This window comes from Bos grunniens, chromosome 13 (genome assembly GCF_055505025.1).
Source record: "Bos grunniens cultivar Pamir isolate PY7600 chromosome 13, Bosgru_T2T1.0, whole genome shotgun sequence".
NCBI lineage: Eukaryota > Metazoa > Chordata > Mammalia > Artiodactyla > Bovidae > Bos > Bos grunniens.
The window spans coordinates 78,733,477-78,805,565 of record NC_141177.1 but is presented as its reverse complement, the minus strand read 5'-3'; the positions used below and the strand labels follow the sequence as shown (position 1 = coordinate 78,805,565).

Below are 72,089 nucleotides of genomic sequence, written 5' to 3'. Positions count from 1 at the left end.
AGGACAGTTTTGCTTGTTCTTGAATTTCATGTTAACTAGAATCATATAGGAGAAGGAAATGGCAACCCACTCCAGTATTCTTGCCTGGAGAATCCCATGGACAGAGGAGCCTGGTGGGCTGCTGCCCATGGGGTCGCACAGAGTCGGACACGGCTCAAGTGACTTAGCAGCAGCAGCAGCAGAATCATATGGATGCGCTTTTTGGTATCTAGTTTCTTTCATCTTGTGTTTGGTTTTTGAAATTCATCTTTGTAGTTGTGTAAATCAAGTTTGTTTCTTTTTATTGCTGAATAGAGTTCTATTGTATGAATATACAATAAGGTCTTTCTCAAATCTCTTGTTGATGGATATTTGGATTATTTCCAATTTTTGGCTAGTATGAGTAAGGCTGCTATAAATATTCCTATACAAGACTTTTGTGGACATATGTTTTCATTCCTATTGAATAAAACCTCAGAGTGAAATTGCTGGATCATAGAAACGGTCTATGTGTAAATTCACATCATTTTTATGATTTAGGACTTTTCCCTTAAGGTTCCATGATGAAATGTAATAATAAAAGCACTCCTAAAATTTAGAGTGAATTTTACCTATATATAGTATCCCAGCCATTTCTGTCTCTGACCAACATGTTGTTCAGTAACCCGAGGTATATCTTGCTTTTTTGGCACGTGAGGATGTCACCCAGAGGCATTTTAAGGAGTATATTCAGCCTGTGACTTCACCCCAGTAGGATTACACCCTTGGGCAAGACAGGAGCCCAGGACATCAATGAATCCTTATTGTGATGTCTCAATTGCATATTCAGCCTTTTCCCTGGAAGAGGCACTCTTGAGACTGGGTTCTGCATGAGCCAGAAAAAGTGATGACTGCTACGATGGCCCACAAAAGATGTATGTGAAGGGGTGCTGGTCAAAGACCTTGTAAATAGCAAAGGGGAATGTGAAGTCAAAGAATCTTTTGGAGGAGCAACTAAGGATGGAGTCAGGATTGCTTTAGAGACAAGGGTGATAGGATTTTAAAACTAGACATTGTTCATTATTTAATCTGCTGTGGTGCCCCCCCCCCTCTGTTTTCTCTGCAGCAATTTATCAGAGTTAAGCACATAAGCTTCTTGATAGGGTGAGAGTAGGAGTCTTCTGGAGAAACCGCTTTTAATGCTGGGCTGGAAAGACATTCTATGGGGCAGAGTAGATTGTAACAGAAAGGGAACCAGCCTCTGTGACCTTAGGAATTTGATGTCTGTAGGCTGATGGCACCCCACTCCAGTACACTTGCCTGGAAAATCCCATGGATGGAGGATCCTGGTAGGCTGCAGTTCATGGGGTGGCTAAGAGTCGAGCACGACTGAGCAACTTCACTTTCAGTTTTCACTTTCATGCATTGGAGAAGGAAATGGCAAGCCACTCCAGTGTTGTTGCCTGGAGAATCCCAGGGACGGGGGAGCCTGGTGGGCTGCCGTCTATGGGATCACACAGAGTCAGACACGACTGTAGTGACTTAGCAGAAGCAGCAGCAGCAGGCTGATGGAAGGAGGTGTCCTTCAGTGCCTGGAGGCTCCAATACTGTTAAATTTTCATCCATTACTATGAATTGACCAACTTATAGCCTTGTGCTGGTCCAACGAATCTGTGCAGCTGTATTCCGACTAAGGCATTGTGTGACCTTGACAAATCCATGTGACATTGCGTTTTGGCAGATTTCCTTGGGCAGTTGTGCTGGGTGAGGGTAATACTGGAGTTTTCTGCTGCTATCCAGGCAAAGGTGACGTAATTCCTTAATTAAATGGTCGAATTTCATTTAGGCTCCCTTTTAGCCTGTGAATTTCCTGCATAAAGATCACCTAATTTGATGATGTGGGAATTTTGTTTCTTGGCCCATATCCTCGTTGGCAATTCAACATGATTAAAGTGGCTGGAGAGCATCTTCAAGTAGAGCACCTCTGGTGTCCCATTGTCATCTGGTCCTTGAATAGATGTATTTCTCTTGGCCCTCTTACTCAAACTTTTGATCGTTTATAAAACACTGCCAGTTGAGAAGGTAGCCTCTTGGTGGAGATTTTGAGAGATTAATCCACGCTTTAGTTATTTGGAGGCTACAGGGCTATGACTTTCTGCTTTCAGGATCATGGCAGGTTACCCAAGAACAGATCTCCATGTTCTGAGAAAGTATTAGATGTCAAGATGCCCTGAGACTTACCTGGTGGTCCAGTGGTTAAGGCTCTGCTCTTTCACTGCAGGGAGCATGGGTTCAAACCCTGTTCCAAGAACTAAGAGCCTGCATGCCATGTGGCAAGGCTAAAAAGAAAAAAAGAGAAAGACTCTCCCTCCTCCACTGATGGGAATTGCAGTTTAAAAAAATTTGATATTGGATTCTAAGTTTAGTTAACTATTTTTTTGTTTGTTTTTTTTAACCAGGAACTGGACTGAATATATTTGCTCAATCTTTTGTCACCATATGTCCCCAGTCACCTGGTGAGAGTGGAAGCAGCAGGCAATTTAATCTGTTCACAGTATCATCTTGGGTCCCTTTGAATAAGAGCTTTCAGCAGCTCTGCTCCCTAACTGTGGAATTTACTACCAATTTCTAGTCACAGTGCCCTGACTGTCTCTGCTTAAATAAGCTAAGGCTTTCTGCATTCCCAGAAGCATCTGAAACCCTCCAGTGGTGGGAGTGGGGGTGGTGGTGAAAGGGCATCTGAAAGAGCTGGGGAGAAATGAATGTTTATTGTTCAGTGCTCAGGTTTTCCCCTGGAAAGAGGGATGCACAGATTCATACTCACATTACTCTTATTTCTGTTTCAGGAGACTGTGTAAGGAAAATAAGAGTAATGATAGTTAAATCAAGGAAAACAGTAGAGGGGAGGTGTGGAGAAGTGCAAGAGGCAAGAATGGAGAGGTGAGCAGAGCTTTTGGAAGAGCCAAGGAGGGAATGAATCAACCTCTTCTCTTATGTCCTTTCCTCGCACTTCTCTGTAATTGCAGTGAATTTAGTGGCTTTCTTAAATCAGTGACATTCACATATATCATAGGCCTGTTCTTTTTGCTGAAATATTTATTTGCCTTGAGTTGGACTGTATGAAACATTAACCACAGACTTAGTAACTGACACTTAATGTTCTCTTGTTTTGCTGGAAGCCACTGCCCAGGGATTAAAGACCTCTGGAGTGGGTAGAGCCCCTTCTGATGCCTTGAACATTCCCAGAGATGCTGCAGCCAGACCCCAGACTCCGGTGGTGGCTGGCTCAAGTTCCCTTCTACAACTATCACACCCGTAAGCCTCTGAGATGTGCTCTGAGATCCAGCATTTTTCCTTTGTTTCTTCTTCATTTAATTTATTAACTGTAAGATTAAGAGAGCACACTTACAAAAATTCTGGTAAAAGCAGAGTGGTGGAAAGAGTGAGCAGATTTATAAATATGATTTCATCATAAGCTTCCCAGGGGAGCTGGAAATCCTTTGCTATTGCTCTATAAGGAGTCTATAGAAGAGCTCACGGGAAAGATGTCACATCAGAGGGTGCAAGAAATGGTGTGAATCCCAAGGCTCCTAATGACCTGTATTAGGGACATAAAATGACATCGGACAAGTAAAGATTTCAGTTTTCAAATGGTTAAACACACACAGGCACACCATCTGGACCTCAATAAGATAAGTGCTGCCATCTTGGCAGAATGAGAAGAAATGTTACTCAGGAGGCCTAGCAGGGAGCTGGGACTCTGAGACTCCCACCCAGTTTTTAATGGAATCAGATTACTTATGAGACTTTGGGCATTAAGGGCAGCATCTCTTTTCACTGCTGAGCTTGGAGCCCTTTTGTCCCTGTTATGACATGTGAAGAAAATCTGCTACAGGGCTCCCCACTCTGCACAGGGAGCCACAGTGCATCCATGGTGATGGAGTTTCCTCATTTATAATCAGATTCAGGAACCAAAATTATGTTTTCTAAGAGAAAGCAGTGTCCTTTATGCTGGGAAAATGTAACCGTCTGCCTCTGTTATGAGTCAGTGTACTTTCGAAGGAGAGCTGGTCCAGGTCAGGTGGGCAAGGGTCTGAGAACTGGACAGACTTGAAGGATAGGCTGGTCACAGGGGTCATAAAGGTTCCTGTCAGAGGAAGCAGTGAACTGAGTCAAAGCCAGGTAGGACCAGAGGCTGGGAGGAGGGCGGGGATCCCCAGCATCTGTGGTCTGGGCTGGAGGTAGAACTTGAGTTCCTGAGTTAGATGATAACTTCAAGGAGAATGGATGCTTTTACTGTTTTACTCCCTGACACCACCACCAAGCTTAGCCCACAGTCCAGCCCATAGTTGATGCTCAGTATATATTTACTGGGAGGATGAATGAGTAAATGGATGAGGTTCTGCAGGAACTGAACAATAAATTAGGATATGTGTTGGGGGGAGGTTCAGGGAATAAGACAGTGATACTACTAGTAGAGCAGGGACATTATATCCCTTCTGGTTACAGGCATAAGCAAGGAGGTTTTTGGAAGTAGACATGAGTTCTAATCTAATGGGTTGCAATTCTAGGTATTTATCCAGAAGAATTGAAATCAGCACCTCCATGTTCACTGAAACTTAATTTCTACCAGCCAAGATGTGGAGACAACCTAAATGTCCATCAGCAGATGAATGGGTCAAGGAAGCGTGGTGTATACCTACAGTGGAATATTATTCAGCCTGGAAAAGGGAAATCCTGCTATATGCAAAAACGTGGATGAACCTGGAGAACGTTGTGTTAAATGAGAGAAGCCAAACACATAAAAACAAATACCATATGATCTCACTTATAGTAGGAGTCTAAAATAGTCAAAGGCATAGAATCAGAGAGTAACACAGTGGTTGCTAGGGACTGGCATGGGGAATGAGAAGTTGCTGTTCAAATGATATAAAGTTTCAATGATAAAAGATGAATAAGTTCTATGTGTCAATAGTTCACAATACTCTATTGTGCACATCAAATTTTGTTAAGAGGATAGATCTCTTGTTAAGTGTTCTTACAATAATAATAATAAAGAATTTGCTGCAAGGATGGTTTGATATGAAATGGTCCATCTTCAGGCCCATGGGCTTTACTTTCCTGCTGGGCAGACAGAGGGCAGTGATCTGGGACTGGTTTGGAGGTAGTCGTGAAAGGTCTTAGCTACGTAGATCTGAAAGGTATAGAAGCCACTTTCCTTGATTCAACTGACTCTGGAAAACTCCCATTTCAGGGCCATGTTTAAGGATGCAGACAGAAAAGGAGCACTGGTGTGGAAGTTTGTGCCTCCAAATCTTAGGTGGTATGTGCATGCGTGCGTGTGTGTGTGTGTGTCGCCTTTAAAAGAGAATTTGAGGTTGAGTACACAAAAGGAGGCATCAGAGAAACACTTACACCCAGAGATACACAGAGATATCGAGAGAGAGCGTGAAACAGAGATACCGAGATATATGGACACAGAAAGGGAGCAGGAGAAACAAAGGTAATAGAAAGAGTCACCAGTAGGCCTGTTGGAATTTCTTTCCCCCCATTATTTACAACAGTTGGCATGATTGAGGATGACGTGGTTCTTATCATTAATGAAAAGTCTTTAGGTCTGTTTTCTGTTAGATCTTAGAAGGTTTAGAAAAGTTAAGATTAAAAAAGAAGACCATCATCTTCAAAATAGAGAAGAGGAACTGTAAAAAAGAGTCATGTCATTATGAAATAATAAAATTATTTAAGTTCAAAAACACAGAAAATGCATCGTGATGGAGCCCAGTTCCCCAGGATCCCAGTTCCCCACCTGCTGGGTGCAGGTGATGGGACTCACCAGCAAGCCATCGTGTGGGGTGTTTTGGTTGCGAGCTCTCCCCTGAGAGTCCCTCCTATGTCTGTATCCACGTAGATGCCTGGCAGTGTGGTGACTAAAAAATATTTATGGATCAAAACATTAAGGAGCAGTGCTCTTTTCTTTGCTCTTACTCACATTCAGGTGAGCTCCAGGCCAGTTTTCCTCTTGGCATCTCTGCCCCACCTCGTGTGTAAACAGAAATAATTATAAATTATACTGCAGGTTAGTCAATAGGAAGTCTTCCAAACCCGGGCTCTAATTCTTCGCGGGTGATAGTTCATTTCACACGGCCCTGCCAGACAGGAATAACTTATTTTAATTGGCCATCATTCGTGAACTGCAGCGTGGTCTACTTTCGAAATGACATAGGCACTTTATTGTGACTGTATTTCTCTGACTCACGGTGCTCTAACTGAAGGGAGTGGGTCAGTGTTTCATCAATCATAAAAGTAGAAAAGTAAAGTGGATTTCTTTCCCCAGCCCTTTCTAGCCCTCTACACAATATCACCAGAGAATAGGTCATCACATTCAATGACCATCCAGCTATTTTTGTAATCCCCCCAGTGGAAATAGCTTAGGAGGTAAAAGCCAGAGAGACAATGATTAGGAAAGGGAAGAAGGTGAGCTCTTTTCCAAGTTTCTTTGGCCTTTTGTTAACTGCAATGGCTCAATCAAGATTCTCACAGAGTCTTGGTTCTTAATCAGAGAACATTTTGTTTTGGGGGGCTGGGATGATCATTTACCTAATGGCATTCAGACTCCTAGACCCTTCAGATGCCAGGAAGGTAGCAAAGATATGACCGAGTGTGGGCAGATGGAGCACGGGGGTGGGAAGTCCATGTGTTCCCACCGGAAGCCTCTACAGCCACATCACCACGTGGACAGGAGACCTTGCCCTGAACCCCAGTGTCATTCTCTTTCTCTCCTTCAACCAAAGTCCTTTGGTTGGGAGGGGGTGGAAGGCACTCCCACTCTGCTGTTAAGAATTGCCACCTTAATAAAGACAACCTGGATGGTCAGGTGAATCCAAGTAGAGGCAGTGGAATCGTGTGAATTCCTCCCACGATCACTCTGGATGCCCCCAAGATGGGTGAGGTCTTCCCTCTGGGGTTCCTATGCTACCCTTTTCCTGAGTCTTTCTGCAAATAGCTCTGTGCCACACCTTCTCTCCATAGAAGGCAGCCATATTCTCTTCTTGGACAATATGGTTTCCAAGAAGGAGGAGTAAAATTGTAAAGGAGATGTAGATATGTTTGTGGGTATAGATGTGTGTGGTTCTATTCTATCCAGAATATAAGTTATGAATATTTCAAAGATAAAATTTTAAACAATGCCCAAGAACCATTAAGGATCTAACACATAATGTAGTTAAGTGTATCTGGAGGTCCTAAGTCACTTCTCAGAGGCACCTGGTCTCCTCTTCCCTTTCCTGCAGCTTTTCTGAGCGATCAAAACCTCCACTCCCTCCCTAGCCAACCCACAGTTCTCACTACCTTAGCTGATACATTAGGGAATAAATGGAGGCTCTCAGGTAAGTCTAAGGTTGGTGCCAAAATTGGTTGTATTTTGAGGCACCTTTTCATATATTTGCATAAAACAGACTCCTGTATGTGTATGTACATGTATATCATTACACATGTATGCATTTTGTGACTGTAGATAAACAGTATAGCTGTTATTTATAAATGTCCATGAATAATCATTCTTATGTAAAACTGATGTACTTTTATTTGACGTACTTTAGCAGGCAAATTTTCTTACAGATTATCATAAGACTTGGAAATATTGCCTGAAGTAATTCAGTGATGTATTTCAAGTATGTTTGCTTGTCCCATATTCCTCCTGATAAATGTTACAGTTTGGTAATGAATAATTGATTCATTGAAGCATATGGAGTGGGGGCTTCTTCATTCTAGTTTTGTAAAAAGTTGTTTGGGCTATTTGCCCAAGTCTCACAGATCTAGAACTGCTGGTTTAGTATTTTGGAATCATTGCTTTGGTGGCTTTCCCTGCTAGTATACCTCTGGGTGATGTCTGTAAATAAAATAACTCTGAGTCACTTTTGTAACGTCTGTCTTCCAGGGTTTGAATTTAGCTTTTAAATGCTGCTCTGTGAGCATACCTTTAAAAAATGAGTTGCCCATAGACAGACATAATACAAAGACAGAATTACCCAGTAAGAAATGCCAGGAGACATCTCTGAGCAGTTATGGAGATGAAGATGTCTGGAAAGTTTATTGCCCTTAATTTGATGGCATTTCCTCCCCTGCCCCTTCCCTCATCTGTAGGTGTTAGATCTTTAAGGGAGCTTGACATTTAGCTTGGAAATGAATATACTTTTTTTGGGTTCTTCTTAACAACCAGGGTAAGTTTTCATAGGTAATTTAGCAAATGTCAAACTTTTCTAATAATGTAGGTTTGATTTATACAGCTAAGCTTGTTAATCTCACTACCTAAAGGCCTCAGAGCTTGGGCAGCTTTCAAACCAAGTTTCAGCACTGGCCTCAGATGCCCACAGCCTCCTAAAGAGACATGTGTCTTCCTCCCTTTTAGCAGTTCAGCCTCTGCCTCTTTCTTGCCTACTCTGATTTTTAACTCCATTGGTCAGGATGCCAGTAGTTACAACTGCTTCTTTTTCTTCCTGATTCCTCCTTAACACAAGAGAACACATTAAAAAAAAAAATCACTTCTTTTGATAATCACACAATTTCCTGTCTTTCAATGATGAGACCAGGTGAACAATTTTGGTTTGTGACCAATCAGTCAAGACTTACTTGTTGAATGACATTGCATGCAGCAAACTCTATACACAGAATTCTCATTTGCTTACTGATCATCCTTTTCCGTTTTTTCCGGTAACCCTTCTTTGTTTGTGTTTTGTGTAACTTGGTTCAGGTCAGCTCCTCCCCAGGTATAAGTGATTCTGCCCTCCCTCCCTTGTCAAGTGGGCCTGCCTGGCCTGTTGGAACTGAACCTCCCCCTGCCCCTGTGATTGGCGAAAGATTGGCATGTGGTCTGATGAAAACCAACCGGAGCTGAGAATGACCATGAATAAGAACCTCTTTTCCCACCGGGGCTGCTGAAGAAAGAATTGCCAAGTCTGAAACCGCACGTGTCCATCTGTGGACTGAGAATGAAGCTCCCTCAGGGAAAATCGGAGTCAGGAGACGGAGAGAGAGGCACACTTTGAGCCCTTGGATTGCTGTACCTCAAGGCAGAGTCTGCTCTTAGCCGATTCTTCACTTTCTTTAAACCGTTTTGAGTTGATTTATTTGTTGTTTACTACTGAATGAGACATGAGACATGTCCCTCTCCTGCAAGAGCTGGTGTGGGAGCTAACACTGCCAGGCTAGGCTTGACACGTGGGGAGGGAGACCTCCCTGTGAGTGCGGGGGGTCGGTGAAGGCTTCACATTTAGGAGGATTCAGCCCTTCAGCCAGACCTTGAAGGGTGGGGAGGATTTGGAGTTCCAGAAAGGGTCCTGGTGTAAGTATATTTTCCTTCTTCAACTGCACATCCCTCGTCTCTGCTAAATGTCTTCTCTCTCCATAGACACTGTAAACAAATGTGTTTTATTTACTTATTCTTGGCTGTGCTGGTCTTTGTTGCCACACGTGGGCAGTTTCTCTCTGTTGCATTTCGCCTGCTTCTCATTGCTGTGACTTCTCTTGTCTTGAAGCACGGACTTAGGGCACACGGGCTTCAGTGGCTGAGGCACTCCTGTTTAGTTGCTCCATGGCGTGTAGGACCTTCCTAGACCTGGGACCAAGCCTATGTCCCCTGATTGGCTGGACCACTGGACCTCAGGGAAGTTCCCACTGACTGATCCGTTAATACTCCTTTTCCTCAGGATTCTGTGCTTGGATGACTTTTCATCATGCTTGGTAGCTCTCAGTTCAATCAACGCTCAGAGTTTTTGATTACCATCTTTGTATGCAGATGATTCCCAAATGCATTTCTCCTACCAAGATGTGAGTTTTGAATTCTAGCCCACATTTACAACTGGCAACAATTTTCACCTTTTAAGTCCTAGAGGATGCTCATACTTAACATATTGAACTTAAACTCATCACCTTCCTCATTCCCACCTTTTTCCTTTTTTCCAGGTTTTAATCCTAATTTTGGCTAATGTGACGCATCATGACAATAAACTCTGAGTTCAACCCAGACTCCCCCCTCTCTAAACTTAAAATAATCAAAAATTTCTTCTATTCACTCAATATCTGAGAACATTATACCCCTGCCTTTAGTCAAGTATCTGTGCAGATTTTTGCAAGAGTTCTAGATGGGTTACCTTATAACATTTGCCTTTAATGTCAGAAAGATTTGTTTTTCCGAATCTCTTTTTATCATGTACTCAGTCATGTCCGACTCTTTGTGATCCCAGGTACTGTAGCCTGCTAGGCTCCTCTGCCCATGGGGATTTTTCAGGAAAGAATACTGGAGTGGGTTGCCATTGCCTCTCCAGGGGCTCTTCCTGACCCAGCACTCAAAAATCAAATCTGTGTCTCCTGAAATGCTCATGGATTCTTTACCACTGAGCCATTGGGGAAATCTCCACCCCTCCGCTATTTTTAAAATCTTGTTAGACCTGTATCTTGAATTCCTTTTTGCCTGACAAGATTATATTCAAATTCCTTAGCACCGTATATAACACTATTCATGGTCTGGCCACTGAATTCCTTTTCTTGCATTGTCTTTCACAAATACCAGTGTATTCCCAGCTATATCAAACTAACTGTAGTTTTGAAAGAGTCAACTCCTAGGCAGATTGATAAGAAGTCCAGGGTCCCCAAGGAAGGTCTGGGGCTTTTGAAGCGAGATAGGGGTCTAGAATTCTCAAGGAGGAGGAAAGGACAAACATCTTTTTTTCTCTACATTCCTTAGTCTTAGTCACATAAAACGTTTCTTTGTTTAAGCCTGGAATTGATGATCACATAACAAACAACTCATTTTAAACTCTGTACTAAGGATTATATAACAACAATGTATCCAGTTTGAGGATGGGTTTCTCCTTCCTGAAAACCTTCTGGCTAATCCTGTTGTCTTAAAATGTAAATTATGACAGTGGGTCTAGTAAGATCTTTACAACCTTGAGACATTCTTTTGACTTATTGTAGTGACTAATTTAAAAAGTATCTAACTGCCTTGCTAACACTAGCAAGGGGGGCACTCTCTGTCCCCCTCCTGATGTCTGAGTCAGAAGCTTTCTCTGTCCGTTTTCACTTTAATAAAACTCTGCTACACAAAAGCTCTTGAGCGATCAAGGCTGGTCCCTGGTCCCGAAACTCTATCTTCTTCAGAGATCAAGAATCCAGCACCGTTCACTGTAAGCTATCAGTTTCCTAAGCACAGTGTGTTCTCTGCACGATTGGTGAATTGGCAAATTATTTTTTTGGCTTAGATGGGCAGCAAGATCATGCACCTGTACTCTTTTTGGTAAATTGAGGCTATAAAGCAAAGTCAAGCACACTCAGCACTCAAGACAGAGAGATTAGCCATCTTCTCCAAGATGGATGGAAATTCATTTGTGGGCTACACGGTCCTCACCAAGGGGCAGCTCAGCAGAAGACAGTTGTGTATGGATAAGGGGGATCTCAAGGTAGACCTTCAGGAGGATTCACGACTAGTTTTTCCTCTTAGTTGGAAATATGTCAGAATCATCTCACCTGGGCCAGGTGCCCCACATACATCTTAGGGTTACACTGTATCTTGTAAAACAATCAGATGTGAACACAAAATCACTCTCATGAATAGGTTAATGCTGCCTTGCTCAAAATCATTCGTGAACTTGGGTTGACTGTCCAGTCACCTCTGGAGTGGTGTCAGTCGGTCTTTAGACCAGCTATAGAGATCACGCTGCAAAGCACAGTGGTCCCCATCTTTGGGCCTTTGACTGTTCCCTATGTCTGATCTGCTCTTTTTCTCCTTCTTTACCTGGAAACTGCTACTCACCTGTTAAAACTCAGTAGGGATGCCACTGTTAGGGCCCACATGGGGTCTCACTGATAAGATGTCCGCCTTGCAAATGAAGAATAAAATCACAGTGATCTGTGAGACTGAGCAAACTGCCCAAATGGCATCCTGAAGGTAATTCTCAACTGTAAGACCACCAGATTCCAGATCTCCAGTGACATGACCATCCCTTCAGAGAGTTTTTCATTGGTGGGGAATAAGAAGGACTCCATCAGAAAGGGAGGGCGCTGGTTCTCCATAAGGGCCAGTCACCCTCTCTTTTCCCTCTAATAAACTTCCTTTTCTTGCCTGACTGCCCAGCTCGCCCTCTTTTTCTCTGCACTTGCCGTATAGTCACCACCTTTGTAAAGATGCCCCTGTCCTTTCACTGTAATTAGAGAACCAGCTTTTATGTTCTTGACGAATGTTGTCCACCCCCTCTTCTAGAGCTCTCTGTGTCCCTGTGATTGTCTCCCCCACGTTCTGTTTGTCTTGGCATCCTTGGGAGATACGTAATGTCTGGCATGTAGCAGGTGCCCATAAAGAGTTTTTGAATAAATGATCACATGAGGTGAAGGATGGAATGGGCAAGAGTAACAAATGCAGAGAGTCAAATACACACAGCTTGCTTGTGAGATCTTGTTGGGGAGATGGTGGAGAGTAAGTTGCATACATAGATCGAAAAAGTCAGCTTTATTCTTGTAGTTAAATTTCTCTAAATGTACAACACTGTGAATTTGATAGGACAAAATAGCAATTATTTAAACAAGTGTGTGAATAGGTTCCCATTAAAAATGGTGTTGTAGAAATGTGTTTGTTGATAGACATGGTCAACCTCAATTACAAGTATTGATATAGGACAAAATCTCACAGGGTTGATTCTGGGAATGAACTAGATGTATTTGTCAGCATAGCTGTAACAAATACCTCTCAAATCCAATGACTTGACCCAATAAAAGTTTAAGTGTTGTTCATGCTTAATGAAATGAGGACATTCTTGGTTGAGGGGCTTTGCTCTAGGCAGTGAATTAGGGACCAAACTGTTTCTATCTTGTGACTGTACCACCTTGTAGCTTCAAGATTGCTAGCAGCAGGCAGAGGCCAGAGGGCAGGATAGTCCCCACAGGAACTATCTCCGTCTCCTTTTCCTTTTCTGTCTCCTTTTCTGGGGTGTGGCTGATTAGGATTACAAACCATAACTCAGTTTCTTGGCCCTTCTGAAGTTCTAGGGGACTAAGAAATGTGGCCTTCCTTTATGGCTAAGAGGGAAATGATGTGCTTTCATAACCACAGAACATTGTTCTTTCTGCCCTGGAAAATTGGAAAAAGAATATGCATTTAAAATAAGCTATAGCTTAATAGAAATAATATTCACAGCTCTACGTCTACCTTAAAAAGACCTGTAAAAAATTACAAAAGGCATGTGGCATTATTTTTCAACTGTGGAAATAGTTGCTTTGCACTCATTCAAGTGGACAGGATCATTTAGCAGCAGTGATTCTATCAGCATCACCACCACCACCACCATCATCATTATCACATCTTCATTGAAAGCTAATATGATGGATAGGTCACTACACTGGGTAATGGAGTTCTGAGGAGGTATAAAGGCCTTCAAGATCTTATAATCAAGTTGAGAAGTCAGAGTAACTACATCTATAAGGTAAATCATACTGCAAGACTGCATGTGCTTAGTGCTAAATGAATGGCAGTGATATTTTGGAGAAATGGGCCTCCTTGAGATAGATGCAATGGAAGCTGAGAAGTACGTGTATAGAGCATTGTGGGCTGTAAAAACCACAAAGATCTTTAGGGATGTGGGCCACCTCCTTCATTTAATAGGTGAGAGCTTCAAGTCTTCTTTAAAGATGCCCCGCTTTCAGATCTTATAGAATCCTAACCCCACTCTTATGTAAGATCCTCTCTCTCCTTGAGTCTGGGCTGGCCCACTGACCTGGTTTTGGCCCAGAGAAAGTGGCAGATGTCACACTGAGCCAGCGGCAGGGCTAAACCTGGCAGCTTCTGCTTTGGTTTTCTTAGAACACACAGTCTGGGGGAAGCCTCCACCAGGTACGTGGGCAAAGCCCCTGAGGTGCCCATGCTGTGAGGAAGCCCAGGCTAGCCAGGCAGGGAGGCCATATGGAGAGAGAAGTGCCCAGCCAGCCCTTAGCCAGCCTGGTTTACATGCCAGGCTCATGAGCCAAGCAGCCCCAGCCACACAGATGACTTCCACCCACCCGCCACTAAACACCAACAGCACAAGAGACCCCAGGTGAAAAGTCCGGCCAACTCATGGGCTTCCCTGGTAGCTCCGATGGTAAAGAATCCACCTGCAATGCAGGAGATGTGGGTTTGATCCCTGGGTAGGGAAGATCCCCTAGAGAAGGGAAGGACTATCCACTCCAGTATTCTTGCCTGGAGAATTTCATGGACAGAGGAGGCTGGCGGACTGCCGTCGATGGGGTCACAAAGAGTCGGGCACAAATGAGAGACTGGCACTTTCACTTTCCAGCCAACTCACAGAATCATTGTTGCTTTGAGCCTCTAGGTTTTGGAGTGGTGAGTCACACTGCCATTGACAATTAGAACAGCGAGGAAACTGGGATCACAGAGGCTGAGTGAGCTCCCCAAGGGTGAGCACAGTGTGGGACAGAGGCCGGAGGATGGCCACGTTCCTCGACTGACTCACAGTCTAGTGGGTCTGGGACCAGGGCTTGACGGATGATAGTTTGGGAAACTTGCTAAGGCTTAGATTCTGGCGCTTCACCCTCCAGTGTTCTGATTCAGGAGGACTGAGAGTTTGCGCTCTAATGAGCTCCCAGGTGATGTTGATGCTACTGATCAGGATGCCACTTTCAGTAGCCCTGCCGTTGACCCGGCCAGAGCTGATCCCAGCACACGGCTGGCAAACAGCATCTGCTCCTTTCTCATAGAGCTGCTTCACAATTGTCTGCTTGCTGCATTTCCAGGTAAATAATTGGAAAGTGCAAAGTGACAGGCCCTGTTCAGGAAGGCCCTGATCACAGCTGAGCTGGATTTTAGCTTTTCCAGCTGTAGGTTGAAGAAGCCCATATGGTCCGTGAGAGGAGCCCCGTTTCTCTGCACTCTGCTTTCTCTCACTATGATACCCACGTCTCATAACCTTGTTACCCGAAGCAATTAGGGGCATCATCCAGATTTTCAGATCCATTTCCCATGGAGACACATGTTAGGCATCTCCCACAGTGAATTTAATTAGCAGAAACTCAGTTCAGCCAGCGACCTGCAGTGCAGATAACAGTCATGGCTGCCCGGCAATCGCAGCTCCCTTTTCTTGAAAAATGACAAGTTTCCTAAAAGGTGGTGATGAGTCCCAGCCAGACGTCAGGTGGGGCTCTGTGCAGTCTGATTTCCTGTAACCAAGCAACTCACACATCCTGCTTCTATTCAATTTAAAGGACTCACCTAGACAGAGATGCCAGTGAAAGGGAATAATATATTGCAAACGATGGTGTTTCCTTAGCGGACCTGGGCTGAGGTTGGTGGACCTCTGCAGGTGTTTTGGATGTGATATACTGATCATATTTACTTCTGGACTTGTTAGTGGGGATTATCTAATGAGTATTTATATCTTACCTTAGTGATGGGTACACTGTGAATTTGCTTTAGCTATCTGCACAGAAAGTCAGAGGATTCTAGTCTTCTTTCCTCGTGTATTGGAGATGAAAAGTGACCTTGTTAGGCATGAATGAAAGTCATGGGCAAACATTTGTAAGGCATCAGTGGGGGAATAAACCCCTCCTATGCAGAATATTCATGCCATTACAATACCTATTAGGTATGATGTGAAAAATTGATTGAATATGCTCTTGTACTAGAATCCTATATGAGGATTAATGAATATATTAAGTACCAGATGGTGTAATTTGACATTGACTAAAGTTACTGGTAAACTGAGAATTTTTAATGTCCCCAGTATTTCTGATTTGGACTAATTGATTAATGATTAAAATTTAGCCAGGTTTTTTGAACTAATGGGGCCCTATGACTTAGGGTGGGTGTTCATGGCAGTGTGTAACTCCATCATGAGTTAGCTGTAGAGGATTAGTTGTGGAAGGGGAGCTCTTGGCTCAGTTGGTGAGTGCCTCATTTTCAATTGTGTTACCAATTCACACTACCATAAGCAGCCATAGTTGAAGACATCATGCATTTCTCTTCATCATTTCCAAAGTGGAACAGTATTAAAACAAAAAAAACCTCAGTCCATCTCACACGTCTTAAAAATCACAACTATTTATTTTTATTTGCATTTATTTAATCACTGATGAAATATATATTTTTTTCTTCTTATGTTTATGGGTACCCACTTCTTTCTCTCTTTTTATGAATATTAAGTTTTTTTAATCCATTGGTATTTTTGTCATTCTTTCTCATTGATCAGAAAGATTTTATACAAGCGTATTGAGCCTTGAACCATGTCAATGGACATGGGCATTGAGGGAACTCAAGACTGCGCACAAACCGTGTGGCCAGACAAGTCAGTTGTATGATGGGGTGATGGGTTTCTGTGAACCCCAACTAGGGGTTCACCCACAGAGCAAGAGAAGAATACTTGTAAAGGTGGGGCTAGCAGGCAGCTGTCTAAAGAAGCTGAAGTTTGGGGTAATGTATTACTTTAATTTACATGTACTTTACAGTCTGCGCACATGAGAATTATTTGGAAGAGGTTTAATTTTACTAGCTGCTGAAAGCAGGAAGGTCACTAGCAACAGCAGAGAGAGCTAAGCATTTTGTTAATGCCCAGGGGCTGGGGCTATTGTAACAATGCAAGGCCGGGCTACCTGCTGGGGGAGACCATCCACGTGCTGTTCTCTGCCTTTGAGGGTTATTTGTTTTACTGCGCCAATATGTTTTTTCTAGTTAACATTTTCTGTAGAGTTCTGTTTTTACCTTAGTTTGAAAGGCTTGTAAATACAGCTTGAATGTGCTATGCAAGGACAAGATATTGCCAAATTCATCCTGGTGGATTAAATGTGCTACATTCACTTCTTCTCCCTTGAAACCCAAGCATACTGACCTTGTACGTCTTTTGAAATATGGCAGAACTGAACTTAAAATCTGGACTTTTTCAGGTGAGTGGATCCTCATTTTGAGTAGTCCCCAAAGAACTCTTAAAATAGCCAGAAAATCTAATTTTGCTGCATCACAACCTACCTAACTTTGCCATATTTATTATGTTTGGAGTGACTTGAATGTTTAACCATTTTAATCAGCGGAAAAACTATATTTGGTTGAAATTTTAGTTTGTGACTACTGGGAAATTTGATTTATCTGTTTTAAACAACCATCTGGAGTAAGTTTATTTGTAATACGTGTCATGCATATATTTATGCTGCAAGATCAAAATCCTTAAATTGCATCCTTTTGAAATTATATATATTATATAATGACAATTGCCAACACCACAATGAAGTGATTACATGGCTTTCAAAAATGGAAACCTCATGCAGCAAAAAGATTACCATGTATAACGAACAAGTTCATTTACCAGAATATAAGTGTGTGGTGAATGACGAGATGTGTACACTGTGAGCTGAGATGAATCTTCCATCATTAGAAATACAATGACAGTGTATTGACATTTCCAAAGTCTAACAAAAGCAAATAGATATACTGTTATCCAGCTGAAAACAGATTTAATTCATTTGTGAACATTTTCCTTAATGATGCCATAAATATATTAAGTCATTTACATTTAATAAAGACAGCCTGCCACCTGGGAAGCCCGTGCAAAATACTGAAATGTGTATGTACATATGTGTATTTTTTTTTTCAGCCAGAGAGCAGTGCTCATCTGGGTCTGCTCTGTGTACAATTTGAAGTCGTCCCAGGTAGCTTTCTGTATCTACTCTCATCCCTTTACTCCACACCCTCCGTATCTTGCTGACAGCAACATTGCCTAGCCTGATGCCTTACACTTTCCCTATCAAAATAATTTCACAGGGAAAGATCTGAGGAACACAGTCATACAAAAGAATGAGCTAATGGATACTAATTCTTTATGCATATGGCATGGCAGACCCTTCCTGTCACTGGAGTCATGACAATTTGGGTTGAAATTCCAAAACTGTCACTTTCCACTTGACCTTAATTACTTAACCTCTTTTGAGTTTTCCTTTATGAAATAGGCTATCCATAACATTCTCATAAGGTTTTGGTGAGGATTAAGTGGTATATTTCATATAATGCTATTAATAGAGTGTGTTGCTCATGATGGGTTAATATGTTACTTCCTTCTACTATTAGTTCCTTTCTTTTGCTAATTGCAACATGATCTTCTCGGTAATTAGCTTCTCACATCTTATTTCCTGGTGTGTCAGATAGGACAGTTCAGCTACAAGTAACATAAGAGCCACCTAAAAGTAATTTGAACAATGTTTATTATTTCACATAGCAACAAGCATAACAAAAGGGGGTTCAAGGGTTGGAACAGTGGCTCAGTGGTTGCATCAAGGATCTCTCTTTCTGCTTCCCACTTTCATCATATTAGATTGGTTCATTAGCTCTCTCTCCTCATGGTTGCAAGATGGCTGCTACTGTTCTAGGTATCACATGTAGCCATGACCATATCCAACTGAAGAAAAATAGTGTTTCTTCCTTGCAGCTCTTTTTATTGAGGTGAAAAAGTCTTCACTATTTCTAATCCCTCTCTCAGATGTTCTTCCATTGCATTGTGTGAGAATTCCCTTGCCCAAGGTATTTGCAGGGGAGATTAGGGGGTTATATTCTTTGTAGCTGAAGATGAAGAAGCTCAATAGAGTCAGCAAAAACAAGACCAGGAGCTAACTGTGGCTCAGATCATCAACTCTTTACTGCCAAATTCAGACTTAAATTGAAGAAAGTAGGGAAAACCCACTAGACCATTCAGGCATGACCTAAATCAAATCCCTTATGATTATACAGTGGAAGTGACAAATAGATGCAAGGGATTAGATCTGACAGATAGAGTGCCTAAGGAACTATGGACAGAGGTTTGTAACATCTTACAGGAGGCTGTGATCAGAACCATCCCCAAGAAAAAATGCAAAAAGGCAAAATGGTTGTCTGAAGAGGCCTTACAAATAGCTGAGAAAAGAAGAGAAGAGAAAGGTAAAGGAGAAAATGAAGATAAATCCATCTGAATGCAGAGTTTCAAAGAATAGCAAGGAGAGATAAGAAAGCCTTCCTCAGTGATCAATGCAAAGAAATTGAGGGAAACAGTAGAGTGGGAAAGACTAGACATATCTTCAAGAAAATTAGAGATACCAAGGGAACATTTCATGCAAAGATGGGCACAATAAATGACAGAAATTGTATGGACCTAAAAGAAGCAGAAGATATTAAGAAGAGGTGGCAAGAATACACAGAAGAACTATACAAAAAAGATCTTCATGACCCAGAAAACCACGATGGTGTGGTTACTTACCTAGAGTCAGACATCCTGGAATGCAAAGTCAAGTGGGCCTTAGGAAGCATCACTACAAACAAAGCTAGTGGACGTGGTGGAATTTCAACTGAACTATTTCAAATCCTGAAAGATGATGCTGTGAAAGTGCTGCATTCAATATGCCAGCAAATTTGGAAAACTGAGCAGTGGCCACAGGACTGGAAAAGGTCAGTTTTTATTCCAATCCCAAAGAAAAGCAATGCCAAAGATTGTTCAAACTCCTGCACAATTGCACTCATCTCACATGCTAGCAAAGTAATGCTCAAAATTCTCCAAGCCAGGCTTCAACAATACATGAACCATGAACTTCCAGATGTTCAAGCTGGATTTAGAAAAGGCAGAGGAACCAGAGATCAAATTGCCAACATGTGTTGGATCATAGAAAAAGCAAGAGAATTCCAGAAAAAAATCTAATACTGCTTCATTGACTACACTAAAGCCTTTGACTGTGTGGATCACAACAAACTGTGAAGAATTCTTAAAGAGATAGGAATACCAGACCATGTTACCTGCCTCCTGAAAAATCTGTATGCAGGTCAAGAAGCAGCAGTTAGAACTGAACATGGAACAACAGACTAGTTCCAAATTGGGAAAGGAGTACATCAAGGCTATATATTGTCACCCTGCTTATTTAACTTATATGCAGAGTACATCATGTGAAACGCCAGACTGTATGAAGTACAAGCTGGAATCAAGATTGCCAGGAGAAATATCAATAACCTCAGATACATAGATGACACCACACTTATGGCAGAAAGCGAGAAGGAACTAAAGAGCCTCTTCATGAAAGTTAAAGAGGAGGGTGAAAGAGTTGGCTTAAAACTCAACATTCAAAACACGAAGATCATGGCATCTAGTCCCATGACTTCATGGCAAATGATGGGGAAAAAATAGAAACAGTGAGAGACTTTATTTTCTTGGGCTCCAAAATCACTGCAGATGGTGACTGCAGCCATGAAATTAAAAGACATTTGTTCCTTGGAAGAAAATTTATAACAAACCTAGACAGCATATTAAAAACATAGAGACATTACTTTACTGACAAAGGTCCATCTAGTCCATGTATGAATGTGAGAGTTGGACCATAAAGAGCTGAGGGCTGAAGAATTGATGCTTTTGAACTGTGGTGTTGCAGAAGACTCTTGAGAGTCCCTTGGACTGCAAGGAGATCAAACCAGTCAGTCCTAAAGAAGATTAGTCCTGAATATTTATTGGAAGAACTGATATTGAAGTTGAAGCTCCAATACTTTGACCATCTGATGTGAAGACCTGACTCATTGGAAAAGACCCTGATGTTGGTAAAGATTGAAGGCAGGAGGAGAAGGGGACAACAGAGGATGAGAGGTGTGGATGTCATCACTGACTCAATGGCCCTGAGTTTGAGCAAGCTCTGGGGGTTGGTGATGGACAGGGAAGCCTGGCATGCTGCAGTCCATGGGGTGGCAAAGATTCAGACATGACTGAGAGACTGAACTGAACATGGTGGGTTATAGGATCTGGGAGTTTGCCTTATCTTAGTTATGAGTAGGAAACATCCATACAGGGGTCCAAATTGATGAGTCCAGGAGGGATAAGGAGCTGCAGAGAAAATGAAGAGCAGTGATACCTCTATTCCAGCCAGAGACCCAATTGTGAGATTTTGGGGGTTTGAGGAAAACACCAACCATTCTAGATTGGCCATGCCTGAATATTTATGCTTTGTTCATTGGTTGTACAAATATTCATTGAGAATCTTTTTTGAGCAGACATTGGGCTAGATGCTGAGAATTTAATGGGTGCCAAGATAGTCCCTGTCCTCGGGGAGCTCCTATTCAAAGTGACTAAGGCAGCTCTGTGACAACTTTGCTCACTTCAGTTTATTGGGCTGTTTCAGTGACATGTTCCATGGTATACTAGTGGAACCATGGCTCCTGGAGCTTTGCATGGAAGAGGGGTTATCAGGAAGTGTCCATGTTGATGGATGTAGGTTTCAATGTTAGTAAAGGAGGAAGAGGGCAGAAGGCCGTTTTAAGTCATGAAACAATAATAAGTTATACCATCAGCATTGTGTTCCATGCTTCATGTACATCATTACAGTCTTGACAACAGCCAGGCAAGGAGGTGGCATCTCAAGGTGCTTTCCTCCATCTTACAGATTGGTTATCTGAGCCGTGGAACTTCCCTGGTGGCTCAGATGGTAAAGAATCTGGATGCAATGAAGGAGACCCTGGTTCAATCCCTGAGTTGGGAAGACCCCAGGAAAAGGAAATGACCACTTACCCCAGCATCCTTGCCTGGAGAATTCTATGGACAGAGGAACCTGGTGAACTACAGTCCATGGGGCCACAGAGTCGGACACAACTGAACAACTAACACTTTCACTTTATCTGAGGTATGGGGAGGTTAAGTGTCTGTCCAGAGTCCTATAATAAGTAGAGGAGTTGGTGTGGGACACCAAGCAGGTTTGAGGGAGAGTGTATGTTTTTTCTGAGAACAATACTGCCTTTTCATTGTCCCAGGGAGACACCCAGGGTTGAAGAAGTTGACATGGGTGTCACATCACCCAGCTGCGTAGAGAAATGCTCTACCCTACCACTCAAGTTTTGTTTCACAACAAGATTGCTATACAGTGGTACTGCAAGCCTACAAGTGGTACTGCAAGTCTATACGTACATCACTGGTTAGGCACCCCCCAGAGCAACACCTGAGAAGACAGTTTGGAGAGAAAATGTACATCTTGTAAAGCTGGTAAGAAGAGCCCCAGGAATCCCCTTCAGTCTGGTATTTTGTGTGTTGATTACAGTATGAACCAATATGGAATCTGTGTACTGTGATATCTCAAGCTAAACATCTTGATTTAGCTCACGATATTCCGCTGCATGTGTGTGTGTGTATGTGTATGTGTATATATATATATATATATATATATATTCATTTGTATCACTTAGTTTCTGCATTTAGCAAATAAGTTACAGGTTTTCAACTAAGACTTTTAAATCCTGGCTCCACACTTGCTTAGTTTCCATCATTGGTTAAGAGTCTACTGACAACACCTTCTCAGTGTTATTTGTAAAGTCCAATGAGCTAATATTTGTAATGTGCCTGACACATCCATCTGCCTTTCCTCCTCCTTTATACCTTTAAACAATCCACCAAGTTTCAACCAGGGAGACTTGACATTTCTGGGTCTGTTGGTTTAGCCAAGACCCTAGGTGCAGCTCAAGCTACATATTAGAATCACTGGGAAAATTTAGAAAAATACTGACCCCAGGACTCACCCCAGATGAGTTAAATAAGGATCTTTTGGCATACTAGTTCTTTTGCAATAGATTCTCGAGTTATTCTAATATTTAGTCCGGGCCACAGCTGGCCCAAGAAACAGGAACTTCAAGATAAGATTACCTTGTGGACAGGAATATTTTTTGCAATAAAGCAGGGGCAGCTGGATAATGTTCCTGAGCCCTGGTAGGTTACCTCTTATTTGAATTAAACATTTAGGCAGTGGGCTGCATCGAAATGGCTCACAAATTTTGCCTCCTTTATGTCTTCATATTATAAAGCCATAGCAGTGAGGTTTGGGGCCATACACAGAGAATTTAGAGTTACAAGCATGGTTCAGTTCAGTCACTCAGTCGTGTCTGACTCTTTGCGACCCCATGTACTGCAGTACTCCAGGCTTCCTGTCCATCACCAACTCCTGGAGCTTACTCAAACTCATGTCCATTGAGTCAGTGATGCCATCCAACCATCTCATCCTCTGTCGTCCCTTTCTCCTCCCATCTTCAATCTTTCCCAGGATCAGGGTCTTATCAAATGAGTCAATTATTCGCATCAGGTGGCCAAAGGATTGGAGTTTCAGCGTCACCATCAGTCCTTCCAATGAATATTCAGGACTGATTTCCTTTAGGATGAACTGATTGGATCTCCTTGCTGTCCAAGGAGTCTTCTCCAACACCACAGTTCAAAAGCATTAATTCTTCGGCACTCAGCTTTCTTTATAGTCCAACTCTTACATCCATACATGACTACTGGTAAAACCATCACTTTGACTAGACGGACCTTTGTTGGCAAAATAATGTCTCTGCTTTTTAATATGCTGTCTAGTTTGGTCATAACGTTTCTTCCAAAGAGCAAGTGTCTTTTAATTTCATGGCTGCAGTCACCATCTGCAGTGATTTTGGAGCCCCCCAAAATGAAGTCTGTCACTGTTTCCACTGTTTCCCCATCTGTTTGCCATGAAGTGATGGGACCAGATGCCATCTTCGTTTTCTGAATGTTGAGTTTTAAGCCAATGTTTTCACTCTCCTCTTTCACTTTCAGAAGTTCAATTTCTGTTAATGAACTGATATTCCTGCTGGAGGACTGATGATGGCTTCCTGAGATACTGTTCGAGGCTGGCACTCCAGAGGACCTTCAGGTTTGTATCAGGAAGTACCTTCACTCTTTAGTGTAGTTCAACACAAAGGGACCACTTAAGTCTCTGAAGACAGTGCATTTCAGAGTTAACTTGCATAGGCTGGGTGTGGGAGTGGGCAGTTGTTCAAACAGATTCCTACCCCAGAGTTTTCTCGTCAGTAGGTGGGGCCTCAAAAATTTGCATCCTAACCAGCTTCTACGTGATGCTGTTGGTCTTGGCTACACTTTGGGAAGGACTCTTTGAAAAGCTAGCCAAAGAACACTTGACTGGGAGCTTCTCCACAGACTGTAGAGGTGGCTTCAGAGCAAAACTTCTCCTACGTCATTTCCCTGGGCTCAAGCTTTGCTGAGAAAAGGTGCAAGGGTGGACCAACCAGGCGGAGGGAGACGTCATTTCTTCCCCATTCAGCCTCCAGAGGTGCAGTGGAGAGTAGAATTCAGGGAGACACTACAGGATACTGGGGTGCAGGTGCGTCACCAGCGGGCCTTCCTCAACATCTTTAGCTGTCGGCAGGAGGGCGGTGGGTGACAGGCCTGCTGGTTTCCAGGCTGTGAGGATGCTCTCCTGTTGATGTCGGGACAGCCCCCTGCCCCCTCCTGAAGGGCGGATTAGCCTACCCACTGCTTAGTTACCAACATGGAACCTTCTTACCTCACAGGGGAGCCTGTGCCAGGAAGGCAGAGATACGAAGAGGCAACAGTCTCCCCTGGAACGGAAGAGGTTCCTGAAGTTCCTGTGAGGTGGACACACTGGGGGCAGAAACGCGTAAGAACAACCTTTTATCTGTAATTGAAGTCAGCTCGCTCCCCAGCGCGCCCTCACCCGCGTCTAAGATGACTCTGGCCCTCAGGGTTCACATGTAACATCGGTGAGGCCAATAGGAAGGTGATTCCGACTCTTGAGGGCACTCCTTTCTCAGCAAGACTGTTGCCTGCCTCTACAGGGCTCCTTCCTCTCTTCGTTTCGAGGCGGCTGCGCATCCGGAATGAGAAGAAGGGATGCAGTCCGTGCTTCTCCTCGAGTGCCCACCGTCTGTCCCCACCTCCGCCCCACAGCCCCGGCCCTGGGGCCACTGCTCCTGTCCGTCCTGGGCACTTCTTCCGGGGAAGCGTCTGCCTTGTGCGCTTCGTTGGGGGCTGGGGTCCTATTCCACTCTCAGAACTTTCTGGACCTCCTTGTGCCATATATAGGGGGAGTGGACGTAGATTGAGGTGGGAACTCTTGATCTTTCTGCCTGAACAGGGCTTGCCTGTCATCCCTGAGGCTGCCCTACAAATTGTGGGGCCCCCTAGGAAAGCCTCATCCTAGGCAAATGGGAACCCAGGCACCTCTCCTCTGCCGACAGGCTGCCTCTGGGTCCTCCACCCGCCCCCAGCCCAGGAAGGCTCCTTTGTCCAGGAAATGCCCCAAGTCACTCACACCCGATTCTGAATCCTCCTAGCTTTTGCTTAGCAAAACAAACAAAAGTAAAAATACTCCTTTTTCTCCTTGAGCCTGCCAAGCTTATACACACACACACACACACACACATAACTTCTGTGGGTTTGCAAATGAAAGCTTTGGTTTTAATAACTAATCTTTTTTTCTTTCTGAAATGGGCTTTCTGAGCCAACTTTGGCATCTGAACCTGAGGATTGAGTTCTTTATTCTTCCCTGGACTCTGCTCCACCCCAAGCAATGAAAGCCTCAGCATCAGTGGGAGGGAAGTTGGCAGGAGGGGGTGTGAGAGTCACTGGGAATGAAAATATATTGGATAATAATTCAAATGATGGCGCCAGAGCACTCCCTGGGCCCATGAAGCCCTGCGCTGGCCCCTGCGAACATCCCTATTTGAATTCTTCCTCCTGTCACTCCCCTTTCTCCTCTTCCTTCCTCTCTTCCTCTGTTCTGAGTTCCCTGAGTTATTATAGCTCTGGCAGCGGGACCAATGTGATTGAGCACAATAAATAAAATCCAAAGTATTTCATCTTTTCTGTCCAAAATTCAAAGAAATGACAATTCTCAGAGAACCCATAATCTTTTTCAAATTGTCAATAACATCTAAAAGTTCTCTCTCTTTAAAAAAAAATATTTAAGCTAAAGCAAAAGTAAAAAGCAAGCGAGTTTGCACTTCCTATGAAATAATTTCTCTTATACATGGCTTTAGATGTCAAGCTTGGGAGAATATTATTGTGACTTTAATGGAGCCTATTGATGTTTAAAGCTAGTATATGCTAGATGGAAAAGTGTGCATGCATAGAGAATTATTCTCTGGAACTCAGCAGATAGGTATATTTAATGGTGTGGCCAGAGGGAAGCTACATTTAAGCATGCTGACTGCCATTTCCAAATGTACACAGGTCTGCCTGTATTGAAACTCTCTCCACCAACAGCCAGGGAAAAGCACTGAAAATCTGAGAAGCAAACTGTAAAAATTCAAGCAGTTGGCTAGAGCCCCAGAAGGCTCAGGGGAGAGACCTCAGAAACCAGGGCTGGGAATGATCATCTAAAGAAATCTGGCTTCTTCTGAATAGTATATTACATTTGGATTTTTTCCACTGACCCAGTTTGTATGGCCATAATTAAGATGCTAGAAGTTAGTGTTAGATTTTAATGTTGAGATTACTTATCTTGATTCAGGTTTTAATTATTCTCATCCCAAATGCTTTATATATCCACCTGGCTCTTTTTTAAACTTAATTTTGATGGTGGTTGGCATTGTTATTGTTTTCATTAGAAGCCTAACCTCTGTTAGGCTACATACTGTTCCTTGTATGTAGTTCATAGCTATTCTTCCACAGAATATAGTGGTCTGAGGCTCTGGGGTACAGGTCAAGTTCTAGTTCTTGATTTGGATGGTGATAGCATGGTTACATTTTGTGAAATTTTTAATTTGTCATTTTTCTGTTTGAATGTATTATTTCGCTCAAATAGCTTACTTTGGAAATTCGGAGAAATGGAGGCGTATCTATAAAATCTCTTGTATGTGATTTGTACATTAGAGCCCATTTTATTATTAATTTTGAATGTAGGAATGTCTCAGGGTAATTGGTAAAGGTGCCTGAAAGTGAAAGTGTTAGTCTCTGTCGTGTCCGACTCTTTGCGACCCCATGGACTGTCACCCTCCAGGCTTCTCCATCCATGGGATTTTCCAGGCAAGAATACTGGAGTGGGCTGCCATTTCCTTCTCCAGGGGATCTTTCCAACCCAGGGGTTGAACCCTGGTCTCTTGCTTTGCAGGCAGATTCTTTACAATCTGATCCACCAGGGCCTGGGTGTATAAAATTTGTGAGATATAAAGAATTTAAAAATATTACAACTCATCCCCTTCATTTTGCCAGTGAATAGAAGGGAAACCAGAAAGTCAAGAAACTTAACCAAGAAATCCTGACCCATAAGTGGAAGAGACAAAATCCAGGGCCATATTTCCAATTATGCCATTTGCATAGTAACATATGGACTCTGTACTAGATAATACGAGTCTATCCTTTATTGAATACTAAACATTATATATACAACATCTCATTTAATCCGTAAAACCCTCTTGTTTGGAAATGGAATTTTTATTCCCATTTTTCAGATCAAGAAACTGAGGCTTCTTTAGATAAATGACTTAGCCAAGGTCACACAGTGAGTGTTGAATTTGAATTTGTCTATTAGTATCTCTCTCTTTTTTTGTGTACATTATTAGCATCAGCATGCTATCTACTTAAACGAGGCTTTTACCAACCACAGTATGTCTAATTATGACATGAAGCCAGTGAGCACAGGGTCTGCTAGAAATGATTCAGTCAGTGAACAAAGACCTCTTCAGCCATTGAATGGAAATGAAAAATGTCTGTAGTGAAGTAAAAATAAACTCGGCTTGGCTGCCCACCCTACTAACATGTCCTGTAACCACATCAGTTTAGGGAAGCCAATTGTTGGCCTCAAGGATGCCAGCCACAGACTTGTACAAAAGCCAGGCACCTTCACTCCAGAATTAGGAGCTGAGTCTAGCCCAGAGCTCTGTGAAACAAGTACTTTCTGTATGGCTTTGTCATTGCTCGGATGATGGTGTATCCGCTAAATGCTATCATTAACTGAGCTATAATTGCTGGAAGTAATTTTCTTTCAGCATCAGGGACCACAGAGAACTTGTTCTGTGCCTGTTATGAGTCAACGTTGGAGAGAAATTCGTTTGCTCAAAGAAAGTTATTAAAATGCTCTAATTCAATATTTGTGTGAGAAATCATAAAATTGATAAATTACAGGTGAGCAAGATCAGTGAGCTCTTTTGTTTCTTCCTTCAGGGACCCACTGCAAATTTCCTGTGTTTACTGCGCTACAGCTTCTTAGATGAATGATTTGAGCGTGGGATTAAAGGCACATGTTCTTGGCAGAAAAGCCAAATGCAGCTGAAAGATCTATTCTGCTAGAGTATCACCATTCGTAGTGCTATAAAAACCATCAGTGAGTGTATTTTATCCATAAGTGACCACAGCCCTATTTAGTATAGGAAAGGCTTGATTTGTCAACAATAAATAGATTATTCTAGGAGCCACTGACTCTAGATGTTACCATACCCCTAACTGGTCCCATCATTCAGAGTTTAACAGTTTATCAGAGGGCTGAAAATAAGTGCACACATCATTTTATCTTTTCTTGATTTTCACATTGAAATGCACCATAATTTTTCTCATGTTCCTTTGAAAGTCCTTCTATGGTGTTTTTATTGGGGGAAGCATGGTCTTTTGTTTGTTTTTTTCCCTGCTTTTCAGCCCCTTAAAGGAATTGTCCAGTGTGCAAACTTTCTTTCCTTTCATGTATATACTTTCTCCTTCCATGATCTCATCCACTCTTCTCATCCAGTGCTTTTCAAACTTTAGTGCATATAAAATCATCTGCAGAGTTTGCTAAAACACATCTCAGAGATTCTGACTCAGTGGATCTGAGGTACAGCTTAAGAAAGTGCATTTCTTGGGGAGGGGGGAGATGAATTATGAATTTGGGGTTAACATATTTACACCAGTATATGTAAGATAAAATAAGTAAACAGCAAGGACCTACTGTAAAGCACAGGGAACTATACTCAATATCTTGTAACCCATAATGGAAAGTAATCTGAAAAAGGAGACATATATATGTGTGTGTATGTGTGTATATGTGTGTGTGTATATATATATATGTATGTATATTTACACATGAATATATAACTGAATTACTTTGCTATATACCTAAAACTAACACAACTCTGTAAAATCAACTATAGTTCAATAAAAAAGAGAAAAATTACATTTTTTATATTCTTCCAGATGCTGCCACTGGTCTGTTGACCATTCTTGAAGTCACCCTGCATTGGAACTCAGTTGATCACATCTAGGCAATGATACCCAGTTCGAGGCCTTTCCCACGATCTTGACACTGATTTTTCAAACTCCCTTCTGGAGGGTTCTCCTGAATACAGCTACCAGAGTCTTCTATGTAGACTGCTTTCAGCACTGCCACCCGATCTTCTTCCCTTCCTGTGTCTACTAACAGTGCTTTTATCCCAGGCAGCCAAGCTGGAGGCTCAGTGGCCACTTGCTCTCATCTCTCACCCTTTGGCTTCTGTTCCATCGGGTACCAAGTCCAGCAAAACCTATCTGCTTAGTGACCCTCATAGCCATGCCACGGCACACACACCTGGAACTCTTACCTGCCCTGCTTGTACTCCCCCATTTAGCTACAGCCTTACCAAGCACTCCAATGCCTTTGTGTCTTTAAAAGTGCTTTTCGTTCAGGTTGTAGCCTCTGTTTCCTTCTTTTCCACCTGTGGCATGGCATTTCCACAGTTGATGGGTCATGGATGGATGGAGAGCAGGGTTCTATTATTTTAGAGACTATGATCATTTGGATTAGGGAGACCTAAGACAAACTAATTCAATTTAGACAGATAGTTGTTGGGGTAAGTTGGGGTAAGAATCTATTTCTTTTTCTATTTTTCTCAGTTCAACCCAACTGCTTCTGAGGTCCTCACATCACCCACACTGACTGACCGAAGATGCAACCATATCTTTCTTGGTGACCTTGAAAAAGTGAAAAGTGAAAGTGAAGTCCCTCAGTTGTGTCTGACTCTTTGCAACCCCATGGGCTGTAGCCTACCAGGCTCCTCCATCCATGAAATTTTCCAGGCAAGAGTACTGGAGTAGGTTGCTATTTCCTTCTTTTGGTGACCTTAGTTTTCCTTATATTGTATCTTTTGCTGCCCCTTCCACCTTGAGTAATGTGTTACTCTTAATAATTTTAGTCATCCTATCTTCCAAGCAAAAAAAAAAAAAATTAAAAAAAAAGATTTTCTGATGTGGACTATTTTTAGTCTTTACTGAATTTGTTACAATATTGCTTCTGTTTTATGTTTTTGTGTTTTTTTTTTTTTTGGTCCTGAGGCATGTGGGATCCTGGCTCCCCCACCAGGGATGAAACTCGCACCACCTGCATTGAAAGGTGAAGTCTTCACCACTGGACTGCCACGGAAGTCCCCAAGTAAACTTCCTTAGTTCTAATAGAAAGTCTATTTGGGGAACACTTTTTCAGTTTAGGAGAAACCTAGGTCAGAGTACCTGAACTGGAAACTTGACCCATAGATTCAAGGTAGCTCTAAACATTCATGAATATTTCAGATTTTCACAGCTTTAGGGCATGACAGATTTTTGAAACGTTTGTTGAAAGTCTTGCAAAAAACATATTACTCATTTCTGTGCCTTTCAACACAAAAATCCAGAACTAAACTTGTCTTTTCTTGATGATTCACAACTGCCATAACAAACAGCACTTTCTGTATCCTGCTGTGTTTTTCTCTTTTCTCTGGCTTATGGTTATGACTTTATAGGTAGCTAGCCTCCTGCAGCTCTCTTCCCTTAACAAAGTGCTGATTTTAATCTGCAGAGGCTGGTAAATTAGATAACCAAGGGTGGAACAACCCTATGCAATATATGTCAGTAGGCTCAGGGTGAACTGAGGACCCAGCTGTTAAACCATGACTTTCAGCATTCGTACTTTATCACAGTTGTTTCAACAACCCAGAGTGATTCCATCTTTACTTATTTTCCCCTCTTTCCTGCCTCTCTTTTTTTACTTCATTTTATCTTTCCTCCCTTCCTTCTTCCCTGCCTCTATCCTTCCTTCCCCTGCTTTCCTCCTTTCCTCTCTCTCAATCTCTATCTTTTTGTAAACTGACTTTGGGCTGCTCACTGTATCTTCTGGTTTCCAAATAGCTGAGATTTCAGGTGGAAGACTGACCTTCAGATGAGTACAACTCAGTTACATTTTTACCCTTTCATTCATGTAACATGTCTTCATTTCTAATAAATGCACTTAAGTTTAAGGTTAAGATGCTCACTGAAATGTATTGCCATGATTTAAAATGTATAGCATGAAAACTGGGGGAAGAATCTAAAGCTCCCATTTGATATGTGGGCTCCATTTGTATATTTTGTTACTTGCAAAATTTAAATTGAAATTTTAAATCATTTTGCATAATGAAGGCTTAGAGTACATGGTCTAAAAATAGCCTTTACTGTAGCGGTATAAATCGTCTTAATTAAAAAAGATTTTGAATTTAATTGGGAAAGAGAAAGGAGAGTTATTACAATATTAGATTAAAATGATAGTGTTAACTACCAATCTCTATTGCTGTTTACATTCTGTATTGACAAACTTAACTTGCTAAGGGCTAAAAATTGATTTGTCCAGCCTCATTTCCATTACAGTTTAAGTCATTATGTGAAACAGCGGCAACTTTTGCAGGGGAGGAAAAAAATGTATCTATCCTTACAATTAACTAGGAAATTGGCATTTTGGCATTTCCGACTATTGGGCTCTTATTGTACAGAACATAATTCTTAAAGATGTGATATTCTGAAATGGCAGCTCCCAACTATGTAGTTAACCTTCTCTATGCTCTGGTAGTAAAGTTAGATGCACACCTTGCTCTATGGAACATAAGTGTAATTGTAGATTTTTCATTTTTTAGCTAATCAGTTAATATATATCTGCAAAACAAGGTACTATGGCATATGAAGTTATAAGAAAGATACATTCCCTGTAAGTGAGGACCTTCCGTTTTGCTGGAAAGACAAGACGAATGAATAAAACAAATGAGGAAGGCATATTTTGCGCTTAAAGCCAGTACATAGAGAGTTGTTTCAGGAGCGAAATGGCCTGCACAGACTTTAAGTGAATAAAAAGATGAAAAAGAGATCCATGTGGGCTGGAATTGGGGAGTAGTTTTCCTGGAGGAAATAGAGCTCCATTTTAACCTTGAGTGTTTTCTAGAAAAATGTGGAACAATAAGGCAGAGATGTTTCACCAGAGTTCTGCTCAAGGTGGAGGTTTCCTGGGATGCATGAAGTCAGAGAAGGGTTAGTAGAAAAAGAGACCTTTTAAGGTGCTGAAGATAATGGCCATGCAGCACCATCCCTGTGACTTGAGAAGCTAGTGTTCAGAGTGAGATATGTGACTTGAGAAGCTGATATTTAAAGTATAGATACTTGGAGCCAGTGGGAGGGAAAAGGGCTAGATGGATATTGATAGCCCTTCTGATGGGCAGCTAGAGACTTTTCAGGGAAGCAGATGTATTTTTGAACTGTGGCATTGGAGAAGACTCTTGAGAGTCCCTTCGATTACAAGGAGATCAAACCAGTCAACCCTAAAGGAAATCAAACTGAATATTCATTGGAAGGACTGATGCTGAAGCTGAAGCTCCAATATTTTGCCACTTGATGCGAAGAGTTGACTCACTGGGAAAGCCCCTGATGCTGGGAAAGATTCAAGGCAGGAGGAGAAGGGGATGACAGGGGATGAAATGGTTGGATGGCATCACCAACACAATGGACATGGGTTTGAGCAAACTCAGGGAGACAGTGAAGGGCCAGGAAGCCTGGCGTACTGCAGTCCATGGGGTCACAAAGAGTCTGACATGACTGAGCCACTCAACAATAAGATGTTCTTTGGTTGGGATCCCTAGAAGCTGAGCTGAGACAAGGATTATGGGACAGGTGACTTGTTGAGGGAGAAAGAACAATGGGAGAAAGGAAGGATAGGGCAAGAGAAGTTATCGATACAGGCTTTTCATGAAGACCAAACCTCAGCTGACCCCAGGGGAGTTCCAGAAAGTAAACGGCCCACGAGGGTTGTTCTGCCTGAAGAATCTTCTGGATCCTGTGTCATTAGCCAGCTGTGGGTTGCCCCAGGGTCAGAAGGGAGCGGGCGCAACCTCTCAGGTATTTCCGGGCAGGTGGCTTCTGGCTGGTGCAGGCCATTCTCTGCCAAAGGGGGCAGGTGTGAGTCACTGGCAGCCAGCAGTGCCACAGCTGGGGAAGGGCACACCCACCCAGGGAAGAGAGGCACCAAGGGATCTGCCACATGGATCTTGTTGTTGTTCAGTCACTCAGTGTCGTCCGACTCTGCAACCCCATGGACTGCAGCACACCTGAGTCCCCTGTCCTTCACTATCTCCCAGAGTTTGCTCTGAGAAACTCATGTCCACTGAGTCGATGATGCCATCTTACTCAAATAAAATGCTATCAAGCTCCCTCCTCCCAGTTGGTCACATAATGTCACAAAGCAACTCTCTGATGCATTCTTAATTAGGACATAAAAACCGTCTAACAGTCCCTCCCATATTCCCCAGTGATCTACAGTTGTTACCCTCCCTTTGAACCTCATTTTGCCAGATTCACAGCCTGATCTAAATATTAGGTACAATAGCAAAAATGTTTATATCTGTTTAAACCAGCTTCCAGAGGGAAGATAGGGGCTGCCTCTGGGGGATGAATTCTCTCAACCATCCCATAAGTGATAGTCCTGGATACTGGACAAAAATCACTGTTTTCTTGCCTGTACAGACTGATGGACATGTAGAGGACCATCTGCATGTAGGTAGACAGATTTGCCTTGTTCTCAGTGATACCATGTGCAAGAGCAAACACACTTTAGTATCATCCAGGCCCACGACAAGAAAGAACCACTCACGTAGATTTTTAATATTTGGAGAAGTCAGAGGAAGCAAATTTCTAGCCAAGTTGTTTTGACTCTGGCTGCGTGTTAGAAACCCGAGAAACTTAAATAGAACAAAATAAAAGAATATCTAGGTGGATTAAACAGAATTTCAGCATAAAGAGAAGTGATTGGTATATTTTAAAACTCTTGGGAGGCTCTTATGTACAGCCAGGAACTAGTCTTTATCAGAGAGTTATTACTACTCAACAGTCCACTTCAAGCTCAATGGACTAAAACAAGACTTTTGTTACTAGACCTTCTGCGTCTGAGGATCAGCTGGATGGTATTTCTGATATAGGCTGAGCTTACTCATGCATCTGGGGGCCAGCTGTGTCTTGAGGTGGTTCTGATAATCTTGGCCAGGTTCTCACATGGCTGAGGGTCTGCTGGCTGCTGACTGATCTAAGGGAGCCAAGGCTGGACAATTGAGCTCTGCTCCATGGGGTCTCTCCCCCTCTGGTATGTTCAGATCGTGGCTTGCCAGAGATCCAAGAAACAGAGCAGAAATACACAAATCCCTCAAGTTCTAGGCTCAGAACTAACAGGGCTTCACGCTAACACATTCTGTTGGCCAACACAAGTCACAGAGCTGGCCTGGAGTCAGAGCAGGGAGAGACCTGAAGGTTCGAGGGCCATGTATGCTTCCTTGTAAGGAAGCCAATAATGGAGGCCAAGAGTGCCCTGGATCTGTTAATTAGATGGAACCCATAACTTTATGGGAGGACAACTGATTTGTCAAAGTGGTTAATTTAAGAGTTTGATATTTAATCACAGATCTGTCCATTTCCCCCCCACCCCCCCACCCCCACCTCATTCTACACCTCTTCATTATAGTATTTGAAGTTTGGCCTATAGCTATGGTATACATATATTTACATAAAATATGTACCTATCTCTACTTTTAAATGTCTAATTCACTTCTATTATATTTGTGCTCTGGACTCGAATTGCAGACAGTAGATCCACAAATAGATGGACAAGTGAAAGCACATACTTGAAATCTATTTTCTAAAGTATTAGCTGTGGAGTATTAATTATGAAGTATGAACATCTGGGGTATGTTCTAAGAAAGTGGACATTTGATCTCTTATGTTTTGACAATCCATTCTAATTACTGTAGTTTTGCAGGTTTTCTTACCCGAAGAGGGCTTCCCTGGTGACTTAGAGGTTAAAACGTCTGCCTGCAATGTGGGAGACCTGTGTTCGATCCCTGGGTCAGGAAGATCCTCTGGAGAAGGAAATGGCAACCCACTCCAGTATTCTTGCCTGGAGAATCCCATGGGCGGAGGAGCCTGGTGGGCTACAGTCCACGGGGTTGCAGAGAGTCGGACACGACTGAGCGACTTCACTTTCACTTTTCACTTACCTGAAGAGGTGGTGCTCTGAAGAGGATGGAAAGATAATGGAAGGGTAATTTCCTGTATACCTTCAAGCAGGATAGAAACACAGTGAAGTGGATTATATACCTGCAGAACACCTGTCATTCACTCCCCAGCCAGTTTTCAAAGTGCATATTAAAGAAATTGTTTTCTCCTTGGGTTTTTCTATGACTGGTGCCTTCACCATCTGGCCCAACATTTTGCACTTAGTTTCACTTTCTCTGATCTAGAATCTGGCTGGACTAGAATCATCCTTGGCCCATTAATCACACTCATGTTGTTCTTGTCTCTTCCTTCACCTCCTTGGCATGCCATCTGCTTTCTCTTCTCCCTATTTTTTGAATCCTACCATATTCTCAAGAAACTACTCTAAACTGTCCTTGGGGGGTCTCCTAAAACTGTTTTGGCTGCATCAATCCTTCTATTCTTTGAACAGCCATAAAACTTATTATCTGAACCCACTGACACCATTCTGTCTTGAACAGCTGTCTAGCTTTTTAAAGTATCTAAGCTGGCCCATCTGATTGACTGTGAATTTGGTGTGTCAAGGCAGGTTGACCATTTTGGCTGCTCAGCTATTGCTGGACACAGTCATAGGTGTGTCAACTCCACAAGACCAGGGGTTCCATCTGCTTTGCTCACTCCTGTATCCACTCACTGAGCACATAGAAGATGCTCAGCCACATCTACTGAATGAATGAGAAAGAATGGGCAGTCAATAAATATTTAATAAATTGGTTTTCCAGCAATAAGAAACAACAAAAAATTAACATTTTTAGTGTGTCAGGAATCCAATGTCTGTCCACTTATCTATTACAAATGATCCCCTATTGTGGGAAGGCACTGGGGAGTTGAGCATAAACAAAACCTAACTCTGCCATCAACGATCTCACAGCCTTATGTGGGGAGGGTGCCATTATGTGTTGCCTTTTGTATATCAGGTGCTGATGCTGCATGATGTTGGAGTAACTGGCTTCTGCTATCAGCAACCACAGTAATGTTAAAGGACCCAAACCCTAAGACTTAAACTGTACGGCTATTGACCTCCAAACAGCTAAGGACCTTAACTAAGGCATTTATCTGTTCTGAGACTCAGGATTCTCACCTGTGAAGTGAGTAGAACATCTGGAAGGGACCCTCTAGTTCTCACTTTCTTTGACTGGTTGTCTTAAGAAAGGCTTAACATCCCTCTGATGAAATGATATGACCTCGAATCTATGGGAACAAATCCCAAGCTGAAATGTGTGTCATCATTCTTCTAAGTGTCTGGCATGTCTTTCGGTGGCAGTACAACCTTCCTTCATGCCAGTGTGGGTGAGAATATTAAGGTTCTCAAGGCAACTCTCTAAGACATTTATCCAGAATACTATTCAGCATCTCACAAACTACCATTGGGTGAACTGGTTAACACAAAATAAAATGACAAGAACAGAAGTTATTTCTTCCTGACTAGCCTAATCTTAAGGGTGTTTTTGTTGGATCTTGTTGCTCATCCACCTACCCAAATGTTCCCTTTGAATCTGCCCAGGAACAGAACGTAATTTGTGGAAACTGGTCACTCTTAGCAGTTGCCTCAAACTCAACAACTCAGTAGAAGAGAGTTTATTTTGGCTCATTCTGGACCTTAATGAAGAATCCTCAGCATTGCCCCAGGCTGGGCCAGCCAGGATCCTAGCCCCTGTGTGACTCAGGAGTGGTAGGCACACTGCCTCCAGACTCATTGTGGCTGCCATCATCGCTGGGTTTCACCTGCCCCATTTGGGGGAGGCTGGTCAAATTTACAAACTTACCAAACTGAGCAAGCTTATAAAATCAGCCCCAAAGACAGCACATATTGCACCTCACATGGGTGCATTAACCTGTCGAAGATGTCAGCAAGGATGGATTCTTTTATGAAACTAACACAATATTGTAAATCAATTGTACTTCAGGTTTTTAAAAGAAGGATGGTTTCTTTCAGTGCTCTTCTTTCTGAGCCTTTCAGCATTGAAAAATACTCTGTTGCTGGCACTGCACTTACCTGCCCTCCCACATGATGAAGCAAATGTCTCCATGCCAGGTGGGCCACGCTGCAGTCCCCCAAAGTCAGCTGATGGAGAGGCTTATTGAGCCAGAGGGAGAACAACCTCCAGAAGCCACAGTGGGAAGCACTCTTTGTCTCAGCCCATTTGGGCACCTATGGGTCTAAGTTGGCTAAAACCTATATGGGTTTTGAGGTTGAAGTCTCTCAGTGACACAGAGGGTTGGTGCTTACCATAGAGGCAACTATTGCAATTTTGTGACTGGAAATGGGAAGGTCAGATCCATCTCTGAGTGAGTTTGTCACTGTGAGTGCAAAATATGGCCTGCAAAAGGAAGGCTCCTTCTCTTGGAAAGACTCTCTGTCCAAAGGAAGGAGCCGTGTACCCACTGGACATTGTCTTCTTGATGACATCGAGGACAGAGACAGTGACCAGCATCTGTGTATCAGCCTGGTGGCTTTCCCGTTAGAGTGAAAGGCAAAGCATTAGCCTTAGTGTGTAAAAGGCCCCAAAGACTGACCCATTCTGTCCCTTAACTGTATCCTAACCCACTGCCTACTTCACTTGTTTTGGCCATCCAGCCCCCTGACTACCCCAAAACAAAATATTGAAAATGACAACAATCATTCAGCCTTCTCACAGCCCTGCAGTTTGCTCTGGGGTCCTTGGAGAAGGTTCAGCGCTGCTGTTCCCAGTGTCAGGTGAGGGGCTCGGCCCTGGGTCTGGAGCATCTGCTTCTGCTCCTCGCCTGGGCTGTGCTGTCCACTAGACGCTCAGCTTCCGGTGGCTGGGCTTCCTCACACCATGGTGGCTGGAACTGTTTCCAGCATCCAAGAAAGAGAGCTCAGCAGAAGCTGTTCTGCCTTTTATGCCCAAGCCTGGAAGTCACCTAGCATCACTTCTATCAGACAAGCCATAAGCTACAAGTCAGGGCAATCACAAAAGCTCATTCGGGTTCAAGGGAAGGAGACACAGACTCTTAACAGAGGACAGAAATGTCAAGGCTCTGGAAGGTCTTGCAGGAAGGGACTATCATGGTGGCCATCTTTGGAATATCAAACCTGGGCTGTGGGGATGCTGTGTGCAATGGCTGCAAACAGCAGCCTCCTTGGTGGTATATTTTGCCTCTGCAGGTTGCGCTAAGGAACCCTGGAGATGGTTCTTTCCAGTGGACATTCATGACTGGCCTGCAACTGGCATGCTGTCTCCATTCTAGACTGGAGACAGGTTTGTGCAGTGCCTTTGGAAAGCCCCAGGGTACACAGTGGTTGGTTAGTAACATCCATCTGCACGAAGCTGCAGAACAAGGAGCACATGATTGAGTCCCTCTGCAGGGTCAACTTCAAGTTACCTGGCCACCAGAAGATCCACATCTCAAAGAAGTGGGGGATTACTGAGTTTAACGTGAAAGAATGTGAAAATATGGTGGCAGAGTGGTTCATCCCGGATGACTGTGGGGTCAAATACATCCTTAATCATGGCCCCTTCTTCATGGCAAATAGATGGCCCTGCGCTTGTGAGAGCCTTGGTGTTGGCCTCTCCCTACTGAGGCCCACCAAACCTGGGCTGTTCCTGCACCACACCAGATGTGTTCTGTCTCAGCACTTGACGTTTGCTTTCTGTTTATTAATATACTGCTCTTCCCCTGGATAAGCACATTCCTCACTTTATCAATAACTTGGGTACTTGACCCAAATATTTTCTCCACTGCATGGTCTTCCCTGAGTGTCCTGTGCCAATGAAAACCCATGTCCTAATCCATCCCCTGCTTTCTTTTTCTCGATAGAACACAACACCATTTACGTACTGTATGTTTTACTTATTGGAGAAGGAAATGGCAACCCACTCCACTGTTCTTGCCTGGAGAATCCCAGGGGCGGCGGAGCCTGGTGGGCTGCCGTCTAAGGGGTTGCACAGAGTCGGACACGACTGTAGCGACTTAGCAGCAGTAGCAGCAGCGGTATTACTTATTATTTGGTTTTTGTACTGTTCTTCTCCTTACATTTTAAACTTCCACTAAGGGAGGGGTTTCTGTCTGTTTTGTTCATTGCTCTTTTTCCCAAACTGGAAGAGTGCCTGGTACATAGTATGGGCTCAATAAATGTTTGTTTGAGTAAATTAGTGAACAACTACCCTCATAAAACATAAGACAAGGCAGTAGTGATTATTCTCATTTTCTTTGGTCTTGAGGACAGTGCCAGGAATCTCTCCTCATCTACAAAAGAACAGTGCCAGCCAGTATTGATATTAAATCCTGTACTAACAGTGCTGCTCCTGCCTCCAGTTAGAGCCAGGGAGTTATCAGAAGAGAAAGAGGAGAAATGGTGGGGGATGCCTAGGACAGGGCTCTGACAGTGAACCTCTGAGTGCCAGCCTGATCTTCCCTCTGTCATTTGTCATCTGAAGGGATTGACCTATAGGTTGGTGGAAGGTGGCTTTCCCCCAGCGTGGTTCAGTGTTCACAATTCAGATAATAGATGTCTTAAGAAATGGGAAGAAAGCAGGAAGACACGTACTTCATGTATTATCAGGCAGTCAGTTGGGCACTTTTGCTGTCTTTGAGGAATGACCTCTCTTGTTTCACTGCCTTGTGCTTGTTAGCACATTCTCTGGAGGTACCTAGAGTATTAACATCTCAAAATGGATTAGTAAAGGATGCCAGGAGAAATATCAATAACCTCAGATATGCAGATGACACCACTCTTATGGCAGAAAGTGAAGAGGAACTAAAGAGCCTCTTGATGAAAGTGAAAGAGGAGAGTGAAAAAGTTGGCTTAAAGCTCAGCATTCAGAAAACTAAGATCATGGCATCTGGTCTCATCACTTCATGGCAAATAAATGGGGAAATAGCGGAAACAGTGGCTGATTTTATTTTTCTGGGCTCCAAAATCTCTGCAGGTGGTGACTGCAGCCATGAAATTAAAAGATGCTTACTCCTTGGAAGGAAAGTTATAACCAAACTAGACAGCAGAGACATTAAAAAGCAGAGACATTACTTTGCCAACAAAGGTCCATCTAGTTAAGGCTATGGCTTTTCCAGTGGTCATGTATGGATGTGAGAATTGGACTATAAAGAAAATTAAGCGCCGAAGAATTGATGCTTTTGAACTGTGGTGTTGAAGAAGACTCTTGAGAGTCCCTTGGACTGCAAGGAGATTCAACCAGTCCATCCTAAAGGAAATCAGTCCTGGGTGTTCATTGGAAGGACTGATGTTGAAGCTGAAACTCCAATACTTTGGCCTCATGATGTGAAGAGATGACTCATTGGAAAAGACCCTGATGCTGGGAAAGATTGAGGGCAGGAAGAGAAGGGGATGACAGAGGATGAGATGGTTGGATGGCATCACTGACTCAATGGACAAGGGTTTGGGTGGACTCCAGGAGTTGGTGATGGACAGGGAGGCCTGGCATGCTGCAGTTCATGGGGTCACAAAGAGTTGGACCCAACTGAGCTACTGAACTGAACTGAACTGAAAGGATGCTCTAAGTTGAATATATTCTTGAATTCAATTTTGCTCAAATAGCATTCACTAAAGAATACAAGTTGGTATTAAGCTGGAATACCCTGGACTCCATCATCTAATATATTATTCCAGGAGTTCAAAAGGAGTCCACTCTGAGATGGGTTGATGATGACATTTCAATGGATATTGTGTTTATAAATTTTTCTTCTCTGCCAAAGAAAAGAGAAGCAATAAATATGGCCCCAAAGAGCTCTGATTTGGTGGAGAGGATTGTGGTGGTGACCTAGATGTGTCCCCTGAGTCACACATTGCTCCCTCTTAAATCAGGATCTTGAATCTGGAAATGTACAGCAAAGAGGCAGACAGGGCCCTGTTTTCCTTGTTGGGTGTGTATGAGGCAAAGGGGAGCCCAGGGCCTGCCAGGGTGGCTTTCTCCCCAAGCAAAGGTTATAAGAATGAAAGGGTCAAACATGCCTTGAGCTCCTTCTGAGACAAGGTAAGGAGAATACAAACTATTAATGTAATTTATGGGCAGAGCACTTTGAATATAAATGAAGCAACCAATGGCCTCTTTGATTGGCATTTATATCTCGTTTTATAGAGATCACATAGAGTAGTATTATAATTCTTGACAGTTTTGATTGTAAAATACATGGGACTTTAAGCTCCGTGGAAGAAAGCAAAGATGATTAATATTAATAATGGACGACTAGATGCACAATAGATATGAGTAATATGTTTTGTATTTATATAGCTATTGTTTTAACTCATTCGAAAACACTGTATACTTTATTGTCAGGAATGCAGTCATAATAAGACACTATATTATCTAGGTCACATAAAAGAAGACATTCAAGCTAATCCCTAAATCCTATTAATTTTTTTACTCACATTACAGAAAAACAAAAAACAAAACAATAGCTGTTTGACTACACTACTCAAATGAATGCATTCAAAGCAATGTGCCTAATTAAAGATACAGATCAAAATTCAAATAACTTCATGCAAGTGCGGTCAGTCCCAGAATCATTTGGAAATGTTGATAGCCACAAGGAAGGCTATGGATCTCAGAAAAATAAATAAATAAGAGACTGGGCAAATCAAAGCATAGTGATGAATGTGGGGTGTGTGTGTGTGTGTGTATTCTTCTAAGTGCAGAATGCTGAGTGAAGCAACTCTGGGCTCTGTCAGCAAAATTACAGCTCTAATAAGAGTGTGCACTGTTATGGAGAAAACTATTTCGATGGAAAATGCACATCTCTTAGATTACATCTAGCACTTGGAAAATTGCAAAATGTTTTACCACCTCTATTTCCCACTTCCTCCTCCCTTCCCATGACTCGTTCCATCACCATGTGGGAAAAAGTAGAAAGAGAAAACAAAGACTGGATGTTGTGGTCACCTTAATTTAAGATGTGCCTCTGATTCAAAATAGAAATAATTCAATAAGTAAATGTTACCTATGTCAAGTCTTCATTCAAAAGGCATTTGGAGTATTTCAAAGGCAAATATATTCTGGAAAAAGGTGAAAATGAGGTGGAATAGAAGTAAAAGTTTGTACAATATGTGGAAAATAAGCCCCACACCCGAATAAGTAAATGACCAGTACATTGAATTCTGGGAAGTCCTAGTCATTTCTTAGAAGTAGGACCTAAACTTGATTCTGAATTTTTTTATTAAACCAAAGAGGAGGGAAAAAAACGATGGGCAGCCACATCGTTTACATAAGCAGAACTACTCTGCAGAAAAATACACCTGTTTCATTTTCTAAGATTTGAGAGGAGCTATTATTTTGATTTCACTTTGTATTTTTTATTGTTGTTTGTTTTATCTTCCTTTCCCCTTGGGCTTTTAAAATAAGATTCTGATGACAGAGACAGAAGTAAATCCTTCCATCCTATCCCCATTACGATTTGCTGTGGTTTGGGAAGCTCACCTTATATGAGGAGATGTAATGGCTCCCCACTGCATCATTCACCTCTGACATCCGATACCTTGTTTTTAGTGATGTGTCCATTAGGGTTTGCTGCATAAATAAGCTATTCCAAAACTTAGTGGCTTATGCCAACAGTCATTTATCTGCTCACAAATTTGTGGGTTGGCAATTTGAACTGGACTAGACTGGGCCATCCTTCAGCCTCTCTTGCCTAAGTTTTGCTCATGTGGCAACTGACCCTGTCAACTGGGTGGGTAAGGATGCCCTCACTCATGTGTCTGGAGGGTGGTGGACTGAAGGTCGGGTGCTTTGGTTTTCCCCAACATGGCTTCTCTGACAGGCTGGCTTGGGCGCCTTCAACCTGCTATTTCTTTGCATGGCATTTGCTTATGTCTTGTTGGCCAAAGCAAGTCACATGACCAAGCCCAGCTTCAAGGAGGGGAAAAATAGACTTCTTTTTTAATGGTAGGATCTGCAATGAATTTGTGCGTGTGTGTGTGTGTGTGTGTGTGTGTGTGTGTGTGTGTGTGTGCACGCTAAGTCACTTTAGTCATGTCCGGCTCTTTGTGACCTTATAAACTAGAGACTTCCTGGCTCCTCTGTCCATGGGATTCTCCAGGCAAGAATACTGGAGTGGGTTGCCATGGTCTCTTCCAGGGGGTCTTCCTGACCCAAGGATCGAACCTCAATCTTTTATGTCTCCTGAATTGGCAGGTGGGTTCTTTACCACTAGCACCACCTGAGAAGTCAAATGAATTTATGGCCATTTTTTCTTTTTGCAGCAACAAGTTTAATTTTTGCTTCTGGTAAAGGGAAGGGAACACCATACCCCTGCTTATACTGTAGCTTGAAGCAAAGAACTTTAGTTTCTTCTCTCTGCATAAAATCCTGTGTCCCAGAGGGAGGGGAACTATGAGGCTTATGAGATGATCTTTCAGGAAGGAATTCACTTTTCCAGCTGTCATGGCAGGGAATGAATGATCTAAGAGATGTGGGAGAGTAAGGGGAGGCAGAGAGGATGCAGGTGAACAGTTTGTGTGTGCATTGTCTTGCATCCATATGAGGCGAGAGGTGAATGAACTTGTCCTTCAGGGTTAACCAGCTGTTTTTTTTGTTTTGTTTTGTTTTGTTTTTTTGAGAGAATAAAGGAGAATTATCGAACAATTTCAGATTTTATAAATCATTATTTTCAAGTCCACACCAGGTGGTGGAGTAAGATAGAGTCAAAAACATCATCTCAAGGCATTCTTTCTTTGGCAGGACCTTTCAAGGTGCCTGCTTTCATTGCTGACAGTCTCCCAGCCTCGTCTGCAATGTTCTCACAATCACAGTCCTCTGAGCTACCACGGGGTGTCTGCCATTTCACCTGCTTCAGTTCCCTGCAGGGATGTCAGCTGCCGAGGCCTCTGATGCTGCCACATGGCCTTTGAAGATTCTGAGGACACTGTGGTGCTGATGCAGGCTTTGTCTCCAACTCATGATGCAAGTGCTAGCACCAGCATCATTGGCTTGGCAGGTGCCCCCTTGTGTTCTTGAAGACTTGTTAATAAAGCTTTTCCTTCAATAGCCACCAACAGGTTTTCTGGCTCTTTTATTTGGTTCCTTGGTGAAGTTGGATGAGTTCTCTTACTGTATTTTTTCTTTTATAATGAAAATAGGGGTGTGATGGACTTGCTGGAGAAGGAAATGTCAACCCACTCCAGTATCCTTGCCTGGAAAATCTCATGGACACAGGAGCCTGGTGGGCTGCAGTCCATGGGGTCGCAAAGAGTCAGGCAAATCTTGAATCAATGACCTATGGCCATGAGATGCTGTATAAGAACCATCCACAAAACCTCACCAGTCTTTGGGTCACATGAGTGGCTATGGCTTGTTCTATAACAGGGGTCCCCAACCTCCAGGATTCAATGGCTGATGATCTAAGGTAGAGCTGATGTAATAAATAGAAATAAAGTGCACAATAAATATAATGTGTTTGAATCATCCTGAAACCATCCCCCTACCCCTGGTCTGTGGAAAACTTTTCTTCCATTAAACCTGGTCCCTGGTCCCAAAATGATTGGGGGCTACTGCTATAATGATCTACTTCTGCTCAGCTGTGAGTAGTCAGGTGGCTTAGCTGACTTGGCTATGCCCTTTGATGTGTCTGGGGTTGCTTAGCTGGAGGATGTGGCTCCATTCCATGTTATTTCCTCCACAGCAGGCTAGCCCAGGTTCATTCCCAGGCCAGTGGCAGGGTTCCAAGGGAGGGCACATGCACAAAACCTCATGAGGCCAAGGCTGAGAATCTCCACCATATCACCTCTCCTGTTCCTAGGAAGTCACCAGGCCCCTAAGATTCACAGATGGAGAAACAGATTTTATTTCTTGATGGGAGGAGATGAAACATCATGTCACATGGGACATGGATTTGGAAAGTGCAGAGAACTGGAGCCATCTTTGCAAACAATCTAACACACCCGAAAACCTGGGAGCCCTGGGTGAGCACAGTTGGCAACCCGGACAAATTCAAATGCATGTTAGGAAGACGAATTTGGTAATCTTTTTAAAAGGCAGAAGATAAATTGATTTGGGTAGTGGGAGGAGAGGTTAGTGTAACCTGCAGAATGGCTTTTGCTTTAATACAGGTGATAAATCAGGAGGGTCTAGAACGGGGGAGCAAACAAGCTGCACACCACGTGACCGATTCACATGCCTGCAGTGGAATGTTGAGGAGAATTATGTGGCCGCTTTCCTGGGTGAGCTGAACACTGAGGCTTGATGGATTTGCCCTTGAATGGAGCAGAGACAGCGTAGTCCCATGTGTGTGCCACTTCTGTGCCACCAAGGGCCATGGCGGTGAGGTTAAAGAGCCTTATGAAACTGATAAGGAGGTAGAAGGATCACATACTAATAATCAAGTGTAAATGAGGGAAAATATTATTCTAAAATAAGCCTAGCTTTTGGATTCATTCCCTTAATGGTAATGTCATTTCTCAAAGTGTGTCATATTGTATAAGGGGTAGATTTGAGTCTATATTATATAGATCAGTCCTGTATTGTATCATGGAAGGAATACCAGCTTTTCTGTTATCTATTGAGGCCCAATAAACCACTCAAAGATTAGAAGTTGTGATAGTTAATTTTATGTACCAACTTGAGTGAGTCTATTCGTTTCCAAGGCAAACCATTCAATATCACAGTAATCTAAGTCTATGCCCTGACCAGTAATGCTGAAGAAGCTGAAGTTGAATGGTTCTATGAAGACCTACAAGACCTTCTAGAACTAACACCCCAAAAAAGATGTCTTTTTCATTATAGGGGACTGGAATGCAAAAGTGGGGACTCAAGAAACACCTGGAGTAGCAGGCAAATTTGGCCTTGGAGTATGGAATGAAGCAGGGCAAAGGCTAATTGAGGTTTGCCAAGAGAATGCACTGCTTATAGCAAAGATCCTCTTCCAACAACACAAGAGAAGACTCTAAACATGGACATCACCAGGTGGTCAACACTGAAATCAGATTGATTATATTCTCTGCCACCAACAATGGAGAAGTTCTACACAGTCAGCAAAAACAAGACCGGGATCTGACTGGGGCACAGATCATGAACTCCTTATTGCTGAATTCAGACTTAAATTGAGGAAAGTGGGCAAAACCACTAGACCATTCAGGTATAACCTAAATCAAATCCCTTACAATTATACCGTGGAGGTGACAAATATATTCAAGGGATTAGATCTAACAGACAGAGTGCCTGAAGAACTATGAATGGAGGTTTGTGACATTGTACAGAGGCAGGGATCAAGACGATCCCCAAGGAAAAGAAATGCAAAAAGGCAAAACGGTTGCCTGAAGAGGCCTTACAAATTGCTGTGAATAGAAGAGAACTGAAAGGCAAAGGAGAAAAGGAAAGATATAACCATCTGAATGCAGAGTTCCAAAGAATAGCAAGGAGAGATAAGAAAGCCTTCCTCAGTGATCAATGCAAAGAAATAGAGGAAAACAATAGAATGGGAAAGTCTAGAGATCTCTTGAAGAAAATTAGAGAAACCAAAGGAACATTTCATGTGAAGATGGGTACAATAAAGGACAGAAACAGTATGGACCTAACAGAAGCTGAAGGTGTTAAGAAGAGGTAGCAAGAATACACAGAACTATACAAAAAAATCTTCATGACACAGATAATCATGATGATGTGATCACTTACCTAGAGCCAGACACCCTGGAATGCTAAGTCAAGGGGGCCTTAGGAAGCATCATTACTAACAAAGCTAGTGGAGTTGATGGAATTCCAGTTGAGCTATTTCAAATCCTAAAAGATGATGCTGTGAAAGTGCTGCACTCAATATGCCAGCAAATTTCAAAAACTCAGCAGTGTCCACAGGCCTGGAAAAGGTCAGTTTTCATTCCGATCCTAAAGAAAGGCAATGCCAAAGGATGCTCAAACTACTGCACAATTGCACTCATCTCACAAGCTAGTAATGTAATGCTCAAAATTCTCCAAGCCAGGCTTTAACAGTATGTGAACCATGAACTTCCAGATGTTCAAGCTGGATTTAGAAAAGGCAGAAGAACCAGAGATCAAATTGTCAACATCTGTTGGATCATTGAAAAATCAAGAGACTTCCAGGTAAATGTCTAATTCTGCTTTGACTAGGCTAAAGCCTTTGAATATGTGGACCACAACAAACTGTGAAAGAGATGGGAATACCAGACCACCTGACCTGCCACTTGAGAAATATGTAGGCAAGTCAGGAAGCAACAGTTAGAACTGGACATGAAACAACAGACTAGTTCCAAATTGGGAACGCACCCTCCTTATTTAACTTAATTTCAGAGTACATCATGAGAATCACTGGGCTGGATGAAACATAAGCTGAAATCAATATTTCTGGGAGAAACATCAATAACCTCAGGTATGCAGAAGACAGCACCCTTATGGCAGAAAGTGAAGAAGAACTAAAGAGTCTCTTGATGAAAGTGAAAGAGGAGAGTGAAAAAGTTGGCTTAAAACTTGACATTCAGATAACTGAGATCATGGCATCTAGTCATATCACTTCTGGCAAATAGATGGGGAAACAGTGGAAACAGTGACAGACTTTATTTTTGGGGGCTCCAAAATCACGGCAGCCATGAAATAAAAAGACTCTTTCTCCTTGGAAGAAAAGTTATGACCAACCTAGACAGCATATTAAAAAGCAGAGACATTACTTTGCCAATAAGGCTGTGTCTAGTCAGTTATTGTTTTTCCAGTAGTCATGTATGGATGTGAGAGTTGGACTATAAGGAAAGCTGAGCACTGAATAATTGATGCTTTTGAACTGTGGTGTTGGAGAAGACTCTTGAGAGTCCCTTGGACTGCAAGGAGATCCAACCAGTCCATTCTAAAGGAAATCAGTCCTGAATATTAATTGGAATGACTGATGTTGAAGCTGAAACTCCAATCCTTTGGCCACCTGATGTGTAGAGTGACTCACTGGAAAAGACCCAGATACTGGGAAAGATTGAAGGCAGGAGAAGGGAACGACAGAGGATGAGATGGTTGGATGGCATCACCAACTCAATGGACATGAGTTTGAGTAAACTCTGAGAGTGGAAATGGACAGGGAGTCCTGGTGTGCTGCAAGTCCATGGGTTTGCAACAAGCTGAACATGACTGAGTAACTGAATTGAACTGAACTGAGTCAGGGGATGTCTAGATATTCAGTCAAATGCTTTTCTGAGTGTTTCTGTGAGGGTGTTTTTGGATAAACTAACATTTTGTTGGTAGCCTGAGTAAAGTAAACTGCCTCCCTCATGTGTGTGGGCTTCATCCAATCAATTAAAGCCTGGGTAGAACAAAAAGTCTGCCTTTCCCTGAGTTAGAGGGAATTCCTACTGTCTAACCACCTTGAAACTGGGATTGGGCATCTTCTTACCTTCAGACTGACATGGAAACATCGATCTTTCTGAGTCTTGAGTTTCCTGTCCCTTGGACTAGAACTGCACTGTCAGAACTCCTGGTTTTCTGGCCATTGGACTCAGACCGGAACTACCCATCACCTTTCCTGGGTCTGCAGCTGGCTGACTCACTTTGTAAATCTTGGGACTTTTCAGTTTCCATAATTGCATGAGCTTATTTTTTACAGTAAACTAATAAGTAAGGAAAAAATTACTTTATATATATATACATACATCCTGTTGTTGGTTCTGTTTGTCTGGAGAACCCTGTCTAAGAATGCAGAAGCTTAAAATAACAGATATTTTACATCTCAGGATTCTGTAGGTGACACATTTGGACAGGATACAGTGGGAATTCTCAGTAACATCAGGGGCCTCAATGCCCCCATGGCCTCTTCTGCTACCTGCCCTCATTACACAGAAGTCTAGTCTGAGCTTCTTTAGAGCTTGGCAGGTGCCCCCTGGAGTGTTCTAAGAGGACAAGCACTTCTTAAGCTGCTGCTTCCGCCATGTCTGATAGCATCCCACTGACCAAGGCAAGTCCATGGCCAAACCCAGGGTCAGTGTGAGAGGAGTCTACACTAGGGCATGGGTGCCTGGAGATTTAATTTATTGCGGTAACCAACGTTAAAGTCTGTCTTGAAGGGGAGGTTTGATGTTCCATTGTGAACGTGTTGGCTCTGATGTGTCCATTTGATGTTAAAGTTGGGAGAGTCAGGTGGCAATATGGGTCTGAGGCTAAGACAAGATAATTTCTTAACAATGGATGGATACATTTGGAAATCATGAATACATAGGGGTACATGAAAATATTCCACAATCAGTATAACATGGACACCATCCTATCAGGACAGATTGTTGCCATAGCCTTGAAGCAGAATCTCAGGGTTCCCTGTTAGGCCAAGCATTTTCCTTTTAGTTATTAGATCTTTGGGAGGTATCAGGAGTCCCAGGAAAGGAGGCAGGGCAGTCAGGGTAGTGGGAGGGCAGTGGGCAATGAACCAATTGGCAGGAAATATTGCAATACTTTGGCAACTGGTCTGAGTAGCAACCATATACACAGGAAAGAGCTAAAGCCAGGGGTGGTATGGTTAACATGTCACTGGCATAGGGTATTAACTTAAACTGTATGATTGACCTGTATTTATCCACTTGTGGTTGCGAAGAGCATCATTTTGTATACTTCAAACTAACCCAAAATAAGACAAAACTAGGTCTAAAATGGACACAAATATTTAATTAACTGGCAGGTGAAAAGGAGGAGCCCTCATAGGAAATTGGAAAGAATGACTCCATGGAAGGCAAAGGAGGATCACAGGAGAGGAAGGGAAGGGGCAAAGATCTTGAAGATTATATAGTAAAGTTCAGGTGAGATGAGTGTGCATGACTTTAGCTGAGGTGTATATCAAAGGAATGATTTCCATGAACCCAGACTCTTGCATCTTCCCATGTATAGAAAAGCGCTAAATACCTCAACTTGACATATCTGATTTTCCTTTAATCTTTTGAGGTTTGGATTACCTGCCTTTTGCTGTAAACTTCTGTATAATCTGTCCCTGCCCCCCTGCCTCCTTGGAGCAGTTTTCTCAGGATTTTGTGAGATGCTACCGCCCAGGCTTGAAGTTCTAAAAATTCCCGCCAAATAAAGCATAACTCTCAACTTGTAGGTTGTGAATATTTTTGAAGTCGACAATGAGAAAGACTTGCTTGCATTTATATGAGGAATGGAAAGATCCCTCAGCTTGATGTTGGAAAATAATCTGTTTTAAAAGGTAAGAAGTTTCAGTTGAACAGTGAAGGGACTCACAACATTGTCAATTGGCTATACCTCAATACAAAATGTTTTGTGTTAAAAGAAATAAAATTTTAAATATATAAATAAAATTACCTCTATTCTCAAAATAAGTAAATAAATAAAAGGTAAGAAGGTGAGAGGAAATAGCAAAGTGTGTGATCACGAGCCTGGGGCTCTTGTCCCAATACTTCCAGTCTTGAGGACCATCTTGGCCACTTCGTAACAGATCTTTCTTTGTAGACAGTGGTCTTCATCTTGATTGCACAGTAGGATAATGACCTGTGGGCACTTTTAAAATCCTCTATGCCCAAGTCTCATTCAGAGAGTTTACATCAGAATGTCTGAAAGTATCCAGGAGTCAGTGTTTTTAAAGCTCCTAGGTTATATTATGTATGTTCAAGATTGAGAACCAGTACAGCTTTATCTCCTATTCCTTCAGCTTTCATGCTTTAGGCAACAAACAAAGTCTCCTTGAATACTCATCACCATTAGTATTAGCAGGTCCCATGACAATGGAGGCCCTTGCAAACCTTCCCTCAGGGCAGTCATTCCCAATCCCAGCTGTAGACTCACCTGGAGGCACTTACAACACACTGGTGCTGGGCCTCACTCCAGAGACTTTGATGTAATTGGCCTGGGATGGCCCAGGGCTTCAGTTGTGTCTCCTCAAATAGGTATGTTGAAATGCTAATGCTCAGTACCTCTAACTACTACTAATTCACTTCAGTCGTGTCCGACTCTGTGTGACCCCATAGACGGCAGCCCACCAGGCTCCGCCGTCCCTGGGATTCTCCAGGCAAGAACACTGGAGTGGGTTGCCATTTCCTTCTCCGATGCATGAAAGTGAAAAGTGAAAGGGAAGTCGCTCAGTCGTGTCCGACTCTTAGCGACTCCATGGACTGCAGCCCACCAGGCTCCTCCATCCATGGGATTTTCCAGGCAAGAGTACTGGAGTGGGGTGCCATTGCCTTCTCCGCAGTACCTCTTAATGTGACCTAATTTGGAAATGGCATCCTTAAAGAGGTAATCAAGTTAAGCGAAGATCTTCAGGGTGGACCCTAATCTAAGATGACTAGTGTCTTTATAAAAAGCGGAAATTTGAATACAAGGAAGACATGCAGGAGGGATTATGTGAAGAGATGTAAAGAGAGCACTAGGTAGGATTTGTTATTGTTGAGTTGCTAAATTGTATCTGACTTGATTAGATTGGAGTTATGTGGCCACAAGGAACATCTGGGACTGCCAGGTGCAAGAGGCAAGAAGGGGTCCTTCTCCTACAGGTTTCAAAGGGAGCACATAACTTTCAGACTTCTAGTCTCTGGGGCCATAAGACAATAAATTTCTGTTATTCTCAGACAACCAGTTTCTGGTACTTTGTAACAGCAGCCTGAGGAAATTAATACAAATGGTCTTGGATATCGATAGTTTTTAATATGACCCAGGTGGTTCTAATGTGCCAGGACTGATTTATTGATTTTCATAACTATTAAAGGAATTAAGTATACAGTAGGTATAACCAGGATAGAAAACAATGTCAAAATCAGTTTAGGAGCCATGCCAACATAATTATCACAAGTCTAATATTTAAAACTTAGTCACATGTTGAGTAATTTTAATGCCTAGTAATATATCTCTTCTTCACTTGGGGCTGTGTATTTTAAGAGAGGCATTTGCAGTCTTGCTCCTCTGCAGTTCCTGGCCTGGATGCTTATTTTTAGTGTAATTTTTCACCTTGAATGATGAGATTCTGAATTTTCACTTCACATGTACTTTACAGGTCTTCTCATGGTGTATCCTTTATTTTTCATGCCTAAGGGCACTGTCTAACACCTCTCCCTGTTGGACTTGATCCTGTTCATTTATAGTGCAACAATTCTCCAATTTGTCAAAGTTACTTAGAATTCTTATCCTGCAACCCAACATTCTAATTCCTATTACTCAAGGAGAGTCCTCAGGACAATTGAATTAAGAATTTTATGAACTCCAGGAGGAATCAATTTGGAGAAGACCAGATAATGGAAGGTTTATTGTATTATGTGCTGCATTAAGGTGCGAAGATGTATGAAGGATAAATGGTCAGTGTGTGAATTATCCAGAGTTCCTACAGTGAGACAGGGGGATCAGTCCTTGCCCCAAACATCATGTGAGATGTGGAACCTTGTCACTGCCACCCAAAGTGTGCTTCACAGACTAGCAGCATTGGCATTACCTGGGAGCTGGTCAGAAACACAGCATCTCTAACTCCATCCCAGACCTACAGAATCTAAATTTACTTTTTTGTAGTTTCTCTAGGTGAAGCACATGCATATTAAATTTTGAGATATGATGTAGACACAGTCCCTAGCTTGAAGAACTCATCAAGTAAGCTGGTTGAATTTGGCAGATCAGTTCAGACTCTCAGTCATGTCCGACTCTTTGTGACCCCATGGACTTCAGCATGCCAGGCCTCCCTGTCCATCACCAACTCCCGGACTTTACTCAAACTCATGTCCATTGAGTCAGTGATGCCATCCAACCATCTCATCCTCTGTTGTCCCCTTTTCGTCCTGCCTTCAATCTTTATAAGCATCTGGGTCTTTTCCAATGAGTCAGCTCTTTGCATAAGGTGGCCAAAATATTGGAGTTTAGGCTTCAACATCAGTCATTCCAATTAATATTCAGGACTGATTTCCTTTAAGATGCACTGGTTGGATCTCCTTGCAGTCCAATGGACTCTCAAGAGTTTTCTTGAACAGCACAGTTCAAAAGCATCAATTCTTCGGCACTCAGCTTTCCTTATAGTCCAACTCTCACATCCAAACATGACTACTGGAAAAACCATAGACTTAACTTAATGGATCTTTGTTTGCAAAGTAATGTCTCTGCTTTTTAATATGCTTTCTAGATTGGTCATAACTTTTCTTCCAAGGAGCAAATGTCTTTTAATTTCATGGCTATAGTCATCACTACAAACAAAGCTAGTGGAGATGATGGAATTCCAGTTGAGCTATTTCAAATACTAAAAGATGATGCTGTGAAAGTGCTGCACTCAATATACCAGCAAATTTGGAAAACTCAGCAGTGGCCACAGGACTGGAAAAGGTCAATTTTCATTCCAATCCCAAAGAAAGGCAATGTCAAAGAATGCTCAAACTACTGCACAATTGAAGTCATCTCAATTGTGCAATAGTTTCACTATGCATTGTGCATACTTTCACTATGAAAGTAATGCTCAAAATTCTCCAAGCCAGGCTTCAGCAATACATGAACCATGAACTTCCAGATGTTCAAGCTGGTTTTAGAAAAGGCAGAGGAACCAGAGATCAAATTGTCAACATCTGCTGGATCATCAAAAAAGCAAGAGAATTTCAGAAAAACATCTATATCTGCTTTATTGACTATGCCAAAGCCTTTGACTGTGTGTATCACAATAAACTGGTAAATTCTGAAAGAGATGGGAATACCAGACCACCTGACCTGCCTCTTGAGAAACCTGTATGCAGGTCAGGAAGCAACAGTTAGAACTGGGCAGGGAACAACAGGCTGGTTCCAAATAGGAAAAAGGAGTATGTCAAGGCTGTATATTGTCACTTATATGCAGAGTACATCATGAGAAACGCTGGGCTGGAGGAAGCACAAGCTGGAATCAAGATTGCCGGGAGAAATATCAATAACCTCAGATATGCAGATGACACCACCCTTATGGCAGAAAGTGAAGAACTAAAGAGCCTTTTGAAGAAAGTGAAAGAGGAGAGTGAGAAAGTTGGCTTAAAGATCAACATTCAGAAAACCAAGATCATGGCATCTGGTCCCATCGCTTCATGGGAAATAGATGGGGAAACAGTGGAAACAGTGGCAGACTTTATTTTTGTGGGCTCCAAAATCACTGCAGATGGTGATTGAAGCCATGAAATTAAAAGATGCTTACTCCTTGGAAGGAAAGTTATGACCAACCTAAACAGCATATTAAAAAGCAGAGACATTTCTTTGTCCACAAAGGTCCATCTAGTCAAGGCTATGTTTTTCCCAGTAGTCAAGTATGGATGTGAGAGTTGGACTATAAAGAAAGCTGAGCACTCAAGAATTGATGCTTTTGAACTGTGGTGTTGGAAAAGACTCTTGAGAGTCCCTTGGACTGCAAGGAGATCCAACCAGTCCATTCTAAAGCAGATCAGCCCTGGGTGTTCGTTGAAAGGACTGTTTTGAAGCTGAAACTCCAGTACTTGGACCACCTGATGCGAAGAGCTGACTCATTGGAAAAGACCCTGATGCTGGGAAAGATTGAGGGCAAGAGGAGAAGGGGAAAACAGAGGATGAGATGGTTGGATGGCATCACCAGCTCAATGGACATGGGTCTGGGTAGACTCCAGCAGTTGGTGATGGACAGGGAGGCCTAGTGTGCTGCGGTTCATGGGACTGCAAAGGTTCCGACACAACTGACTGACTGAACTGAACTGAACATTCACCATCTGCAGTGATTTTGGAGCCCACAAAAATAAAGTCTGCCACTGTTTCCACTGTTTCTCCATCTATTTGCCATGAAGTGATAGGACCAGATGCCATGATCTTTGCTATCTGAATGCTTGAGCTTTATGCCAACTTTTTCACTCTCCTCTTTGAATTTCATTAAGAGGCTCTTTAGTTCCTCTTCACTTTCTTCCATAAGGGTGATGTCATCTGCATGTCTGAGGTTATTGATATTTCTCCTGGAAATTTTAATTCCAGCTTGTGCTTCATCCAGCCCAGTGTTTCTCATGATGTACTCTGCGTATAAGTTAAATAAGCAGGGTGACAATATACAGCCTTGACGTACTCCTTTTTCCTATTTGGAAACAGTCTGTTGTTCTATGTCCAGTTCTAACTGTTGCCTCCTGACCTGCATACAGATTTCTCAAGAGGCAGGTCAGGTGGTCTGATATTCCCCTCTCTTGAAGAATTTTCCAGAGTTTGTTGTGATCCACACAGTCAAAGGCTTTGGCATAGTCAATAAAGCATACATAGATGTTTTCCTGGAACTCTCTTGCTTTTTCAATGATCCAGCAGATGTTGGCAATTTGATCTCTGGTTCCTCTGCCATTTTTAAAACCAGCTTGGACATCTGGAAGTTCACAGCTCACATATTATTGAAGCCTGGCTTGGAGAATTTTGACCATTCCTTTACTAGCATGTGAGATGAGAGCAATTGTGCAGTAGTTTGAACATTCTTTGGCATTGCCTTTCTTAGGGATTGGAATGAAAACTGACCTTTTCCAGTCCTGTCGCCACTGCTGAGTTTTCTAAATTTGCTGGCATATTGAGTGCAGCACTTTCACAGCATCATCTTTTAGGATTTGAAATAGCTTAACTAGAATTCCGTCAACTCCACTAGCTTTGTTTGAAGTGATGCTTCCTAGGGTCCACTTGACTTCACATTCCAGGATGTCTGGCTCTAGGTGAGTGACCACATCATTGTGATCATCTGGGTCATGAAGATCTTTTTGGTACAGTTTTCTGTGTATTCTTGCCACCTCTTCTTAATACCTTTTGCTTCTGTTAGGTCCATACCATTTCTGTCCTTTATTGAGCACATCTTTCCATGAAATGTGCCCATGGTATCTCTAATTTTCTTGAAAAGGTCTCTAGACTTTCCCATTCTGTTGTTTTCCTCTATTTCTTTGCACTGATCATTGAGGAAGGCTTTCTTGTCTCTCCTTGCTATTCTTTGGACTCTGCATTCAGATGGGTATGTCTTTCTTTTTCTCCTTTGCTTTTTGCTTCTCTTCTTTTCACACCTATTTGTAAGGCCTCCGCAGGCAGCCATTTTGCTTTTTTGCATTTCTTTTTCTTGGGGATGGTCTTGATCCCTGTCTTCTGTGCAATGTCATGAACCTCCATCCATAGTTCATCAGGCACTCTGTCTATCAGATCTAGTCCCTTAAATCTATTTCTTCCATTGTATAATCATTAGGGATTTGATTTAGGTCATACCTGAATGAATGGTCTAGTGGTTTTCCCTGCTTTCTTCAATTTAAGTCAGAATTTGGCAATAAAGAGTTCATGATTTGAGCCACAGTCAGATCCCAGTCTTGTTTTTGCTGATTATATCTCTATCTTTGGCTGCAGAGAATATAATCAATCTGATTTCAGTGTTGACCATCTGGTGATGTCCATGTGTAGAGTCTTCTCTTGTGTTGTTTGAAGAGGGTGTTTGCTATGACCAGTGTGTTCTCTTGGCAAACCTCGATTAGCCTTTGCCCTGCTTCATTCTATACTCCAAGGCCAAAATTGCCTGTTACTCCAAATGTTTCTTGACTTTCTACTTTTGCATTCCAGTCCCCTATAATGGAAAGGACATCTTATTGGGATGTTAGTTCTAGAAGGTCTTGCAGGTCTTCACAGAACCGTTTAACTTCAGCTCATTCAGCATTACCTGCTGGGGCATAGACTTGGATTACTGTGATATTGAATGATTTGCCTTGGTACTGAACAAAGATCATTCTGTCGTTTTTGAGATTGCATCCAAGTACTGCATTTGTGACTGTTTTGTTGACTATAATGGCTACTCCATTTCTTCTAAGGGATTCTGGCCCACAGTAGTAGATATAATGGTCATCTGAGTTAAATTCTCCCATTCCAGTCCATTTTAGTTTGCTGACTCCTAAAATGTTGACGTTCCAACACTTCTCAAAGTGTGGTCTGGAGGACAGTATGTATTTGAGTGGTCTTCAACACTTGGTAAAATACAGACTTACTTTTAAAACATTAATTAGTTAATTTTTTGCCTGTGCTGTGTCTTTGTTGCTTTGCTCGGGCTTTCTCTGGTTCCAGAGAGGAGTGTCTTCTCTTGCTGAGGAACACAGGTGCTAGGCTTGTGGGCTTCAGTAGTTGCAGTGTTCAGGCTCAGTAGTTGCGGCTCATCAGCTATAAAGCACGCGTTCAGTAGCTGTGGCACATAGGCTTAGTCGCTTCACAGTATGTGAAGTCTTCCTGGCCCAGAGATTGAACCTGTGTCCCCTGTATTGGCAGGCAGATTCTTATCCCCTGCACCTTCAGAAAAGTCCAAGACAGACTTACTTAATTGGAATCTTTGGTGGTGGGATTAGGAACTTATATTTTTTTGTATATAGCCCAGGTGACTCTGATGTACTTTAAAGTTGGAGAATATCTTCTCTAGAACCATAGAAAGTTATTCTGCTTCAACACATCTGAGGAATAAACCCTCTTCTCTTAGTAACAATGATTTGGAAAAGCAGTTACAGGGGTGGCAGCTGCAGTCTCCTAGACCAGGATCATCCAAAGGATGGCCTGTGGATCAATAGTGTGGCCATCCCTGGGAGCTTGTTAGAAACGCAGAACTTCAAACTTTACCCCATATCTACTATTATGGGATAAATTGACTTTGCTAATTCATATGTTGAAGTTCTGATATCAGAACCTCAGAATATAATTATATTTGAAAATAAGGAACTTAAAGAAGTAATTAAATCTAGTTCTCTGGGTCTGCAGACATCTTCGGACCAACATTTAGCAGCTGTTAGTAGAGGCTTGACAGGACACATCCCCTTCATAAGTTATAGATCAGGGAAAAAAGATATTTATTGAATAGTCTCTGTTTGGCTTATATCAGTAATCATTAATAAGTGAAGCTCATTTAGTACTTCATAAGTGTGTTTGAACTTGACTCTATCTTTCTGGCTCAGAGCAGTCCTCCAAGTTTAGTTATCACTTTTCTGTAGACATTGTTTTGAACAGTCCATAAACAGCTCCTGCCTGCTGGGTCTTGACACACGTTTCCCTATAAGCACACTTATGAACATGTAACCATCAGTGAGGAAAACATTAAATCAGAGTAACAGAAAGACTGCCAGAATGGCATGTGTATCTTAAAATACTTTACAAATGTGTTCATTGCTGAGAAATGGCTTTGTTCAAACCTAAATCCAGCCTGATTTTTTTTTGTTGTTGTTACTATACAATTAGGCTCTGAGTCAGCCTTGAATCTTATGTTAATGAGACCCCCTACAGTCTTGGCTCATACCTTCAAATTAGAGATTGATCTATAATTAATAAGGCTTATAATGCCAGTACCTGAGACAAAAGAGATGGTCGGGCAGCTGGGAAAGGAAAGAAGACAGGTGCACCACATATCGAGCTGGCTCCTGGTGGCAGAAGCGGGTGTCTGTGGGTAGTCAGTCTGCTGGTTTGAGCTCTTCTGATGGGGAGAGCAGCTCACTGCCCTCCGAGGTCTCAGGAGGGGACATGGATGCTGCATCTAGCTTCCATCCATAGCAAAACATTCCTGCTCAGAGAAACCCTGGCTGGCGCGTGCGTGAGTTTTCCAATGTTACGTTAAACTGCCTTTGAATTCTGGGTAAAAAAAAAAAAAAACCTTACCAGGCCAAGGAGTCATATGTTTTTTTCCAGCTATTTTTGGAGCCATGTAACCTCCCCACACTGTAGTTTCTACTGCCTCGAAATTCCCAGTGATTGGCAGAGAGGAGTGCTTGCTGATTAATTAAAATCCAATTTTCTTTTCTCTCCTAATTGCAGCAGTAGAGGGGAAAAAAGGAAGACTTATTATTCCAAAAATGAAAATGATCCTTCAACTGTTTGGGCTTATTATGAGCTCCATGTTGCAGTTTGTTTTAAATTGAATCAATAGAATAAACATGGAAATGAGCTCTTTGAAATCATATCTTTTGAAACTATTTAAATGAGAGCCTGCATCATTTTGTTTAAAATGTTTTAGACTCTGCCTGGATAGACTTCTTGATAAAGATAAAGGGTAAGGGAGGGTTTAGGTTTGTAGGTAGTTTGACCATACTGTGGGTCTGCCCATGTGTGGCTTTATGACGTGATTTGGGGCACTGTTTAGGACTCTGCAGTGGATCAACCCTCATTAGCACAAAGATGATCTGAACTCCCACCCGCTAACACACAGAACTTAAAACATAATTTCCATTGGCTTTGAATTTGTAGGCTCTCTGTGGTCCTGAAGAGTTGGGGCGGCTGAACTTACAGGGGATTATCTGCAGGGCTGGGACGGTTGTGTCCCCTGATTTGGTGCTGAGTGTGTGTGTGGGGTGGAGCGGGCATCCTCATGGAGGGTGGTGGCCCAGCACCTTGGGAAGGGGGCTGGTTCCCCCAGTAATTGCCTGGTTCACTGGTTCCCATGGGAAGGGAGAGGTGATGTTTACCTCCTCACTTGCCACATAGTCTTTATGTAATCTGCAGTTTTAGAGCCTCTAGTTGGATGGTGGCTATTGGCAGGTGGGGGGAAAGGGAGGCAAAGTCAGTGAAGGACACCTGGAGAATCTAAAATTGGCACTGTGTAACTGTCCTGTATAAATGAGCAAAATGCAATACAACGCTAAGTATAAAAATGTAGGGTACAAAATTGTGTGTGACATTACTTTGCCAACAAAGGTTCGTCTAGTCAAGGCTATGGTTTTTCCTGGGTCATGTATGGATGTGAGAGTTGGACTGTGAAGAAGGCTGAGGACCGAAGAATTGATGCTTTTGAACTGTGGTGTTGGAGAAGACTCTTGAGAGTCCCTTGGACTGCAAGGAGATCCAACCAGTCCATTCTGAAGGAGATCAGCCCTGGGATTTCTTTGGAAGGAATGATGCTAAAGCTGAAACTCCAGTACTTTGGCCACCTCATGCGAAGAGTTGACTCATTGGAAAAGACCCTGATGCTGGGAGGGATTGGGGGCAGGAGGAGAAGGGGACGACAGAGGATGACATGGCTGGATGGCATCACTGACTTGATGAACGTGAGTCTCAGTAAACTCCGGGAGCTGGTGATGGACAGGGAGGCCTGGCATGCTGCGATTCGTGGGGTCGCAAAGAGTCGGACACGACTGAGTGACTGATCTGATCTGATTTTTATTTAGAAAAACTTTATATTATCTATTTATATTATATACTTATATATTATATATATTTATATATGTATTTATACACATGCCAATTACATATATAAGTATATACATACTTATATATTAATATTTTAAAAGTTTTAAAATATTTTTGCTATTGTTCAGTCACAAAGTCATGTTCAACTCTTTGCAACCCCATGGACTACAGCATGTCAGGCTTCCCTATCCTTCTTTGTCTCCTGGAGTTTGCACAAATTCATGTTCTTTGAGTTGGTGATGCCATCCAACCATCTCAGTCTCTGGCATCCTCTTCTCCTTTTGCCTTCAATCTTTCCCAGCATCAGGGTCTTTTCCAATGAGTCGACTTTTGTATCACGTGGCCAAAGTATTGGAGCTTCAGCTTCAGCATCAGTCTTTGCGATAAATATTCAGGGTTGATTTCCTTTAGGATTGACTGTTTTGATCTCCTTGCAGAGTGTTCTCTAGCACCACAATTCAAAAGTGTCAATTCTTCAGCTCTCAGCTCTCTTTATAGTCCAACTCTCACATCCATACATGACTACTGGAAAAACCATAGCTTTGACAATACAAACCTTTGTTGGCAAAGTGATATCTCTGCTTTTTAATATGCTATCTAGGTTTGTCATAGCTTTTCTTCCACGGAGCAAGTGTCTTTTATTTTCATGGCTGTAGTCACCGTCTGCAGTGATTTTGAAGTCCAAGGAAAGAAAATTTGTCACTGCTTCCACTTTTTCCTCTTTGATTTGCAGTGGAGTGATGGGACCAGACCATGATCTTAGTTTTGTGAATTTTGAGTTTTAAGCTTTTTCACTCTCCTCTTTCACCCCCATCAAAGGGCTCCTTTGTTCCTCTTTACTTTTGACCATTAGAGTAGTATTATCTGCATATCTGAGGTTATTGCTCTTTCTCCTGGCAATCTTGATTCCAGCTTGGGACTCACTCAGCCTGGCATTTTGCATGATGTACTCTGCATGTAAGTTAAATATGCAAGGTGACAATATACAACCTTGATGTACTCCTTTCCCAATTTGGAACCAGTCCATGGTTCTTTGTCTGGTTCTAACTGTTGCTTCTTGACTCACATACAGGTTTCTTATGAAACAGGTAAGGTGGTCTGGTATTCCCATCTCTTTAAGAATTTTCCACAGTTTGTTGTGATCGACACAGTCAAAGCATAGTCAATGAAGCAGAAGTAGATGTTTTTCTGGAATTCACTTGCTTTCTCTAAGATGCCAATGAATGTTGGTAATTTCGTCTCTGGTTCCTCTACCTCTTTGAAACCCAGCTTGTACAACTAGAAGTTCTTGATTCGTGTTGTGCTGACTCCTAGCTTGAAGGATTTTGAGCATAACTTTACCAGCATGCAGAATGAGCTCAATTGTAGGGTAGTTTGAACATACTTTGGCAATGCACTTCTTTGTGATTGGAATGAAAACTGACCTTTTCCAGTCTTGTGGCCACTGCTGAATTTTTGAACTTTGCTAACATAATTTACAGCATCGTCTTTAGGCCTTGAAATAGCTCAGCTGGAATTCCATCACCTCTACTAGCTTTGTTCATAGTGATGCTTCCTAAGGCCCATCCTTGACTTCACACTCCAGGATGTCTGGCTCTAGGTGAGTGACCACACCATCATGGTTATCTGGGTCATTAAGACCTTTTTTGTATAGTTCTTCCGTGTATTCTTGCCACCTCTTCTTAATTTCTTCTGCTTCTGTTAGGTCCTTACCGTTTCTGTCCTTTATTGTGCCCATTCTTGCATGAAATGTTTCCTTGATATCTCCAATTTTCTTGAAGAGATCTCTAGTCTTTTCCATTCTATTGGTTTCCTCTATCTTTTTGCATTGTTCATTGAAGAATGCCTTCTTATCTCTCCTTGCTATTCTCTGGAACTCTGCATTCACATGGGTATATCTTTCCCATTCTCTTCACCTTTACCTTCTCTTCTTTTCTCAGCTGTTTGTAAGGCCCCTTAGACAACCACTTTGACTTCTTGCATTTATTTTTCTTGGAGGTGATTTTGGTCACTCCCTTGTGAACAATGTCACGAACCTTCATCCAAAGTTCAGGCACTCTGTATACTAGATCTAATCCCTTGAATCTATTCATCATCTCTACTGTATAATTATAAGGGATTTTATTTTTAATATATGTATTTATTATATGTATGAGTATCATACATAGTATCTGTATATGTTCATATATAATATATGCCATAAATGCATAGGCATATTTACATTTTTACATATAACATGTATGAATATGTATATAAATGTATATTTACATTTAAAAAATGTTTCTTACATATATAGTAGTGAGCATGGGTATATAGTAGTGAGCATGGGTATATAGCTAGATAGGATATAGAAGATACACCAAAATATCAAGTGGTTCAAGTGACCTGACCTGGAGAATGGGAATTTTGATTATTTTCTTCATGTCTTTTTGTATTTCCTAAATATTCTATGACAATAAAGTATTGCTTTTGCGATCATAGAAAAGTCACTAAAAAAGAAAATAGAGGACCCTTCCTACATGTCCTGTGTATCCCCAGGATAATTCTTCTCCTGCTCTGCTGAGTGAGGGCTCCTGGTTCCCGGGTCACTAGTCCCTTTGTTCATCTCATTTTGTGGGACCAAGGAGCACAGTTTCCAGGCTACTGTTGTAGCCACGTGTTCCCAGAAACAAACTCATTCAGAAGGACAATGCAGATAGTGGAATGCAGTTTATTATACCAGTGGGCCAAGGCAGAGTCTCCTCTTAGCTAAGGACCCCAACCAGTTTTTGTGAAAACCTTATGTACCCTAAGTGTACGTGCCCAAACCCACCTCCCAAAATCCCTGAAACTACTCTGAGCAAAGGAAAAGAAAGATACAATCAAAGTTAACTCGTGATTCATATGCCTTAAGCCTAGGTAGTTAACAGTGGACAATTATCAATAGGTCTGTGGTCACACCCCAATAAGCATAATAGAATGCATGATTCTATTCAGTTACACAGATAATTAGGGCATTCTTTTAGGCAACGGAGCATCTAGGTATGAGCCCCTGGGGCTCTTCCTTCCAGGGGTCTGGTTTTCCAGTTGGTATGTCGTTTCCATAGATACTGGGCATATAGCTCAAAGTCCACAGTCCAGTCGAAGATGGAGTCCTGCTTTCAAGATGGAGCCTGTTCTGTCTGTTTCCTCCTTCACTATGAGGGTTTGGAAGACCTTGTCCTCCTGAGCCCTACCCCATTGCATGCATAAGCTCACTCATCTGATATGAATGCAGAGAATCCCCAGGGTCCCTGAAATGTTCCTGGCCTTTGTATTCAGTGATGCTGATCTGATTGATCAAAAAAATGTCTTCCCTTCCCGCAGTCTTTCATGGCAGACAAGGGGGAAATGAAGCTTTTTCTAATATACACATGTGAAGCTCAAGTTCTAGACTGGTGTTTTTGTGTGCTTGGGGACTGGGAGGGCCATTCAAACCCAGAGGGCAGGCTTCAATCCTGCAGAGACTGTGAGTCTGTGAGCCTGACTGGGGCCCGGGGTTCTACACTGCTCACAAGCCCCCAGGTGATCCCCCACTGCTGGACCACCCTTCTCCAAGTATGTACCATGGCAGCACCCACAACTAAAAGGCTGAGGTCCAGGGACTCCTGTGTCTCAGGCCTTGAGACTTGGGCTGAATTGTACTAGCAGCTTGCAGTCGGCAGATTGTAGGACTTGGCCTTCAGACGGTGTGAGCCAATTCCTATAATAAGTCTCCTCTTATAGATCTCTCTATATCTGTTCTGTTTCTCTGGAGAACTGTGACTAATACACTATCTATTTCCAGAACTTTTTCATCACCTCAAGTAGAAGCTCTGTAACCGTTAAGCTGTAATTCCTCAGCCTCCCTTCCCCAGCCCTTGGCCACCTTTAGTCTACTTTCTATCTCTGAATTTGCTTATCTTAGGTAACTCGTATGAGTACAGTCATGCAATATTTTCCCTTTTTAGTCTGTATTATTTGACTTAGCATAATGTTTTCAAGGTTCATCCATGTGGAAGCTTGTATCTGAATGTCATTCATTATAAAGGCTGAATACCATTCCATATAGACCTCATTTTGCTTATCCATCCATTTATTGATGGACGCTTGGGTTGTTTCTACCTTTTGACTATTGTGAATAGCCTGCTATGGACACTGGTATATAAGTATCTGTTAGGGTCCCAATTTTCCATTCTCTCGGGAATTACTGCATCACATGGTAATTCTGTTTAACTTAAGGAAGTGCCAAAATGTTTTCTGCAATGGCTACACCATTTTTGTTTCTGTGGGTCCTTTTAAAGTCAAAATTTTTTATAATATCTTACCTCTACACATATTACAAAAAAATAAATTATTGTGTTAGCTTCAGTATGCAGTGGTGTCTGCCCTCTTACTCATGAGATGGAGCATTGTCATCCTGTGAATGTATCGCCAAAGCTTTTTTCTCCGAACCTGTGCAAGTGAGGGGCTTGGAGCTTCAGTTCCATTGGCTTCACAATAAATCCATTTCTGTGTATTTCCATCTAAGAGCAACTACTTTTCATTTGCTGAAAATCACTGAAGTTCTGATCTTACAAATAAAATAAAGGGAAAAATGAAAGAATTATTTTTGGTGCTTGGGGACTAGTATCTTCATTGGGCCTTGGGATTCCAGACCATCTCCCTGTCATATTTAGGTTAACATCATCCCTTAACCGGCCGCTCCTAAGTACCACCTCAGATCCAGCCAGGAGGGGCTCCTGCTCTAAGCCAGGAGTTTAGGAGGGCCTCATTCTTTCAGTGTTCCTGAGACAAAGGCTTTTTTCTAGATTATTCTTCAGGTACCCAGGGCCCTAAAATGTCTTTCCAAATGGCCATTATTTGCTTTCAGGCAGTTTGTTTTGCAATGGGCTGGTATAGAGGTCTCCCAAGCAGTGAGAGTGTGCTTAGTCACTTAGTCATGTCTGACTCTTTGTGATCCTATGGGCTCTGTCTATGGGGCTTCTCCAGGCAAGAATACTGGAATGGGTTGCTATGCCTTCTTCCAGGGATGTTCCCAACCCAGGGATCTAACCCAGGTCTCTGGCATTACAGGCAGATTCTTTACCATCTGAGCCACCAGATAAATCCATGAATACTGGAGTGGGTAGCCTGTCCCTTCTCCAACAGAATTCCCAACCTAGGAATTGAACCAGGGTCTCTTGCATTGAAGGTAGATTCTTTACCAGCTGAGCTACCTGGAAGGCACCACCAAGCTCTTTCCCCAGGAACTATACCCAGCATCTCAGCATCAAGCTGCCATAGCTTTGAACAGAGTCTGTGAGCACCTGTGCTTTATCTCGATTTATTTTTTGCATCCATCAGCAAGATATGTTCTAAGGTAATTGCTTCTTCACTTCATGCTATTTTGACTTGTGAAAGGTTTCATTGGAAATTCTACTTTCAGATAATGGGACAGCTTATCCAGTCATCCCTCAGTATATGCAGGATATTGTCTCCAGGACCTCCCTCAGATACCAAAGTCTCCAGATGCTCAAGTCCCTTATGTAAAAAATGGGGTAGTATTTGCATATTGTGTAGGCTTATCCTCCCATATACTTTCAATCATCTCTAGATTACTTATAATACCTGCTGCTGCTGCTAAGTCGCTTCAGTCATGTCCGACTCTGTGCAACCCCAGAGATGACAGCCCACCAGGCTCCCCTGTCCCTGGGATTCTCCAGGCAAGAACACTGGGTGGGTTGCCATTTCCTTCTCCAATGCATGAAAGTGAAAAGTGAAAGTGAAGTCGCTCAGTCGTGTCCGACTCTTAGTGACCCCATGGACTGCAGCCTACCAGGCTCCTCCGTCCATGGGATTTTCCAGGCAAGAGTACTGGAGTGGGGTGCCGTTGCCTTCTCCAACTTATAATACCTAATAACATGTAAATACTATTTAAATAGTTCCTGGCAGGTGGCACATTCAAGGTTTGCTTTTGGGAAATTTCTGGAATATTCTTTTTCCTGATAATTTTCATTTGAGGTTGCTTAAATCCATGGATGTGGAACCAACGGATATTGAGGGCCAACTATACCTATTTCTAGACAAATGGCAGGCGAAACAGAATGGTTTCTTTGATTGGCTTAGGCCAATTATGATTTGTCCTCTGGCGGCTGGGCACTTTGCTGCCTGGAAAAAAAAAAAAAAATCAGGTTACTCTCACCAAAAAAGAAGAGAGAATTTGCTTTAGGCTGGGAAGCCATAGCAACCGTTAGAGAGAAGAGTTACTTTCCTTAGAATTGTAAAGGAGGATTAGCAATTAGGAAGGAAAGAAGGAAAGAGGATTTGTCACAAGATTGAAAAGGCAGCCACAGCTGAACTTGTAATAAGCAGATTGTGAGAAGAGATTGTTCAGATGAAGTTCTGTGGGTCCCCATTGTAAATAGTGAGTGATTAATGACAGTGCCTTTTCTTAAATTTATGACTTGTATTTGTTACATAGCTCATCACTAATAAATAATGTCTGATGAATTAATATTGCTATTCTCCATCTATATTTTCATGATGTCATTTCACCAAAATTAGCTGTAGCCAGAAGAAAAATCAACCCTAAATCCTTCATTGCTCATGAAGTAATATGACTTTCTCGGCTCATCTTAGAATAGCTGAAAAGGAATCTGGAGTCACCATTTAAAATCCTGAGGGAGCACTGAACTTCCGACATTCCAAGGAGAGGCAGCTGGGTTTGACTTCTTGCTTTATCCCAGGGAGGAGCATAGATGAATTGTAGGAAAAGGCACAGATGCCATCAAGATGCCATCTGAAGGCTGCTCACATGCTGTCTGACCCCAAGGTATTTCTTATGGTGACCTCACTTGCCTGCCACTCAATGTTTACATCCCATTGATTTCAGGTTTATGGTGTCCTTTTCTATGCAAAGAATAATGCACTTATATGACCATAAATATTTTGACCTAAACAGGATGATATCTCAGTAACTACATTTCTACAGTGTCCTGCTAAGTGGGATTTTGAGTTAGAAAGGGGTTTAGATCAATGACAGATGTGTTGTCTACTTTTGGAAGTGACCTGTGGGAGGAGATCACAATGTGGATCTGCGTCTCTAAGGCAGAAGGCTCACAGTGCGCTGCATGGTCTTGTCCCCAGAGCGAGCATCCCCCACCGAGACAGGAAGGAGAAGCTGGCAGTTTCCTTAAGACCTCAGCCCTGGAAGTAGCATGGGGTCACTTTTGCTCTGTGCTGTTTGTCAGCAGAGAGCCTGGATTCAAGGGGCAATGGGCAGGGACATAGACTTCCCCTCTTGATATGGGAAGAATATGCAAGAATTTGGAGGCTGCATTTCAAGACTACCACATCAGCTTGAATGTCATTTCCTCAGAGATGTCTTGCAGGCCGTCTCCTCTTAAGTAGCCTTGTCCACTCCTCAAATCACTGTCTATCATGATACCACTTTGATCTTCCTCATAGCACCATTACCTGGGCTTTCTCTGTGAATGCATTTGCTAAATTGCATAATTTTAATCTCACTTCCTGCCTAGTGTAGGATTTCCAGGAAAGCAGTAACATTAGGGATCATGTTCACAGCTCTATCCCCATGTAGCATAGCAGGGGCTCCATACAAAGTTGGCACACCATAAACATTGGGTGAGCGGATGAAATTTTTATCACCTAACTCTTCCAACAGCACAAAACAGAGAGATGCCTAACACTCCCCATTCAATATTTGGTCCCTCAGCTTTCTTTTATAATCTAGAGCTCTATTAATATGACCACTTTTGGACCTAAGAATCCTTCTAATTATCACAGATGTATCCTAAGAAGCAATTAGTCAAGCTGCCTAGAATCTTTGTGGATACAGCTGATCCTGGCCGTATGGAAATGTACCAAATTCCCTGTCACAGAAATTCTTAGCTCTGATGGAAAAATTTGGATTAGAAAATGGCTGAGGAAGAGATATTCATGTGGAGGCCGCTTTCAGAAGCACAGAGAAGAAAATTCTCTGTATTTTGTTACCGTCCGTGGTTATAGAGTTATTGGGAAGTGAACAGTAACATTGCAGTGTAATCCTAAGAAAATGGGCTGAGTGACTTACTGCCTGTTGGTTCAGAGCCTGCAAATCTGTTTTCCAAAGTGCAGCTGGGATAAAGGTACAGAAATAATGTGCAGCTTTTTACCTGCTCCCAAGTCCTTTATGGGGTCCCAGGAGGGGAAAGCTGAGAGAGAGGAGGAATAGAGAAGCTTACACGCTAGTTTCTGTGTATGCTGCTGGCTGGTGAGCTGCAAGATGGATATTTACCAGCCTTCAACTTGCATCTTAAGTTAGTGATATGTCTCCATTAATGGGGCTTCCCAGGTGGCGCTAGTGGTAAAGAACCTGCCTGCCAATGCAGGAGACATAAGAGACATGGGTTTGATCCCTGGGTCAGGAAGATCCCCTAGAGGAGGGCGTGGCAACCGAGTATTCTTGCCTAGAGAATCCTATGGACAGAGGAGCATGGTGGGCTATAGGGTCGTACAGAGTTGGACATGGCTGAAGAGACTTAGCACACATTCCATTAATGAGAGCAGATCTCACCATGATGGTGTATCTCTCTTTCCTCTTGGAAGAAAGACAAAGTCAATTAAATCGTGTTGGAGGGCAAGTAGTTCACACAGGGTTTTTTTTTGTTTTTTGTTTTTTTTTTTTAGTAGCACAGTGGTGGTATTTCCCTTTGTTACCAAGACAGCAATTAGCAGGTTTCTTAATGGCGCAAAGGTGGGTGACAAGTACAATAGGCTTTTAGGAAGGTGGTTGCTGTCAGGCCTTAAAGCAGAGTAGGAGGTTGAAGGATTTAAATATAAAATAAAATCCACCAAATTCTATGCCATTGGTGTCTTCTATGAATTTTTACACCTACTCCAGTCTCAGGACTTACACTGTCTGTTTGAAAGCTTTAAAGAATGATATTTTCCAGTGTATCTCAAGGAGTAAAAACTTTTAAGTCACTTTCGAGAAGTGAGGAGTGCATTTGCCTTTGATTGCCTTAAGATTCCAGATGGGAGTTTGAGTGGTTATTTTTACATGTTATATAGTATTTATTATTGTTATTTTTTATTCTATTTACACATTATAATAAATACATATTTTTCCCATTTTTGTTCATAAAAGTAACAAGTTCGGCTTCAAGAGAGAATTAAAAGAAATACTTTGTTGGAAGTTTTTGACATTTTCCTCAAGAAGTCCCCATGAGACTGAAGAAAGTCCTAATCAAAGGCCATTAATCTTGTGGCCAAGATTAGTGATAAAAATAGGAAAGGACCCTAGGTCTGTGGATATATTTAAAACTGAGCAGAAAAAGTACTCAACATGGAAAACTAATATGATCCAAACAGAATTCTTCACTTTCCCTTTAATCCTAAAACTGATTATTATTACTTTTTCTCAGCTTCCCTAACCCTCTCCAAAAATATCACCATTCTCTGGTTTACTGGGCTGGAACATTCTGCTTACGATTCTTTCTATCTCCCTGTCTTTTATGTTGTATTTCCTTAAGATTAAACTTTTGGATGTGTCATTTCTTTCTTTCTTTTTTCTCTTATATCCATCATCTTTTGTTGTTATTAATCATTGCATTTGCAGTTTGGAATGAATTTTTGGTCTAAGTACGGATATACCGACCTTATATATAACATTCAGGATGTAATTTTCCTCAGATGGGTATGAACACAGGGTTGGAATTCAGAGGAAATCTCAGGGTTCTCAGGGAGATTCAAATTTAAAAACCACTCAGAAAGACTCAGTGGTGGGTTTCAAGACACTTAAGTAAATGGAGATGGTCAGAGAAATGTTAGGTTCAAGAATATTCTTGAGGCTAATGGGAGCAGGAAACGAGTCAGAGGAGGCAGTTTCAGAAAGGCAGGAAAGAACATGGTATACTCAGCCCCTCAAAAGCCAAGTAGACCCATGCTTCAAGGAGTGAGCAAGTCATCATTTCCCAATATTGTAAAGCACTTGAAGAAGGTAAATGAGAGGAGGCAGTTGAGTTCAACACTCCGGAGGGGGGCTTTCCAGATTGAGCAGAGTCTCTGGGCACTAACTGGAGCAGAAGCAGAGGATGACTTGTGGTGAAGGAGTCTAAATGGCAATAAAAGTCTTTGAAACAGACGTGAGGCTTCTCAAGTTCTGCTCACATGTGCCCGTTGTCCTGGTCACGGTCCACCTTCCTAAACAGAGCTCAAGGTAGAGTGCGAGTGGAGGTGGGCCCACTCATTTGGTTAATGAGATCTGCTCTCATTAATGGAATGTGTGCTAAGTCTCTTCAGCCGTGTCCAACTCTGTACGACCCTATAGCCCACCATGCTCCTCTGTCCATAGGATTCTCTAGGCAAGAACACTCGGTTGCCACGCGACCCCCAACAGAAGGGGGCGCTGGGGAGCAGGGAAGGGAGAAGATGAGAAAGCCACGCAAGGATGTGTGCCCATCGAGCTGAGGTTGTCTGCCCCTCAGGGCCGGAACGTGGACTCAGTTTTAGGCTAGTCCCCCAATTCTTCTCCCAGTTTCTTCCAAAACCCAACTTTTCTGAAGCTCTTGCTTTGATGCTGCTGGAGAAGCATCTAGCTAGAATATCCTCTACCTCCCTGATGGTCTCATAGACACTTCCCCAAATCTATGAAGGTTTCAGCCCCCCAAGCCCCTGGTACTGGCTTGGCTCTCTCTGCACCTCTTTTTTTTTTTTTGATCTCATTCCTGTCATTGGATTTAGGTCTGTGGGGACAAAAGCCAGGATGTCATTCAGACAATATGTGTGGATTCCTTATGTAAGACAGCCCCCCATCAACACACACACACACACACACACACACACACACACACACACAGAGCCAATAAAGTTTGTAGGTGAATGCTCCTCTCATGCCTCTCCACCAGGAAAATGTCCCTGGCAGGATGGAGCCCATGAACTTGGTAACATGCCCTTGGAACTGGCCTTCTCTCCTCCATCTTACTCTGGAAGAACCTGAATGAGAGAAGGGAATGGGGCAATCTAAAGTGGAGAAAACCATAAATGAGTATCTCTAGGTGTTATAGTCAACCCAATATCTTTGGATGAATACTTGAGTGGGAGAGAGGAAGGACGATAAAGTGAGAGACAGCCGTACATTGATAGTTTCAACTATCACCTAGCCACAGAAGTTTTCTTTTTTTTCTCCTTAGCTTGACTATGATAGGCCATAAATTCATTGGGATTAGGCATATACTGCCTATATTTTATCCCTCTCTATTGCCTCCTAGGATGCTTCACATATGGCCAGCACTGCAGTATTTGTACTTTGGTTAAATCTGTGACTCTGAGAGATTTTTTTTTTTTTTAATTTGAGGGCTATAGAGGACTTCTCAGTTTCAAATAACTACTAGAGCAAGTGAGTACCCCTCTCCTAGTTGGAGAGCCGTGAAGCATAGGGAAGGGTTCATTAGGTAATCAACAGCCTCAAGAACAGCAAGAAACAGCCAATGGCCTGTGTGAGGGAAACCACCCACCTGCCTCTCGGCTTAAACGCTGCTCTCTTCAGCACTTTGCAGGGGGAAGTCAGGGTCTGTGCTGTGGGCTTGCTTTTCATTTTCCAGCTCCCTCAGGAGGTCTACTGACTTTAATGGCCCTGGATTTAATGGCCCTAACCTTACTACTTCACTGGAGTAAAACCCTTGACCTTACCTTCCTTTACATCCTTTCATTGGTAAATATGCCTAGTATGATCAATTCTTGTTGTTTATGCTGTAAATAAATTCTTTCCTCCTGTTCTCATCAGAAAACTCCTGGTTTGTTTAGTATGTAAGACATGCCGAGACACACAAGCGTGCACACACACACACACACACATATGCAATTCTCAATACCCTCTATTTGTGTGTGTGTGTTCATCAGTCATGTCTGACTCTTTGAAACTCTATGAACTGTAGCCTGCCAGGCTCCCCTGTCCATGGGATTTTCCCAGGCAAGATGACTGGAATGGGCTGCTATTTCCCCTTGCAGGGGACCTTTCCAACCCAGGGATCAAACCCACGTCTCCTACGTCTCCTGCATTAGCTGGTAAATTCTTTGCCATTGAGCCACC

General features: G+C 42.5%; 3 long non-coding RNA genes and 1 pseudogene across 6 annotated transcripts; all 4 read left to right on the top strand.

The window, feature by feature from the left end:
* The first annotated feature begins 2,322 nt into the window (after positions 1-2,322).
* On the top strand, positions 2,323-5,028 carry LOC147361276 (uncharacterized). Its single transcript, XR_015140005.1, has 2 exons — positions 2,323-2,898; positions 4,530-5,028. It is a non-coding gene; the product is annotated as an uncharacterized LOC147361276 (long non-coding RNA).
* Positions 5,029-6,779: 1,751 nt separating this feature from the next.
* On the top strand, positions 6,780-11,063 carry LOC147361275 (uncharacterized). 2 transcript variants are annotated; one of them, XR_015140004.1, is made up of 3 exons: positions 6,780-6,902; positions 7,248-7,343; positions 8,708-11,063. It is a non-coding gene; the product is annotated as an uncharacterized LOC147361275 (long non-coding RNA). The 2 variants fall into 2 exon arrangements; XR_015140003.1 differs by having other exon boundaries at positions 6,780-7,343.
* A 9,581-nt stretch (positions 11,064-20,644) lies between these two features.
* Positions 20,645-44,001, top strand: LOC147361273 (uncharacterized). 3 transcript variants are annotated; one of them, XR_015140000.1, is made up of 5 exons: positions 20,645-21,603; positions 21,731-21,959; positions 23,532-23,628; positions 24,287-24,393; positions 43,688-44,001. It is a non-coding gene; the product is annotated as an uncharacterized LOC147361273 (long non-coding RNA). The 3 variants fall into 3 exon arrangements; XR_015140002.1 differs by lacking the exon at positions 43,688-44,001 and adding an exon at positions 24,572-25,589 and having other exon boundaries at positions 21,417-21,603; XR_015140001.1 differs by lacking the exons at positions 20,645-21,603; positions 21,731-21,959; positions 23,532-23,628 and adding an exon at positions 23,790-24,096.
* Positions 38,044-38,188, top strand: LOC147361274 (small nucleolar RNA SNORA70; annotated as a pseudogene).
* Positions 44,002-72,089: the final 28,088 nt, after the last annotated feature.